Source organism: Opisthocomus hoazin, chromosome 19 (genome assembly GCF_030867145.1).
Source record: "Opisthocomus hoazin isolate bOpiHoa1 chromosome 19, bOpiHoa1.hap1, whole genome shotgun sequence".
In the NCBI taxonomy this organism is placed as follows: Eukaryota; Metazoa; Chordata; class Aves; order Opisthocomiformes; family Opisthocomidae; genus Opisthocomus; species Opisthocomus hoazin.
In genome coordinates this window covers 1,169,767-1,240,761 of record NC_134432.1, presented here as the reverse complement: position 1 = coordinate 1,240,761, position 70,995 = coordinate 1,169,767, and the positions used below count along the sequence as shown (strand labels likewise).

Below are 70,995 nucleotides of genomic sequence, written 5' to 3'. Positions count from 1 at the left end.
AGAGGAGGTCAAAAAAAATGATCAGGAAGACAGAAGCAAAACTGAATGTACCTGGAAGCATTGATTGGCCCCACTGAGGGACATTACTGACAAAGCCTCCCCAGGGACTCCTTAGAGCAGAGAATTGGAGGCCATGATTGCAGGTAGGCAAAGGCACTGTGCAGGTGGCTGCAATGCTGAGAAAAAACTTGGTCTGCTTTATGAAGCAGAAAGGCCAAGGCCTGAGCCCCAGGCCCTGGGAAGGCAGATGCTGTCCCTCACCTGTGGCTCAGGGCTCTTCTTGGGGACAGCTGAATGTGTGGGTGAGCAATGACAATTGCAGGAAAATTCTGCGACACTTCTTAGCCTCCCTAAGAAGAGGCGATGATGGAACACAGTCCAGAGCCTTTAAAGAAAATTTCTTCTGGTAGTGATCAGTGTTAGAGGCAACTGCCATATCGTAGTCAAGGGGACAAAGCCCTTGGTCCTGTTGAAACTGTTAGCCCTGCCAGAGTCCTTAGCCATCTTTTCTGCAGGCTGTCCTACACTGTCCCATGCCCGCACTTCTTTCCATTCAGCCTGTAGTCACACATCTTTACTTCCTACACAGCACTCACACCAGCATTTCCACGCCTTCACTGATATCTCTCTACACTCACTGGCTTTTCTCTGAATTTCGAATACATGGTCTGATTCAGTCTCTCTCCACAACAAGGATACCCTTAGAGGGAGACTTTGTAGTCTTCACCTCTAGTCTGAACCTTCCAAGCAGCATTTGGTGAAGGTTTCCTTGCCTTCTCACTACCAGGAAAAGATCCATTATCTCTGAAACAACCCTTCAGGCAAATGCAGGCTACTACTTTAGTGCCCTCAGCCTCCACAAGACTAAAGAAGCCCAGGTCTCTCAGCCTCTCCACAGAGGCTGTAAAACTCATATGGCATCCCTTGGAATGCCCAGGCCCTTCTCCTCAGGGTCACTCCTGAGCTGTTCAGGTCCCCACCTGCCCACAGTATTTTGAGTTATTCTCCCCTTTCAAATGATTTGCACGTTCTTGTACAACTTCATCAGGCTTCTACTGCCAAATCTAAAAGATTCTCAAAATCGCCCTCGGAGTGAAACTCTAATTTAAAAACTTTTAATGTGTGTGTACCAGATTTGTGGTGCCTCTGAGAAGACAGCAGAATGAGGAATTGCGGGACACTACTGATAAAAGAAGGAGATAGCTCTTCAATGGAATTGTTGACCAAGGGAGGAATTGCCATGTTGACAAGATTGGAAATACCAAATGAAGGTGCAAAGGAAGCCAAACTAAGGCCAGGGAGGAAGGGGTAAATAGAGATGAGCTGTTTGCATGGGAGCGTACTAGGATGGTCAAGGAGAAGAAGGTGTGAGTGAGACACAGCTGAAGCCAGGACAGTATCCACCCCTTTTTGTATAAAATACAAATAGTATAAAATCTACATCACGCTCAGATCCCACACTTTCCAATTAATTACCACCACTTTTCCTGTCTTCTGATTTACACACAGAGATAGCATTCCTTACCAGATGGGGCATGCCTCTAAAGTGGTAGTTGAGTTCACTTAGCCCAGGACTTTGGTCTCCATCTGTCAATAACAATCTTTCAGGGCAGGAGAGATGGTGTGTGCTGTTGGATGGTCACATGCTGCATGTGGGATGATAATAGAAGAATGGCAAGGAAGATTGTAAACACACTCAAATGACTTGCATCTGGAGTGTGAAAAAGACATATAGCATACTAATCATTGTTTAGTCTTGTGTGCTCAGCAAGTAGAAGGTCTGTGTTTGGATAACATAGGCCTGTGATAGACTCCAAGGCAATCTGTCGAACACAGCTGAGATTCCTGCCCTGATGCGGGAAGGATCAAAGCACAGTGGAAAGTTATGTCTGGATGAATCCCTGAAATATTAGGGCAAAAGCAGCAGGTTCAGTAGCTCCCACTTTTTCTCTAGCAAGGACTGATCTCTACATATGGTTCCACAGACCCACTGAGCAGGCACCGCACAGGACAGTGTGCATCCAGAGTGGGGAACAAGTCCCCTGAAACGAAGCCCACAGCAGTCCTCGGTGTGTGTTGTCCCATGGCCTTGCTGTTAGGCAGCTGCTCCAAGCTCCTGGAGAGGCTGTGTTCTATGTAGAGCTTCACAGCCTTGCTCCAGGGTCTGCCAGGATGTATGCCAAAAGAGAGGCCCAGCAGGAGGGTGGAGACATCTCTACAGCAAAACTTACCTAGAAACCTGTGCTGAGCGGCCAGTGATTGAAATGGCCAGTGAGAAATGGCCAGTGGCTGAGTGGTGACAAAGGCCCCTGGGCCACCTTCCTAGTCTGTCTGTGCCACCAGGGGCACAGACCAGTCTCCTCTCTCCTGTACCTGCATGGCTTTGAGCCCTGCCATAAGCCCTGCCTCTGCACCTCAACCCCCCTGGTGTCAGTCTTCCCCCTGCATGGTCACGCAGCACGAGTTATGCACTGATGGTGCATAACTCGTGACTCTGCTAAGCAGCACGCTAGCTTTGTGGAATTATCACCTAGCACCCACATCTGCGCAAATCTGCAAGAAAGACAACAGCTCTGCTCTGTGTGTATATTGGCGTACTGTGCACTGGGTAAATGACCACACTTTTGGGAGAACAATCTGAGGTCTAACATTTACACTCTTTTATTGTTGATCCCCTTGGGAGGTCAGACCCCACTATTTCATGGTCACGACAGTCAAGACTGACACTGGTTTTAACATCCATGATTAGCTCTCCCTTCTTTGTGTGCAGCAGATGCATGTCAACAGCACCATTGTTGAGCAATCTGTAAGTTGACCTGTAAAGACCTGTGTCCCAAGCTGGGTCTTGAGCAAGAGCCTCCAGAAACCTCCTGGACTGATTGCACGCTGTTGTGGTCCCCTTCCAGGGAATGCCAAGGTGATTAAAGTCAGCAAAGGGACAATAATTCATTCTCTATCTCCCACCACATGTCACCCTTACCAGTCTCTTCTCTGACCCGGACCCGTAAGGGCTCACACAGCTTGTTCATGCCATAGAGGAGCTCCACACATCTGAGCAGCTCCTTCACACTCAAGACAGCTCCCTCCTGATCATTCTGGCCTGTCTCCTCATTCTGTACCCACCCATCACAGCACCCCAATCATGTCAGCTGTCCCTACATGCCTCAGCTGTTCTTCCCTCCAAGTGGCATGAAGTGATGCCCTGGGGGACTCCAGCTCCTCCTCTCTGTGCCCCAGGCTGAGGCCATTGGTGCATGGCTGGGCTGCAGCACCTCAGCTGTGGCCCATCTGGGCTGAGAGCAGTCTGGCAAAAAGAACCCTGCTACCAAGTGCCCAAGGCCTTGTGTGTGCAAAGGCTTTGCTTCAGAGCAGAGACATGCTGGAGAGGGTGGCAGGTGGCAATGTAAAGGAGAAATGAGGTGCCCACCAAGACAGCAAGACAACTTTCGTCAAGGCCAGGAGAGGGTTTTGCTGTCTGCTCTGTCTCTGCAGCCCTGAAGGCCTGAGGTGGAGTGGAAGCTGATCTGAGGAAGGAAGAGGTGATGTTGAAAATGTCCTTGGGTGTGGACATCTTGTGATCCAGGCACACTGAGAAAATCATTGACCTGATCCATGACTGTATGATCAAGCAAATAGTTAAATAATGGGGGGGAGAAGAACCAGCACAGTTTAAGAGGGAATGCCCTCAAGAGGAGACCCTGCTGTGATATGTTTGGTATTCACGCTCTGCCCTGTGTCCACTGGGTAGAGAAGGGACAGCTTGGCGTCCCTGCAGTGATGGGATTTCGTCACTGCCCAAAGGCATCGAAGCTGTGTGAGATGCCCTGGGTGGTGCCTGTCACACAACGAGTCTGAGTGGGGATGGGGTTCCTGTACAGGACCTGTGCTGTCCATGCCAGGTGCACGCAGTTGTCCTGGAGGTCCCTGGCACCTTCCTATAGTCATAGATGTCTGTAAATGTAAAACAAATGAAGATTCAGCTGCCCTGAATGAGGTTAGGCAATGAAGGGATGCGCAGGAGACAAATGCTGTCATAGTGTTAAGGCCATGTGGACAATACAGCTGATGGAGAACAGAAAGCGAGAGACATAGCTCTTCCTGTGCCACAGGACTCAATTTGGTCAGGATGATTACATCCACCAGCAGCCCTGAACATAAGGAATAGTTACAGGATCAGTTGTCTTAAATGTGGGCATTTTCTGTCATTTCAGTCTGTCAAAAGCATTTCCCACCAGCCTGCAGGAAGGTGCCCTCAGACACTGCCCTGTCTCTATGAACTGCTCCGTTAGAGCTTGCAGTGACCAGCAAGCATCTTGGCCACCTCTGGAACCAAACCTGTCACCAGGTGTCTGTGTCTGAACATCTTCCTGCCCTCCACCTCGTATAATTAGCAAGGGAGCTGAGACAAGCAGCTTCCATGCAGGAGAATTCTTTGGTGCCCATCTGAACTGAGGCAAGAGGAATCCCACCTCCAGTGTGTTTTATGGTGTGCATGAGAGAGGCCTGAGTCCTCAGGACTTCAAACTCAGGATGAGATGCTTCGAATGACTAGGTTGAATACCTTCCCTCAGCAGGGGCAAAGGAGATACCTTCCTGTCACTTTCTGGTTGTCCTGTCTTGTGATGGGGCAAGGAAAGGTGATTTTTGTTTCTAACTCTTTCTCTGAGAGGAGAATTGACGCTGTTGAAACTGAGTGTCTCTCCCTAGCTGAGGGAGGCAACAGGAGTGATTGCTTCAGCCTGTTTCACAGCAAGTTGTCCTGGAGAGCAAAAGACACCTCAAGAGAGCCCAGAGGCGACTGACAAAGAGCTGCCTTGTGCTGGTCCTCTGCTGCTGAGCTGGGCTGGGCTGGGCTCCTCAGAGGGAGAGAGCTGAGAGCAACCAGGCAGCGCTGCAGAGACAGCAGTGCCCAGGAGCAGCTCCTCTGCAAAGCCCAGCAGGGCTGAGGGCACTGCCTGCAGGCAGCGAGGGGAGAGGAGCAAGGCAGAGAGAGGTTAAAGGCAGCATGGGGTGGGAGGATGCTGAGAGCTTACTACAGGAGAAATGCTCACAACCCATGAAATGGTCAGTCCCTGTAGGCAGGGCAGTAAATCGGCAGCTGCTGGAGGGATCTCCAAAAGAGGATTGTCACAGCTTCTCAAGCCTAGAGGAGGAAGTCTGGTTCCAGAGAAGTTTTTTCCCTGTCGTACCATCAGAGGAGAAGGGCATGCTGACTGCTTTCTCTGGGAATTACTGGTAGAACTTTAAGCCAGGTGTGCAGTCAGTGGTGCCCAGAGATATCCTTCAGAGCAGGTCCCTTTACCGCAGGAGTCTGTGTGCCGGGGTCAGTGCTCAGCCTGCCCGGGGAGCTCCTGATGGTGCTGTGGGGAGAATCTGTGGGTGGAAGAAGCCATATGCCTCACCAGTGTCCCTCTCTTCTCCCTGAGTGCAGCAGAAATGCTGAAGGTGTCTGAACTCCAAGAAAACTCCCCAGGTAAGCTGGGGGAGCTTTATTAACCCTAAACCTCTCCAACTTTTCTCTGTTATTGCCGTTCCTTAGCACTGAGAGTGCAGAGGCTGGCAAGGTGATTTTCTGTGAGGAACGGTTTCATCTGACCAAGTCGGACACCATGACCGACCCCGGACACCACTGCTCCCATGAGCTCCTTGCTGCATAGCAGGGCAGACTCCTCGAGAGGCAGAGGACAAAGGTTCCGCTCCTTACAGTACCTTCAGCCAGCACCAACCAGACCTTGAACAAGGAAGCTGAAGAATGTTCTCATTGACAATGAATGGAAAATGCTCTGAAGTTTAGCAGGGTTAAAGTTCTAGGAGTATGGCTTTGCATTTCCAATGAGAATTCCCCCCTAACACTTTATTGATTCTTCCTCTAAGGACAGGATCCCATGCCCACAGGAAACATCTGTCCAAAGGCAGATCCATCATCTGCTTCCTCCTCCTGGCATTCGCAGACACGTCGGAGATGCAGTTCTTGCACTTCTGGCTCTTCCTGGCCATCTACCTGGCTGCCCTCCTCAGCAATGGCCTCATCATCACTGTCATAGCCTGCGACCAACACCTCCACACCCCCATGTACTACTTCCTCCTCAACCTCTCTGTTCTTGACCTGGCCTCCATCTCTATCACTGTGCCCAAATCCATGGCCAATTCCATCTGGGACAACAGGGCCATTTCCTACTTGGGATGTGCTGCCCAGCTTTTTCTGTTTTCCTTCTTGCTCACAGCAGAGTGTTGTCTTCTGACTGTCATGGCCTATGACCGCTGCGTTGCCATCTGCTGCCCTTGCACTACGGGACCCTCCTGGGCAGCAGAGCTTGTGTCCACATGGCAGCAGCTACCTGGGGCAGTGCTTTGCTCAATTCTCTCCTGCACACTGTCAATACATTTTCCATACCGCTCTGCAAGGGCAATGTTGTGGACCAGTTCTTCTGTGAAATCCCACAGATCCTCAAGCTCTCCTGCTCACACTCCTACCTCAGGGAAGTTGGGCTTCTTGGGGTTAGTGTTTCTTTAGCTTTTGGGTGTTTTGTTTTCATTGTGCTGTCCTATGTGCAGGGCCGTGCTGAGGATCCCCTCTGAGCAGGGACAGCACAAAGCCTTTTCCACATGCCTCCCTCACCTGGCCGTGGTCTCCCTGTTTCTCAACACTGTCATGATTTGCTATCTGAAGCCCTTCATCCTTCTCTTCCCCATCCTTGGAGATGTTGTTGGCTGTTCTGTACTCGGAGGTTCCATCAATATTGAACCCTCTCATCTATAGCATGAGGAATCAAGAGCTCAAAGATGCACTGAAGAAACTTATTCAGTCAGTAGTCTTTCAGCAACAATAAGCTGCCCATGTCTATTTATAACTGGTTTTCTTTGTATCTGGGAGTCTCTGTGGTCCTGCCACCACCCAGATCACTAGGACATGGGAGATTAAGATCCATTGTGTAGTTATATTGCATACAAGTGCTGTGATGAGAGTATCAGGCACTCTTTGGTCGCACCTAGATCATCTGCTGTTTGAATGACACACCAGGAGAAGTTCTGAGTGCTCTGGGAACAACTGCCACTGTATTGTTATCTTGGTCACTAGAGCAGTAGCCTGGAGATGAGGTGGCCAGACACTCCCTGGTCACACTTTGGCCATCCGCTGCCTCATCTCTCTGCCAGAATGACTCAGCACGAATTCTGACCAGAATGGCGAGTATTGACCGAAGAAAATCATCTCAAGATCCCATAAACCAATATCCAAAGGTGAGACCCTTTGAGCTCTTTGTGTCCACAGCAGGCTGTGTGACCCAGTATCTCCCCATGAGCTGGGACATCTCTCAGGGTAGATTTAACAAGGATTGAATGATTGTCCGTCAATGATTTCACAAGGATTCAAAGGCCTGATTTGGCACACTTCACTGACTGTCCTGTGATGAATGCCAGCACATAAGTTGGAGTATATCCATGAAAGTCACAAGAAGGGCAGTTTTAACCACAGGTTAACCTCTCGCTCTGCGTGTGGGACTGTGTACGTGATTTGGTTCAGAACCATTTCCCTGTCTGTGTGCAATATCGTTCAGAATTATTTGTCTGCTCATAAGCGTGATTTAACTTTCATCAGTGTGTACAACCCTAAATCACTATTACAGCTGTGCTTTCATTGAATCACTCTGTTAATTTGGCTGATGATTAAGTGTTGTTAATAATTCTACAATGTAATCTTGTGATCTACCTCAAAAATATGAATAAATCCTAAATTGCTGCTAAATCAAAGCGGTGTAACAAATTCCTATTCATAACAAACACCTGTGGATTGGTATTCAATCTTTGGTAATTCTGTTTATTTCAGGAATGTCAGCATGCACTCAGCTTTTCCAGAGGCATGAACACCGTCTGTTTGACTCAAAGGTCTTTGCCCATGTGTCTGGCACCACGGTACAGCTGGCCTTCCGTGTCACATCTCTTTGATAAAAGGGCACATCCTCATTGCTGATATCCAGAAGCTGGGCTATTCTGAAGCTGAGGTCAGGAACAGGCTGAAGAAATTGACCCCATGAAGCCTTACTTGGGTTCTCCATGGGATGAGGAGGGCATGGGACAATATGGTAAAGAATGGGACCGGAGTGAGCTTTCACTGGTGGCCTCCCTATTCGGCCAATTCCAGCACTGGCCACTCACCACCACAGGTTTTTGGGTGAGTTTTGCTGCGTGGCCATTTCCCTCCTCCTGCTACTGTGCTTCATGCCTGCAGGAAGGGAATGGCCATCCATGCTCAACCTCTCTCTTTGTCCAGTCGCTGGTAGACCCCAAACAGGGATGTGTTAGAAACACCACATGGGATGCCGATAGAACTGGGTAGGTTGCAGGACTAAGTGGAGGCTGTCTCCTGTAGGAGGAACAGCAAGGGCACAAAGCACAGAGGGTTGTCTTGGGGATCATGCAAGAGAAACTGTTCCACTTACTGAATGCACATTTTCCCATACTGTGCCTGAACAGCGGGACTGGGGAACTGTGTGTTGTACAGAGGGCCGGGCTCGAACAGGCCAGGGCAGTGACAGGGATCACAAAGAAGCTCCCATGGAGTGGTCACCTGGAGTTATTGGCTGCAAGACAGGTAAAGAGCAAACAGAAGAGCTTAAATTGCCGTGTTAGAAACCAAGGTTGAATAAGGGAAATGCAGGGCTCCTGCTGGATGGGGACGGGTAGTTAGTAACAGAAGACAACAATGGGGCTGATGGACTCAATGCCTTCTTTGCCTGAGTCTTTCCTGAAAAGGTCTCCCAGGCCTCTATGCTCACGGAAGGAGCTGAAGGACGAGAGAACCTATTGGCATGAAGCTCAGGAAATGCCAGCAGCATAAATGCCAGTTTCTACCCCTGCAGGGGATTCACCTCAGCAATGCAATAGGCTGGGGGTTGCGTGGCTGGGAGCAGCCCTATGGGAAATTTTGTGGTGGTCAGGGAGCTGGACAGGAGGCAGCCATGTGGCCTGGCAGCAAGGGAGGCCACCCAGATCCTGGGTTGCACAACCAGGAGCGTGGCCAGGAGATCCAGGGAAGGGATACTCTGCAATGCTCCATCCAAATTTCAGATCTCCAATTCAGGAGCAATTTTTGCAAGGTGGAGGGCCCTTAGGAGAGCTAGGGACTGGAGAACTTTGCCTTTAAGGAGGGTAGGCTGAGGGAACTGGGCTTGTCCAAAAGACATTGGGTGGAAGGTGAAAGAGGAGAGGTACAGCCAGGACAGAAGGAGAACTTTTTTCCCCACGATCTCAGCCCAGTGCTGGAACAGGTCACCCAGAGAGGTCGGGCAGTCACCCTCCTTGGCGCTTTTCAAACCCAGGCTGAATCAAGCCTTGAATAAGTTGGTCTGACTGTGTTTCTGACAGGTTGCACTGCAGACTTCCTGAGGGCCCTTCAACCTCGGTTCCCTTGTGATCCTATGATGCTGAGCCCTGGGCATAGAGGATATTTGTGGGGCATGAATCCTCCTGTGCTGTAAGTGACCATCTAAACCAATATCTAATCGAGTGAAGTGGCAAGAAAGGAAAAGTAGTGCCTTGGGGTCTATGTGGACAACCTTACTCCTCACCTCCCCAAGCCCACCAGTTCCCTCATAAGTCTCCTGGGACTTGCATCACTTCTCCTCACATCAGACTTCTCCACTGAGCTCTGCAGCTGCATGGTACAGCTCCTTTGCACCAGCTGCCACCCGCTTTCCTTCAAGAACTGGGCTGCACACAGGCACAGAAAGGTTTCTCTTCCTTTCCAACAAACAAAAGTGAAACAGGATACAATTTAATCAACTTTAAAACTCTCTCCTCAGCTCTATGCTAAGTCCAAGCAGCATCTAATGTGGTCCATGTTTCACAAGGGATTTCCATGAAAGAACAGTTTTAGACAGAGACATAAGAAAGGAGAGATACAAAGGCAATGAAGGTCTTGACTGTTCATTAGCCTTAAGAAAGATGAGGCAACTGTCTCTCTGCCTGAACCTTGAAGCAGAAACCAGATAGTGGAGAGGCATCTGAGTGACCAAAGAACAAGCACAGGAGGAAACCTGAGTGTAATGGGTAGGGATATATCCATTGGAGAGTGCTGGTACCCTTTCTCAATAGACTGAAAAAACAGCAAAAATACCCTTAAGAAGCAAACCTAGTTTTTTATTAAGTACTCATAGTACTCTTTTTCTTTACCTACCTCAAAGGCAGCTCCAATTAGCTGTACAAGGTGTGAAGTCTTGAAAATAGTGTAGGAAGAGAAAGGCACATGAGGGTTTTCTGCATTGTAAGGTCTCCCAAGGTGCATTCTGTGCTGAGTCCATGAATCTGAAATTCGAAGAGGATTTTTGCACAAACTTTTCCAGAAGTCAAAATGAGAAGAAAAACCCAAGGTATCTTGAAGCCTCAGTGTGTTCCACTGAGGGCCATTACTGACACAGGCTCTTCTTGGACATGTTAGAGCAGATAATTGGAGGCCATGATTCCACAGAGTGAAAGGCAAATTTCAGGCAGCCCTTACACTGAGATAACACTTTGGCTTTTCAATGAAGGAAGATGGCCAAGCCCTGACACCGAGCTCAAAGGAAGGGAGATCCTGTCCCTCACTCGTGGCTCCAGGCTTTTCTTGGAGTTGTGGGGAGTGTGATGACAAGTGAAGGACAATGCTATGACACCTCCTGCTGTCCCCAGGGTGGATGCAAGGAGGCAACGAGGTCCCATTGCCATGAGGACCATTTTTCTCCTTCTAGGCCTCGGCTGCAGAGAAACCTGCCAGAGTCAAGGAGACAAAGACCCCGGCTCTCTCATGGCCTTTCAGCCCTGCCAGTGCCGTTGGCCATCTCCACTACAGGCTGTTCTACACTGTCCCATTCCTGTACCTGTTTCCCTGAAGGCTGCAGACATACAATGCGCTTCCCCAGCTTGTTCTCACCTCACTGTGTCCCTACCTGTACTGGTGTCTCTCCATCCTTGCCAGAAGGTCCTTGAAACTTGAAAATCATGGGCTGATCCAAACTGCCTCTAAGTGACCTTTTGCACCACAGCACTGCCCTCAGAATGACATCTCTTTATCCTCAGGTCCTCTCGGGACCTCCAAAGCTGCACTTTCTAATGGCTGTCCATTCTCACACCGTTTCCCACTACCCATCAAAAAGTGCCATCATCTTGGGCAGAAATTTTCAATCTCTCTCGAACTCCTAGTATTTTTCCCTCAGCCTCCACTTTACCACAATAGAAAGCCCAGTTCTGTCAGCCTCTACACACAAGCCCTAACCCTGTCTTGGCAGACTTTCTCTGGCCATGTGACATGCTTCCTCCATGCTCAGGATCGGTGCATCCCTTCGAGAAAGAGTTCTAGCAAAGGAGGCAGGAGACCCACATGGATGAGCAAGGAGCTTCTAGCAGAGCTCAGGTGCGAGAGAAAGGTTTATGGAATGTGGAAAGAGAGACAGGCCACTTGGGAGGAGTACAGGAATGTTGTCAGAGTATGCAGGGATGCAATGAGGAAGGCTAAGGTTCGTCTGGAATTGAATCTGACAAGGGATGTCAAAGACAATAAGAGGGGCTTCTTGAAGTACGTCAGCAGCAAACGGAAGACTAGGGGCAATGTGGGGCCGCTGCTGAAAGAGGTGGGTGCCCTGGTGACGAATGATGCGGAGAAGGCAGGGTGACTGAATGCCTTCTTTGCTTCAGTCTTCAGTGCCAAGGCAGGCCCTCAAGAATCCCAGGCCCTGGAGGTAAGAGAAGAAGCCTATAGAGAGGATGACTTTCCCTTGGTCAAGGAGGACTGCGTGAGGAATTGCTTAAGTGATCTGGACACTCAAAAATCCATGGGCCCCAATGGAATGCACCCACAAGTGCTGAGGGAGCTGGCGGATGTCATTGCTGAGTCACTCCCCACCATCTTTGAGAGGTGCTGGAGGAGAGGAGAGATGCCCAAGGACTAGAGAAAGGCCAATGTCACTCCAATCTTCCAAAAGGCAAGAAGGAGGACCCAGGGAACTACAGGCTGGTCAGCCTCACCTCCATCCTGGAAAGATGATGGAGCAGCTCATTCTAGAGGTCATCTTCAAGCAAGTGGAGGAAAAGAAGGTTATCAGGAGTAGTCAGCATGGATTCACCAAGGGGAAATCATGCCTGACCAATCTGATAGCTTTCTACGCTGGCATGACTGGCTGGGTAGATGAGGGGGGGAGCCGTGGATGTTGCCTACCTCGACTTCAGCAAGGTTTTCGACACCGTCTCCCATAACACCCTCCTAGGGAAGCTCAGGAATTGTGGGCTGGATGAGTGGTTGGTGAGGTGGATTGAGAACTGGTTGAATGGCAGAACTCAGAGGGTTGTCGTCAGCGGCACTGAGTCTTGTTGGAGGCTGGCAACTAGTGGTGGTTCCCAGGGGTCAGTACTCAGGGCAGGTTTGTTCAGCTTATTCATCAATGACCTCTATGAATGAACAAAGCGTACCCTCAGCAAGTTTGCTGATGACATAAAACTTGGAGGAGCGGTGGGTACACCAGCAGGCTGTGCTGCCATTCAGCGAGACCTGGACAGGCTGGAGAGTTGGGCATAGAGAAACCTGATGAACTTCAACAAGGGCAAGTGCAGGGTCCTGCACCTGGGCCGGAACAACCCAATACACCAGTACAGGCTCAGGGCTGACCTGCTGGAGAGCAGCTCTGTGGAGACGGACCTGGATGTCCTGGTGGATGACAAGTTGACCATGAGCCAGCAGTGTGCCCGGGTTGCCAAGAAGGCTGATGGTGTCCTTGGGTGCCTTAAGAAGAGTTGTGGCCAGCAGGTCAAGGGAGGTTCTCCTCCCCCTCTACTCTGCCCAAGTGATGTCCCATTTGCAGTACTATGTCAAGTTCTAGGTTCCCCAGTTCAAGAAAGATGAGGAGCTACTGGAGAGAGTCCAGCACAGGACTACGATGATGACGAGGGGACCAGAGTACCTGTCCTATGAGGAGAGGCTGAAGGAGCTGGGCTTGTTCAGCCTGGAGAAGGCTGCGAGGGGACATTATAAATATCTTAAGGGTGTGTGTCAGCAGGGTGGAGCCAAACTCTTTTCAGTGGTGCCCAGCAACAGGACAAGGGGCAACGGGAACAAATTGAAGCACAGGAAGTTCCGTCTGAACATGAGGAAGAACTTCTTCCCTCTGAGGGTGACGGAGCCCTGGAACAGTTTGCCAGAGGGGTTGTGAATTCTCCTTGTCTGGAGATATTCAAGACCCGCCTAGACGAGGTCCTGTGCAGCCTGCTGTAGGTGACCCTGCTTCGGCAGGGGGGGTTGGACTAGATGATCCCCAGAGGTCCCTTCCAGGCTTTACTGTTCTGTGATTATGATTCTGGGTGTGGATCCAAATTGAGAATAAATGCAAGTTTGGGACTGGGACCTCTTAGGTGATTGAGGACCATTAGCAAAGCTATGAAAGAAGCTGGATGGGTTGTGGGGAACTCACAGGCAATGCCAAATCCTCAGAAGACCATAGCCTTGTGGTTACAGCAACACCACTTCGTACCAAATCCCCACCCTGAAACACAAACATACTCACACACACCATAGCCAGAACCCTGAGATACATTTGAGAGAAAGGTTCTCCTTTACCAGGCTCTGGTACAGGAGTGGAGGGTCAGGGCTTGGCCGTTCTGGTGATAAACAAACACCAAGGGCTTCCATGGCATCAGAGTCACCTCCACGTTGCCTTTGCCACCTGCAGCCAGTGTCTCCAAGTTTTTGCTTCAGCAGCCTCCAGGGACAGGCACCTCGACGGGTTGTTTGCTTCACAGCTTTGTGAGTGATGGCCCTTCGTGGAGTCTCAAACATCCTCAGAAACTTGGGGTTTGCTTCTGCTTTTCACTTCATTGGAGGTTTGTTTCATCTTTCAGTGTCTGCAGTTCAGGAACTCTGTCGCGGAAGATGAACCGGATGCGACACGAAGATCAATATGATCAGGTACAAGCCGTTTATTAGTCCCAGATAGCTCACATTTATATTCCCCATTACATATGCGGCGATCTCCCATTGGCAATAATCAAATTAAGTCACATAGCAACCTGATTATGATTGGTGTACGTTACTTGTTCATGCGCTATGCTCGTGGCCTTCTTGCAGGTGGCAGGTTCCTGTTCAGAATCCGGGAGTTGTTTTTCTCTGCATTTTATTTCCTTGTTTATACTACCGTTTGTCCTCTAGATGCCCTTGAGGCCTTATGCTAAGGCTTCATGGCCTTATAGAGAAATGCTGGATTGCTCGCATGTCCCCAGTTCTTTAATGCTTCATCCTCCACGAATCCCCCTTCTTTGTTTTGAGCAATCCAGGCCTGGTTGAAGACCTTAAGCATCAATTTCTTTATGCAGTTTAAAGCACAACCTACAATTCCTAAACACACAATAATTGTTACCAAAATAACAATACCTTGTTTAACTAATTCCTTTATCCACCCTGACAGACCCCAAGAAGACAGCCAACTGTCAAACGGTGATGTATTGTACGTAATATGCTCTGTTCTTTCCGGCAAGACAGCTAGCTGTTGGTGAATACTTTGAGAATGATCAGACAGATTCATGCAACACATCCCCTCAAACTCTTGGCACTCATGACCTTGCGCAAGAAATAAGAAATCAATAGCCGCTCAATTTTGTAAGACTGCATGGCGAACGCTATCTACATCCATTAATAACTGCGTTAATATCTCTGAAGTGGTATTAGACTGCTTCAAGCTCCAACAAGCTAATTTTTTAAGAATATTCCAATTCCTGGCGGCAGCGCCTCCAGGGAGGAAAAAGGATGACGCTACTGTTCCAGCTACAGATCCTAGCTGTACATTATTATCACACCCTGGATTAAAATGTCTAAGACTTCGCTTACTACGAGTTTTATTGAGACTCAAGAAATCTCTGATACGTGGGGTGAACAATGTTAGCTTTCCTATGTAGCACGGACCTCCTACTGGGTGAACAGGAATCCCTCCCCATGCGCGATCTCCGCAGATGAGGAAATATCCTGATGGCAACAGGAATCCCCCTGAGGTGTTAACCGAAAACCTTCCCATGTTGTTTAGTGAAAAATTCCAATGCCTTGAATTCCTACTTACATTTTGATAACCTGTAGTATACTGCCTTTCACCTTGGCTATGCAACCAAAGACGCCACGGATTTCCAGACTCAATCACTCCTGTGCCATTCCACGGCAACCACTGCGACTGCTGATGCAAATCGCTGCAATTTGGCTGGTTAGACACATTTGCCCATTGAGCGGGTGCCATGGAACCTAGCAGCTCTAGCTCTTGCAGAGGAAGTGAACTAGAGTGATTTAAATGTGTCACAATCCACTGCTGTAAAAAGGCACTCTGCATCACTGGCACATCACTACTTCACGCACACTCACCTTTCTCTGACCCACTTTGCCTGGATTTGTTATACAACTCGTTCAAATCATTTATACTCTCATTCACAAAGTCCCCATTCATGATAGGATAGCAAATCAGGCATGTGCGAAAAGGATCTCCTGGAGTAGCTAAAGAAAGACAAAAATCCATCTGACCTGTTTGATTGGCCCAGGTTACCCACATATTCTGTCTCACATCAATGCGATGAATGGCTCCTGCATTCTCAACAAATAGGCAAAGGCATATCGTTATCCCTAGCGCCATGGCTGCTGGCATCCTCGTCTCTTTCACTGATCACACCAGCGTTGTACACGTGCTACTCTACCCCACCACTGTTTCCCACAGACATAACAATTACATAAAATCCATGCATTACACGCCTCGCAATAGTTACACTTAATTGTTCCAGTATGTGCTTCCACACCAGCGTCCATTAATCTTCCTTTTCTGAATCCTAGACATCTGCGCCGCTGTTATCTCTATCGGGACCTTTCCATGGACGGACCCACCGAGCAGGAACCCACCTTACTCCGTTTTCTGTAAGCAAGCACATACAACCTCTACCAGTTAATTTCACTTCGGCTGGTCCTTCCCATTGTCCTGTTTGCAAATTCTTGAACGGGACCAACACCTTTTCCTGCTTATGTTCCCCTTCCATCAACGCTCTGTGATGTATTAATGCTGGAGGTTCCTTTCTGTCCCCTGTCAAACGTAAAAAATTCAAGACGTACAATACTTTGTTCAGTCGTTCCTGTGGCATACTCCCAGTTTCCCCCCTTTTTTGTTTATGCAATAATTGTTTCAATGTGTGGTGTGCTCTTTCTATCATGGCTTGTCCTGTGGGACATATGTGGGATACCTGTGGTATGGTGGATGCCCCAGAGTACACAAAACTGAGCAAATTTTGTTGAGGTGTATGCTGGACCATTGTCTGCTTTTATCTCTGTGGGAATCCCTAGCACCGCAAAACTAGCATACAGATGCTTTGTTACATGCCGTGTGGTCTCTCCTGACTGCGCAGTTGCCCAAATGGCAATGGAAAATGTGTCAATCACTACAAGTACGTACTTTTGACGCCCAAACTCTGGTACATGCGTGACATCCATTTGCCATAGCTGTAAGGATCGTAGTCCTTTGGGGTTGACACCCACTCCGAGACCTGGACTTATATTTTGGCAGTCTGGACAAGACTTCACAATTCCTTGAGCATCATGCAAGGGAAAGTGAAACTGTCCCATTAATACCTTCGCGGACTGATGGAAAAATTCATGGGTGTTGCGCACCTGAGCAAAGCTATCCATGGGTGGACCCGTCCACGTCGGCATAACAAGCTGATCTGCACAGCGGTTTCCTTCTTCAAGGCCCCCTGTCATCAAATGGCTACGAATATGGGTTATAAAATACGGCACTGTTCTATTATTTAGCATAAATAACAACTGCTGTAACATTCTATACAAATGTCTATTGGATACTTCTTTGAGCATAGCACGCTCTAAACGCGTCCCTACTCCTACTACATACAAAGAATCAGAAACAATGTTGACTGGCTGCATATTCCACTGTGCAAGAGCCCAAACAACCGCTTTGAGCTCTAACGTTTGTAACGAATCCTGCAAGTCTCCTTCGATTACCTGATGGTGCCGTATACCTGGAGGTCTCTCCCAGGTACACGCCGCCTTCTTGGAGCTTTTCCCTGCATCAGTAAATACTGTTATCCCTTCCAATGGTATATTGGACTGTATTGGCCATTCCTCGAAAATCATCCCTGACAACAATGGCATTAATTTGTGAGAAGGGTAATTATTGTCAACTGTCCCTGGGAAATTACTAATAACAATCTGAAATTCTATAGACGTCCTTATCAGCCACTCCATATATTCCTGCATCAGAGGTACCAGGATGGTTTGTGGTTCACATCCTGCAATTTCTACACATCGGTTTCTCCCTCGGATTATCAACTGACTGAGCAGTTCCATCCGTGTGGTCACCATCTTTTTTGGCCGGATAGAAAGAAAAATCCATTCAAGAATCCTTAACGGATTTTCTCCAGGCACCCACTGCATTAATATAGCAAACGGATGTTGATGCGTATGAGCAGAGTTGATTAACATCAACGTTAAAGGGTGTTCTGACCTTATTCTGGATGCATGAGAACTAATGATTTTGTTCTGAATAACCTCTAAGGCTTGCTTTTGTCGGGGTCCCATGGTTCTTCTATCGTCGGCTCTCAATGTAGTGCCGAGAAGCTCAACCAAGGGTGCTAAATCATCGCTGGTTATGCCACATAATGCTCTGACCCATTGAATGTCACCCACCAATTTCTGCACATCATTCAGTGTCTTAATTTCGGGATTTAACTGTATTTTTGGGGCTTTAATTGTACCTTGTAAAATTTTCCACCCCAGATAATTCCAGGGCTCCTGTTTCTGTGTTTTTTCTGGAGCTATTTTTAATCCTCTGTACTCTACCTCTCTAACAATTTCTTGAAGCACGAATTCCCTGTTCATATCTTTTCCTGCAATTAAGATGTCATCCATATAATGATATATTAACAACTGCGGCATCTTTTTACGAATTGGTTGCAAAGCCCATGCTACAAAAATTTGGCACGTGGTTGGTGAATTTTTCATACCCTGAGGTAGGACTATGCAATGAAATCTACAGGCAGGTTCTGCCTTGTTTATTGATGGTACAGAAAAAGCAAACCTTTCAGCATCTTCGGGATGCAAAGGAATAGTAAAAAAACAATCCTTCAAATCTATAACTAGGACTGTCCATTTCTCTGGGATCAAGACCAGTGATGGCAGACCTGGCTGTAGCGCCCCCATGTCTTCCATGACATTGTTAACTGCTCTCGAATCATGTAGTAGATGCCATTCCCCTCTCTTTTTCGAAATAGTAAATATTAGTGTGTTCCAAGGGCTAGTAGATGGCTGAATATGTCCAGCTTGTAACTGTTCTTCTACCAGCTCATTGACTTTTTGCAGCCGTTCGGCAGTAAGTGGCCATTGATCAACCCAAACTGGGTTATTCGTTTTCCATTTTATCTTCAAAACCGGCTGCTGTTCAATGGCCGCCCCGAAAAGGCTGGGTAACGATAGTAGTATGCAATTGACCGAGTACATCTCTTCCTATTAACATGATTGGAATTTGCATAATATAAGGTCGTGTTGACACTACCACACCGTCTGAAAAATGAAAAGCCACGAGATCCCGACTAATGCGTGTGGATTGTGCCCCTCCGACACCGTACACTCCCGTGAATGATTCAACCGTTGGCCAATGTGAAGGCCAATGCCGAGCAGATATGATAGTTACATCTGCTCCAGTATCAATCATCATTTTTAATTTTATCATCTCCTGGTCTTTTGATTTCACCATAACTTCAATTTCTGGCTTGTTTTTCATGATGTCTAATGCAAGGTATACATACGGTTGTCCTGAGGACCCAAAGCCCTCATCTCCACGGTGGTGTGGTGTGGCATGTGGTACACAAGCTCGAAACGGTACCAGCTGGGCAATCCTGCTGCCGGCGGGAATGGACAACGGAGGAGCCAAGGTATACACCATTACCTTTACCACTCCAGTAAAATCAGCGTCGATGACCCCTGGTAAAACAAAAATGCCTTGTTTAGATGTTGACAATCGTCCTAATAATAGGGCACTCAGCCCGTGGCCTAAAGGCCCTTTTACACTGGTGTCAATACACACCACTTCCGTTGTTACCAGGGTTTTATGTACTGCTGTTTCCACGTCCACTCTGGCACTCCCACAAGTGGCGGCCCAGAGGAAGTCGAGGGCTCCGGTGCCACTGTCCATGCCCCCTGCACTTGTGTCGTAGCGCGCGGGACCCTCGCGCTCCCCCCCAACGACATTCGGAGGTGTTACGATTATCTCTACAACAAGTGACACACCACTTGTTTGGGGGGCGCGATCCTGAGTCCCCCAACCCTCGGAATGATCTTGTCTGCATCTTACATTGCGCCTTAGAATGCCCTATTTTCCCGCATTTAAAATACCGCTTTTCCGAATTTCTCTTTTCCCGATTTTCGTGTAGCAATGGTGCGATAGCCCCTTGTACCGCTGCAGCAACACACGCAGCGTACTTGGTCTGTTGGGTTCATTCCATCAACTCAACCATGTCCGCTACTTGCGCAGATTGCGGCAACGAGCCTAGTATTTGTTTACTCCTTTCATTGGCATTGTCAAAAGCTAGTAACTGAAACATTTCGGTCTTCATATCCCCTGTTAGGTCCGGGTGCGTCTCGATAGCTTTGTAAAGTCGGTCAACAAACTGCTTAAACTGCTCATTTTGTCCCTGCTTAATATGTGCAAAAGCATGAGGTTGACCCGGCTCCTGCACGGAAAAAATTGCTTGCAATGCAAGATGCTGCGACAACTGTATCACCTGCGGTATAAAACCTAATTGCATATCTCCATCCGCAAAAGGACCCTGTCCAGTAAGCGTTTGTGATTGGATGCCATACAAAGGATCATTTTGATCCCGAGGCTGTGCAGCCTCTTGATCACACAGTCACGACCACGCCCTGTGGAATAAAAGTTGTTGTGAGGGAGTTAGCACAATCTCAGCAATTTGTAAAATATCCATAGGAAGTAACCGATCAGCAGTAAAAATATACTTTAGCATTTGTTGGGTTACCGGTGATCTTAACCCATTCTGCATTACGGAAGTCTTAACTTTCTCCAATAACTTCCAATCAAATGCCTCCCATTTCGACCCCCCGCCCACTTGTGTCACCACCGGGTACGCTGCAACAAACGTGATGATTTGTCCCTCCACCAGCGCATCTCGAAAGACTCCATCGCTCTCCAGGATGGGTCTCTCCAGCAGGTGGCAGCACAGGATTAAGTAAGTGGCTGGGTAAGGGTGCAGCAGGCAGCAACTGTAAGGGTGGTGCTGGCGGTAACAATGGAACCGGGGGGGGTGGCAGCTCAGGATTCCAGTCCGACCGGAATGGATTCCCCTTCGTCGGCTCTGCCTGCACCGATGGTCCAAGCGCTTCACCAGTCCCCGGCGAAGGTGACCGCAACGACAAATCTTTTAACTGCTGGCTGATCTCCTTCAATACCTGTTTAAGCAAACCGTCCTCCCCCGCCCCCGACTCCTATTCCCCATCTGGGGACGCTGGTCGGGTCGGCGATAGTTGTGGGTATATTTTTTCAGGCGGAATTTCCTTCCTAGCCCTTTCAGCTAAGTCCCCATCACGTGTCTCTGCCACCGTTGTTTCTTTGACCGCCCATAGAGGTGGCATCCGTATGCTATTCTCAAACAAATTCCGCGCTTTGTTGGAAAGCATCATAGCATTTCCCGACGCTGGCAGCGTTGCAGGGGTCAGGGCAACAAAAGCAGACGTGGCGGCTGCTTTTTCGCTTTTCATCTCTCTCAAAGTCTCTTTTACTAACCGCCACAGCGCAGAATAACAGCCTGCAGTCTTATCCCCACTACTGAACTCGTCCCATAGGCTTTGTCCTATGGCTTCCCAGGTGGGTAACTCAAACGTGGCTCCAACCCCGGAGATTAAGTTACGCTCTCGTGCCCACATCAGTAGCTCTTTCAGTACTTTTGCATCGTAAGAGACCGCTCTCTTAGAGAGCGTATGATGGAGGAGCTTCACCACTGCACTTTCTTCCTTTGTCAGCGTGGACCCCATCTCCTCCCCAGCCGCTCACCTGTTCCTGGTGAGATCCCCACGGGGATAACCGTCCCACCTCAATCAGCACGCGTGTCTTCTTCCCAGTCCGATGGGCACTTCGAACCGAAGCCGCCGGGGCAGCAGCTGCTTTCGGCTGGCTTCTCCAACTTTGGTCGCCTCCTTCTACCTCCAGACGGATTCCATCATCTGAAGTCTTCGGAGCACACAAGGGTCCCTGTTCGGGCGCCAGATGTCGCGGAGGATGAACCAGACTCGACACGAAGATCAATGTGATCAGGTACAAGCCGTTTATTAGCCCCAGATAGCTCGCATTTATATTCCCCATTACATACGCGGCGATCTCCCATTGGCAATAATCAAATTAAATCACATAGTAACACGACTATGATTGGTGTGCATTACTTGTTCACGCGCTGTGCTCGTGGCCTTCTTGCAGGCGGCAAGATCCTGTTCAGCATCTGGGAGTTGTTTTTCTCTGCGTTTTACTTCCTTGTTTTCAACTGCAGTTTGTCCTCTAGATGCCCTTGCGGCCTTACGCTAAGGCTCTGCGGCCTTATGCTAACGCTTCATGGCCTTATAGAGAAATGCTGGATTGCTCACATGTCCCCAGTCCTTTCAAGCTTCATCCTCCACAGTCCTATCCTTAGAGGAAGAAGCAATGAAGAATTAGGGGAGACATCTCAAAGCAAAAGCAAAGCATTTCTCCTAGACCTAAACCCTCATATACTCCTCCCTCATCCTTTCCTTTGCCAGGAGATCTTCCTTCAGCTCTGTTGCTGCAGCTCTGGCCTTTGCTGGCCGAGCTTGAGGTGATCAGCAGAGCCTCTACCCACTGGCTGCTGAAGAGTCAACCCTGCTCTGCAGCAGTGGGTTCATGGGAAAAATGAGGGTACTGGTCAGTCTTGGTGTTCGACTTGGTCAGAGGAAACTGCTCCTAACTCAGCAGGGCTTGTCAGCACCTTCACTCCCAGCACTAAACAATGGGGAAAGCAGAAGGCTGTTGGAAAGGTTTGGGGTTTTTAAATCTCCATCCATCTTACTTGAAGATTTTCCTGGGACTTCAGAATCCCTCAGCATTTTTGCTGCACTCTGAGAGAAGAGAGAGAGTCTTGCAAGGTGTAAGAATTTCTTGTGGCCTAGTGCAGCAAGAGGGCAGCTGGTCTGTCCCTCTGTCTTGTTCTTAGCTGCCCTCGTCTAGTTCTGCATGAGATGGAGGGTGATCACACTTACCCTGAAAAACATCCAAATGCTACTGAGTACAGAGGGATCCAGTGCAGACAGCTAAATGTCTCGCCCTGTCTCAAGGTCCTCAGCACCTCACTTCTAGCCAAGGACACGCTCAACCTATTTCTCTTCAGCATGAGACTCCCTCCCTCTATGCTATTTTGGGTCTTCTTCCTGCCTTTAACCCACAGATGGCTACGCACCCCCCACTCTCTCCCTGCGCTCTCATGTGTCTCACAAACCCTTCCCTCTTCCCCTGCGGTGATGGGACATCACCCGCTTTGTTTCAAGTCGCTGCATCCACTTCCTCTGTGCATCCCCATGAGTTTTCTGTTTCCCCAAGCTGCTCTCCAGACTGCTCTCTTTACCTGACTGTTGGTATGGACATTCTTGTACATGAAAGACTCCGTCCTTGAAGACCAGATTTATGGAGATCTGCTGCCCCCCTGTGCTGCTCACACATCACCCCCTATTTAAAGTCAACAAAACAGGACCCAAAGTCTGCTTCTTTGAGGTCTGGGTTTGGCAGTCTTCTATTCCTCGTTCTTACTCCCGTTGGGAGGTAAGACCCCACTATTGGCTGTTTTGTGGTCACAACAGCCAAGGCTGAGTCTGGTTTTCACATACCTGATCAGCACTTCCTTCTTTGTGAGGAACAGATTCAGAGGAGCATCACCACTGTTGACCAATCTGGAAGCTGTGCAATAAAGACCTATGTCCCAAGCTGTGGCCAAAAGCCTGCCAGATACCTCCAGGAGTAATTGCATGCTGCTGTGGTCCCATTCCAGTGAATACTAAGGTAATGAAAGTCAGCAAAGGGAGTTTAACTATTCTTACCTCAAAGTGGAATGAAGAGATGTCCTGCAGGCCTTCAGCTCCTCCTCTCTGTGCCCCAGGCTGAGGCCATTGGTGCATATCTTGTTGCAGCACCTCAACTGTGGCTCATCTGGGCAGAGAGGATACTTGCAAAAAGAAGCCTTCTACCAAATGCCCAAGACCTTGTGTGTGCAAAGGCTTTGCTTCAGAGGAGAGACCTGCTGGAGGGAGTGGCACATGGCAACATAAAGAAGAAATGAGGTGCCCACAAACAGAGCAAAACCTACTTTGTTCAAGACCAGGAGAGTGGTATTTTGTCTGCTGTGTCTCTGCAGCCCTGAGGACCTGTGGTGGAGGTTAAGCTGATCTCAGGAAGGAAGAGATGATGTTGAAAATGTCCTTGGGTGTGGACATCCTGTGATCCAAGTACACTGTGGGCCTGACCCGTGACTGTGAGATCAAGCAAATAGTTAAATCATGGGGGACAGAAGAACCAGCAGAGTTTGAGAGGGAATGCCCTCAAGAGGAGACCCTGCTGTGATGTGCTTGGTGTTCATGCACTGCCCTGTATCCAGTGGGTAGAGAAGGGAGAGATCTTGCGTCCCTGCAGTGGTGGGATTCAGTGACTGGCTGTAAGGCACCAAATCTGTGTGAGATGCCCTGGGTGGTGCCTGTCACACAACGAGTGTGAGTGGGGTTGCGGTTCCTCTACAGAACTTGTGATGTCCCTGTGAAGTGCATACTGTTATCCTGAGAGCTCTGGCATTTCACATAGCACTACAAGCCTCAATTTGTAAATTAAATGAAGATTCAGCTGCCCTGAATGAGTTTAGGCAATGAAGGGATGCACATGAGACCAATGCAAATCTTACTCTTAAGGCCATGTAGACAATACAGCTGATAGAGAACAGAAAGAGAGAGACTTAGCTCTCCCTGTGCCACAGGACTCCTTTTCATGAGCTGATTACATCTATGGGTAGTCCTGGACATAAGGAGAATTTACAGGTTAAGTTGTCTTAGAATGTGAGCACCTTCTGTCATTTAAGGTGGCCAAAGACATTTCCCACCAGCCTCCAGGAAGATGCCCTCAGACACTGTCCTGTCTCTATGAACTGCTCCAGTGGAGTGTTCAGTTACCAGCACACATCTTGGTCACCTCTGGAACCAAACCTGTCACCAGGTGTCTGTGTCTGCACATCTTCCTGCTGCCCTCCACCTCCAATAACTAGCAAGGGAGCTGAGACAAGGAGCTCCCATGCAAGAGCCTATTTAATGTCCATCTGAACTGAGGCAAGAGGAATCCCACCTCTTGTGGGTTTGTGTTGTACATGAGAGGGAGCTGAGTCCTCTTCTAGCCCCAGGACTTCAAACCCAGGATGAGATGTCTCGAATGACTAGGCTGAATCCCTTCCTTCATTAGGGATAAAGGAGATGCCTCCCTGCCACTTACTGGTTTTCCTGTCTAATGATGGGACAAGCAAAGTGGTTTTTTCTTTCTCACTCTTTGTCTGAGAAGAGAAATGACATTAAAGAAAAGAGGAGTTTCTCCCCAGCGGAGGAATCATCAGTGATGACTTCATCCTGTTTCACAGCCGGTTCCCCTGGAGACAAAAAGACACCTTAAGTGAGCCCAGAGGGAGAAGAATCAGAGACACATTGAGCTTGTCCTCTGCTGCTGAGCTGAGGCTGAGCTTCTGGGACAAATGGACGTCATGGCAAGTGGGCAGCACTGCAGAGAGGCAGCTGTGCCCAGGAGCAGCTCCTCTGCAAAGCACAGCAGGGCTGAGGGCACTGCCTGCAGGCAGCGAGGGGAGAGGAGAGAGGCAGAGAGAGGTTAACGGCAGTCTGGGGTTGGAGGATGCTGAGAGCTCACTGGGGGAGAAATATTTTCAGCCATTGACACGGTAAGTCTCTGCATGAAGGACAATGTCTTTGAATTTTGTGAAAAGATCTACTAAAGCTGGCACACCGCACAACCTAAAGGATGGACCATGAGCAGTATCACAGTTTCTCTTTTGTAGAAGGTGAGGACGTGCTGCAAAGCAGGGACTGCCTGCTGCACCCTCAGAGGGACAGGCCATGACAGCTGCCTTCTCCCAGGGATGGCTGAAGGGTTGGGAAGGTGGATGTGCAGCCCGGGCTGCCCCAAGCTGTCCTTCAGAGCAGGGTCTATGCACCCCAGGGGCTGTGTGCTGGGGCAGGGACTCTGCTGCCTGCCAGGGTCAGCACTCTGCCTGGCCAAGGAGCTCATCATGACGCTAGAGGGAGAAGCTGTAGGTGGAAGGAACCACCCTTGGCAGGACAGGGTGCTTCTGCTGCATGGGTCAGGGCTGCTCACAGCTCCCTATCACCCCCATGGCATTTCCAAGGGAATTATTCAAGATGGAGCTTTATGAAAGGGAAGCTGACTGTCTGCTGAGGTTTCTCCTCTTTGTGTGCTGCATGGGCAGTGGGAGATTTCCAAAGGAACTTTTCATTTGGAAAGTTGATGACTGTAGAGAGGAGAAGCTTTCCTGAGTCTGCATTTTCCCTTTCCAGCTCTGGGGACTACAGACAGCACCAGCATCCCCTGGCCAGTTTCATCAGGGTTTGTGTGAGCTGCCCTTTAGTCCCTGCACTCACGGAGAGGCTGCAGGGCAGAGCTGGGCACACAGGGGCTGGGCTGGGGTCTGTGAGCACTGGCAGGGAGGAGATGTGGGTCCAGAGCAAGAGCTCCTGGCAGGGACAGCTCCAGGCAGTCGAGATGGGCAGGAAGGGAGGGAAGTGCTCATGGAAACCCTGTTGCAGGGGAGATATGGGCACCTCCTGGCCATGCCCTGCAGTGCAGATGCCTTCCCTGAGCAGCCCCCTTCCTCTCTTCTCTGCCTCTCCCCTTTCCCCTCTCAGCCAAATCCTCACTATATTCTTCCTTGTTTCTCCTCTTTTCTCCTTTGAATTTATCTTTTGGTTGCTGTCACTCTCTGGGGATTGGAGTCTGAGCTGCAGACTCAAACTGTGATCTTGTTTGTCCGTTCATGCAGATGTGACCACGGCAACAAGTGTCCCACCTTCCCTCTAACCTTTGGGGCTGTGGGCAATGCAGCCTGTGGGGCTGGAGACTGAGTCAATTTTCACTCAATGAGATGACATCATTAAGACAATTGGTTAGCTCCTTGGGGTGTCCTTCTAAGCTGTCAGCTGCCCTCCAGGAAGCAAACGTGACCCATAGCACCTCTGTTTTATCTTAGAGCTGCATGGAGAAGTGCAGAGAAACTACAACCGAGGACATGCTCTTGGGTGGTGAAATAAGCCATGTGTATTCTTGGCTAGAAGTGGCGTGCTGACACCCACAGAATGTGTGAGACCTTTAGTGGTCTCTGTTGTCAGTAGTATCTCCATCTCTTCATCAGTCCATCAGTCCATCAGGGTGTAAGCCCAGGGCATTTCAGAAATAGAAGGATGGACAGGCCAGCTGACATATCTCTGCATTAAACCACAGTCATTCCTCTTGCCTCACAGGACTTGGCCTGTTCACCCTGCAGTCAACAGAAACATGGAGAGTTTCCATCATCTAATGACAACAACCACAAGGGGAAATCAGGGAAGCTGTGAAAACCCAAAATTTCTGAGTCTGACCTCTGCGATTTTGATGCTGAAAATTCCTACTGTGACAGGAGGAGGTTCATCTGACAAAGTTGTACAACGGGTCTGGACCTTGCCCCACCATGCCCATGCACCCACTGTCCGCAGAGCAGAGCTGGCTTTTTAGCAGCCGGAAGGAAGAGGTCCTGCTGCTCCCGGTACACTCAGGAACAACCAACCAGAGCTGCAGCCACAGAGCTGAAGGAAGGGCTCCTGGAAAACGAATGATGAATGTGTGTAACAGGGTGAGGGTCTTGGAGAAAGGCTTTGATTTTGCTCTGTCTGCCCTAAATCTTCATTGGTTCTTCCTCTAAGAACAGAATCCCATGCCCAGATGAAGCAAATGACCAACAGCAGCTCCATCACCCAGTTCCTTCTCCTTGCATTTGCAGACACAAGGGAGATGCAGCTCTTGCACTTCTGCCTCTTCCTGGCCATCTACCTGGCTGCCCTCCTGGGCAACGGCCTCATAATCACTGCCATAGCCTGTGACCACAGCCTCCACACCCCCATGTACTTTTTCCTCCTCAACCTCTCTTTTCTTGAGCTGGGCTCCGTCTCCACCACTCTCCCCAAAGCCATGGCCAATTCCCTCTGGAATACTAGGGCCATCTCCTATGCAGGGTGTGCTGTCCAGCTCTTTTTCTTTCTCTTCTTGATTGTGGGGGAGTATTGTCTCCTCACTGTCATGGCCTATGACCGTTACACGGCCATCTGCAAACCTCTGCACTATGAACTGATGATGGGCAGCAGAGGTCGTGTCCACATGGCAGCAGCTGCTTGGGGCAGTGCTTTGCTCTATGCTCACTTGCACACTGTCAATACATTTTCAATTCCTCTCTGCCAAGGCAGTGCCCTGGACCACTTCTTCTGTGAAATACCCCAGATCCTCAAGCTCTCCTGCTCACAGTCCTACCTCAGGGAAGTTGGGCTTCTTGGGTTTAGTGTTTCTTTGGCTTTTGGGTGTTTTGGTTTCATTGTCGTGTCCTATGTGCAGATCTTCAGGGCTGTGCTGAGCATCCCCTCTGAGCAGGGACAGCACAAAGCCTTTTCCACATGCCTCCCTCATCTGATTGTTTTGTCTGTTTTTATCAGCACTGGCATGATTTCTTATATGAAGCCCCTCTCCATCTCCTCCCCATACCTGGATCTGGTTTTGTCATTTCTCTACTCGGTGGTTCCTCCAGCAGTGAACCCCCTCATTTACAGCATGAGGAACCAGGAGCTCAAAGATGCGTTGAAGAAGCTCATTCTGTTATTAGTCTTTCAGCAGCTATAATGTGCCCATTTCTTTTCACAAGTGATTTCTACTGCTTATGGGGAACCTCCTGTGCTCTGGTCATTTTATCTGTGATAATTCTGTTTCTCCAGGAATGTCTGCATGAACTCCACTTCTCCAGAGTCATAAATTGAGCCTGTCTAACCCTGAGGTCTTTACACATGTGTCTGTCACAAGGTTACAGCTGGCCTCCACTGTAAAATCTCTCTAATAAAAGTGGATTTCCTCAGTGGCATTGGCTAGAGGTTGGGCTTTCCTTGCATGGCTGAGGTCAGCAGCAGGCTGAAGAAATTGACCCTGTGAGTACAGTTTGCTGTGCTGGGGTTCTCCATGGAATGGGGGGAGGAAGACATGGGGTGATGTATTAGGGAATGGGACTCCAGTGAACTTTCACTGGTGGCCTCGCTTTTTGGCCTCTTCCAGCACTGACCTCTCACCACAGGTTTATGTGTGAGATTTGTTGCATGGCCACTTCCCTCTTCCTGCTGGGCTCAGTGACTGCACAGGTGGAAAGGCAAGCCCTGCTCCACTTCTCTCCTTGTCCAAACCCTGGCAAAACCCAGAGCGAGGACATCTGCGAAACCCCACATGGGGTGTGGATAAGACTGCGTAGTTATCAGGACTCATGGGAGGCTGTCTCAGGTACGAGAAACTGAAGGGGGACAGGGCACAAAGGAATGTCTTGGGGATCACCTATGAGAAACTGTTCCTCACACCACATACACCCTTTCCAGTGCTGAGCCGGAACAGTGGGTCCATGGGATGATCTGTGGGACAGTGTGGCTGGGCTGGGCACAGGCCAGGGCACTGGCAGCAGTCACAAAGGAACTGCCATGGGGTGACCACCTGGATTTGGTGGCTGCAAGAAAAGTTAAGAGTAAAGAGAAGGGATCCAAAATTCAGATGCCCAATTTAGGAATGATATTGGCAAGCTGTCGTGGGTTTAGCAAAGGGCCGCAGGACAGCAAGGGACTGGAGCACTTGGCCTGTGAGGAGAGGCTGAGGGAGCTGGGCTTGTTCAGTCTGGAGAAGGGAAGGCTGAGAGGGGACCTAATAAATGCCTATAATTTCTACAGGGTGGGTGTCAGGAGGATGGGGCCAAGCTCTTTTCAGTAGTGCCCAGCACTACTTCCTATATTTTAGAAAAATCTACAAGCACATTAACATCAGCTGAATCGCTGGAGTCCTTTCTTAGAAATGGAAATGTCCCTTTGGTCATCTGCACTCAGCTGTCCAAGATTTGTTCCCGCCTAACTTCTGGGGCACCCCCCAGCCTACTTGCTCATAGGGCAGCATTAGGAGCCAAAAAGTCCTTGATGCTGCACAAACACTGCTCAGCTGTAACTAAAATATAGATGTGTTCCCAGGTGTCTCTTGAGTCCCTGGAGCCATTGCAGTGACAAGGGGAGAGCCCTACCTGACTTAGGGCTGGGGCTGGTATGGGGTAATGGGGTCTGGGATGATGTTTCTGGGGCAGTTTCTTCTGTCTGTTTGTCACTGCTTAGAGCAGGGCAGCAATAAATGAGTGGCAGATGCGTGATATTAGCACACCCCTCCCCACCCCCTACTAGGGGAAGGGAAAAAGGAGGAAAAGGGAGAGGGACTTACAAACTGGAAATTAAAATAACTTTACTAATAACACCAAAAATAGAGCAATAACGCAAAATACATAAATTCTATTGAGTTTCCCAGAGTTGTGGGGGCTGATGTTGTTCCAGTGGCTGCTGGGCAGACACTAGGAAGTCCTGTCACACCCAGCCACATCCTGGGAAGCAAGGATTCAGGACATGTAGTGGTTCCTCAGGAAGACAAATGTCTGACTAAGGAATATCATCTCTTTACATCCCTCCTTTACCTCAGTATCAATGCTGAGCATGATGTCATAACGTACGGAATATCCCATTGTTCAATTCAGGTAAGCTGTCACATCTATGTCACCTCCCAACCACTGGACCACCCAGAGCCAGCCAGCTTTGGGGGGGTTGGAGAGACAGCCTTCATGTGGTCTGAGCACTGCTCAGTAATAGCCAAAACACTGGTGCGTGATCAACACCGTTCCAGCCATGAGTCCGAAGCACAGCAGCATGTGGGCTGCTCTGGCAAAAGTGACCCAGTACCAGCCAGACCCAGTACCGTGGTGCTCAGGGGTCTTTTCCAGCCTGTGTTATTCTGTGATTCAATGAATATTTTCCTTGGAGAGCTCTTGGAAGACAGAATCAGAGAATCACAGAATCACAGAATGCTTGGGGTTGGAAGGGACCTCTGTGGGTCACCCAGTCCAACCCTCCTGCCGAAGCAGGGTCACCTACAGCAAGCTGCACAGGACCTTGTCCAGGCGGGTCTTGAATATCTCCAGAGAAGGAGACTCCACAACCTCCCTGGGCAGCCTGTTCCAGGGCTCCGTCACCCTCAGAGGGAAGAAGTTCTTCCTCACGTTCAGACGGAACTTCCTGTGCTTCAGTTTGTACCCATTGCCCCTTGTGCCCATTGCTGGGCACTACCGAAAAGAGCTTGGCCCCATCCTCCTGACACCCACCCTGCAGAAATTATAGGCATTTCTAAGGTCCCCTCTCAGGCTTCTCTTCTTCAGGCTGAACAAGCCCAGCTCCCTCAGCCTCTCCTCATAGGACAGATGCTCCAGTCCCCTCACCATCCTCGTAGCCCTCCGCTGGACTCTCTCCAGTAGCTCCTCATCTTTCTTGAAGTGGGGAGCCCAGAACTGCACACAGTACTCCAGATGAGGCCTCACCAGGGCAGTGTAGAGGGGAAGGAGAACCTCCCTCATCCTGCTGGCCACCCTCCTCCTAATGCGCCCCAGAATGCCATTGGCCTTCTTGGCAGCCAGGGCACACTGCTGGCTCATGGGTCCACCAGGACACCCAGGTCCCTCTCTGCAGAGCTGCTCTCCAGCAGGTCTGCCCCAAGCCTGTACTGATGCATGGGGTTGTTCCTCCCCAGGTGCAGGACGCTGCATTTGCCCTTGTTGAACCTCATCGGGTTCCTCTCTGCCCAACTTTCCAGCCAATCCAGGTCATGCTGAATGGCAGCACAGCCTTCTGGTGTATCTACCACTCCTCCCAGAACAGAAAGAGAAACAAGAAAAAGCACAAAGGAAACAGTAGAGACATAAAATTCACAAGTGCAAATACAGCAGTTCCTCCAAGGAACATTCCTCCACTCAAACCATTAGCAAGGAATCTATTAGATAAATTTAATGAAACAGGCTTAATTTTATCTGCTCAGGTGCTGGGCCCCAAAGAGGGTAATTGTTGGTTATGGTACCATGTGCTCAGTTGCATGTCGGCAACTTACAATCCTGTACAAAGTCAGAGGCTGTGAAGGGGGCTGTGAGATCACTTCTGGCTCTGGAGGTCATTCGTCAACTGCAGTTACGCACCTGAGAAAGGGACCATAAAGTCACTTTTCTCTGAAGCCGCTGACAGGGCAGCCTTTGACTCATAGTGGGGATATGTGCTTTTCAGCTCCCCTTTGCCAGTGTCTGTGACAGGCCAGCAGCAGCCACCTGACTGGCACAGTGACTGGGAGATCCCCTCTGCCGAAGGACCCAGGCTCACTGCAGGAAGGGGGCTGGTATTTTGGGTGCCGTGTCTCTTGCGCCCGAGCACATGATGGGACAGCAGTGACCGAGAGGCTTTGTGTAAATGTGGGGTATCTTATTGTATCTATGTGAAATCAATGAAACTGGAGAAATATTTGTGTCTGAGATGCACCCTCAGAGTATAAGCAATGAATGGGAAACGAAACACCTTGCTGGCTGCCCCAGCTCTTGGAAGGCTGGTCTGTGCCTGGAGCAGTCAGAGCTCTTGAGAACCAGAATAGCCAGGGCTTTTGTGCTGGTCTGGGGAGACAGGATGGCATGGATGGGCTGCAAAGCTCTCAGGATCTCCAGGGGAGGAGAGCAGGAGACACAGGGTGCCTCCTTTGCTTTCTGCCATGCATGATCCCTCATCTCTGGGCCTGACTCCTCTCTGTCCCCCAGCAGCTGCTGTGCCCTTGAGAGGGGCTGAGGCTGTGGAGCGACTGCCCAGAGCACCCTGTGGTGGGCACAGCTGTTAGGCCAACCCAGACTGGGCTGTGCTGGGGAGAGGGCATTGTCAGTGGAAAGAGGGCAGGGGAGGTGGGAGAGCTTGGAGGGGAGATGGACTGGACTGGGAGATACCTGGGAGAGAAAAACATCAGTGTATAACTCATGAAGGGTGAAGGGTGAAGACTCACACCAGGCGGTGTGTTGTGCAGAGCCATGGCTGACAGAAGGGCTTGATGACATGTAGGTATAGGAGAAGGAGGCTGGTCTGTGCCCTTGGTGGCATGGATAGACCAGGAAGCTGGCCCAGGGCCTTTGTTACCACTCCGCCGTTGGCCATTTCTCATCGGCCTTTTCCAGACCCTGGTCTTTTGGCCCAGACCCTGGCAGACCCTGGAGCAGGGCTGTCTGTGAAGCCCCATATGTGACATGGCCTCTCCAGGACCTTGGAGCAGCTGCCTGACAGGAGGCCATGAGATCACAAAGCACTAAGAAATGCTGTGGGCACCATGTCAGAGTAACCATTCCCCATTCTGAACACACCCTGTCCTGTGCTGTGCCCTCACAGCAGGGCCATGGGAACATACTTGAGGCAGTGGGGCTGTGACAATGCAGGAGAGGGCACAGATATGAAGCAGCTGCCAGGGGGTGACAGCAAGGACAGGCACAGACAAGGAATTTATGTACATTGCCTCTGCTGAGCAAGGAAGAAGGAAGGATTCTGTGAAATACTCTGTGATTCAAGAAAAAGGATTCTGTGAAACATTCTGTCCAGATTTCAGATACTCACGTTAAAGATATAGGCAAGCTGGTGTGGTCTTAGCAAAGGGCCCTCAGGACAGCCAGGCACTGGACCACTTTTCCTGTGAGGAGAGGCTGAGGGAGCTGGGCTTGTCCAGACTCGAGAGGGGAAGGCTGAAGGGGACCTCATCCGAGCCTGCCAGTACCAATGAAGACGTCATGGAGAATGCAGTCAGTCTCTTCATCCCGATGCATGGCAGGAGGACAAAAGACAATGGGAGAAAGGTGAAATGGAAGAGGTTCAACCAAAAAATAAAGACAACTTTTTCCCTGAGGAGCTCAGCCAAGTGCTGGAACAGCTCACACAGAGAGGTTGGGCAGTCTCTGTCCTTGGGGCTGTGTAAGGCAAAACAGGCAGGATGCAGAAACAACAACAAAACCACACATGAAATGTAAAGAGTAGATTTATTTTCATTATCTCACAAAGCAGGGGATCTCTGATACAGCACCTGGGCAGAGGCACCGAAGCCAAGCAGGAGTGCAGACACCACAGAGCTCAGTCCCTGCTAGACAAAGACTGAGAGCTACTGAACTTGTTTCTTTCACATTGATATATCAGGGATTCACTCAGACAGAACTTTCCACTGTGCCTGGATCCTTCCCGCAGCAGGGCAGGAATCTCAAGCATGTTCGACAGATTGCCTTGGAGTAAATCACAGGCCTATGTTATCTAAACACAGATGTCGTACTTCTTCAGCACACAAGACTAATCATTGTTTAGTATGCTACATGTGTTTTCCGACACCCCAGCTGCAAGTCACTTGAGTGTGTTGACAATCCTCCTTGCCAATCTTCCATTGTCATCCCACATGCCGCAGACGACAATCCAAGAGCACACACCGTCTCTCCTGCCTGAAAGATTGTTATGGACGGATGGAGAACAAAGTCATGGGCTAAGTGAACTCAATGCACATTTTAGAGGGATGGCCCATATGGTAAGGAAGACAGGAAAAGAAGAGGTAATTTATGGGGAAGAGTGGGATCTGAGTGTGATGTAGATGGTATAAAATAAGGGGTGGGCACTGTCCTGGTTTCAGCTGTGTCTCACTCACGATATCTTCCCCTTGACCATCCTTGTACCCTCCCATGCAAACAGCCCATCTCTCTTTACCTTTCCTCCCTGTTCCTAGTTTGGCTTCCTTTGCACCTTCATTCGGCATTTCCAAGCTTGTCACCATGGCAGTTCCTCCCTTGGTCAGCAATTCCATTGAACAGGTACCTCCTTCTTCTACCATTAGTGTCCCGCAATTCCTCATGCTGCTGCCTTGTCAGAGACACCACAGATCTCGTATGCACACATCAAAAGCTGTCAAAACAGAGCTTCACTCCAGGGGGAACTCTGAGAATCTTTTAGATTTGGCAGTGGAAGCCTGATGAAGCTTGACAAGAAGTTACAAGTCATTCAGTAGGGGAGAATAACTCAAAATACTGTGGGCAGGCTGGGACCTGAACAGCTCAGGAGTGACCCTGAGGAGAAGAGCCTGGGCGTTCCAAAGGATGCCATATAATAAGGCCAACAGCATACAGGTCTGCATTAGGAGGAGTATGGCCAGCCAGACCAGAGAGTTATCACCCCTTTGATTCAGCAGTGGTGTAGCCGCATCTGGACCAGTGTGTCTGTGAGGCTCCCCAGTCTGGAAGAATGAGGAGGAACCAGAAAGGTTCTAGAGGAGATCTGCCAGGATGGGTTATACGGCGTGTGTGGAGAGGCTGAGGGACCGGGGCTTCTTTAATCGTGTGGAGGCTGAGGGCACTGAAGTAGTAGCCTGCATCTGCCTGAAGGGTTGTTTCAGAGATGACGGAGCTTTTCTTGGTAGTGAGAAGGCAAGGAAACCTTCACAAAGTGCTGCTTGGAAGGTGCAGACTAGAGGTGAAGAAAAAGAGGTCTCACTCAAAGCGTATCCTTGTTGTGTAAGAGGTCACCCAGAGGGACTCTGGATCAGCCCATAGATTTGAATGTCAAGGAAAAGTCAGTGAGGGTGGAGAGACATCAATTAATGTACGGAAATGCTGGGGTGAGCACTGGGTAGGAAGTAAAGATGTGTGACTACAGGCTGAAGGGAAAGAAGCGTAGGCATGGGAATGTGTAGGACAGCCTGGAGTACAAATTGCAAAGGACTCTGGCAGAGTTGACAGATTCAACAGGACTGAGGGCTTTGTCCACTTGGCTATGGCAGCTGCCTCTAACACCAACTCCTACCAGGAGAAACTTATTTTGGGGCTCTGGACTTTGTTTCATACTCGCATCTTCTTTGGGAGGCTGGGAGGTATCACAGAATTTACACTTGTCGTTGCTCACCCCCACATCCAGCTGTCCCCAAGAAGAGACCTGAGCCACGTGTGAGGGACAGCATCTGCCTTCCCAGGGCCTGGGGCTCAGATCTTGGCCTTTCTTCTTCATAAAGCAGACCAAGGGTTTTCTCAGCGTTGCAGCCACCTGCACAGTGCTCTGCCTACCTGCAATCACAGCCTCCAATTCTCTGCTCTAAGGAGTCCTTGGGGAGGCTTTGTCAGTAATGGCCCTCAGTGGGGCCAATCAATGCTTCCAGGTACTTTGAATTTTCCTTCTGCCTTCTTGAGCAGTTTTTTCTATCTCCTCTCAGTATCTGAGGTTCATGGACTCAGCACCAAATACCCCATGGGGCTCATTAAAATGCAGCAAGTGCTAAGCTAACAAGCTCCTGTAAATTTCTTCAATTCTTCAAGACTTGTAAAGCTAATTGGAGAATTTTCATAGTGTAGACAAGGAGTAAGATATTATACTGTGCCTAATAAAAATATTTTTTTTATTTTTAGGAATATTTTAAATTGCTTTTCAGCTTACAGCAGAAGCGGTAGAATCATTCTTCAAGTGATCCAGATCCAGGGTGTCTCCTCAGGAGGGCTGGACAGGTAGGAAAAGCAGTCCCTCTTGGTCTGACACTCTATGGATATCTTTGCTCCTCACCTCCCCAACCTCAACATTTCTCTCATCGGCCACCTGGGACTTGTGTCACTGTTCCTTGCATCAGACTTCTCCACTGATCTCTGCAGCTGGATGTTACAGCTCCATTGCACCGTCTCCCACCTCCTCTCCACAGAGAGCTGCCTGCACACAGGCACAGAAGGAGTTTTCCTATTTGTAAGAAAGGAGTAATTAAAGCACAAACAAGTTCCATAAATAAAACACACTGTGCAAACATACAGTAATTAGAATCTACCTCTAATGAGGCTGCCTTCTTTTAAGGCATAAATTATGAGAAATATTGTAGCTAGGTAGAGGAAAATAAATAGTTACAAACATAGTTAAAGAGTTGGCTAAGGAGACGATTAGACTACTGAAAGGGAAGCAAACCTTTAACTCCCTGATGTCAAAAGAGCAGTTCGATAGGTGACAGGAATCTGAATGAACAAAGAGTAAAGGGAGGAGAAAACTGGACAATGACGCAAAGGGCCTTTGTCTAGGCAGCCTGCGTCTTTAAAAAATTACTTTGGAAATAGTCAAGACAGGTGAAAATATATGAAAAATTAGAGATATTCAATATACTGTTTAACAGGCAGGATAGCACTGGAACAAGCTGCCCAGGGAGGCTGTGGAGTCTCCTTCTCCGGAGATATTCAAGACCCCCCTGGACAAGGTCCTGTGCAGCCTGCTCTGGGTGACCCTGCTTCGGCAGGGAGGTTGGACTGGGTGACCCACAGAGGTGCCTTGCAAACCCAACCATTCTGTGGTTCAGTTTTGAAGTTATAGGGAGAGATCCATATTTCTTTGGAATATCCCTTTCAAAATTTCATGGCATTGGTCGAGGGCTCTTGTGAGTGAGGACAAGGCAAGGTTGCGCCTGTTGTTGAAAAAGGTCAGAAAGACAACCCAGGGAACCCCAGGCTGTACAAGGTCACTTTGGCATTTCTGTGCACCTACGTAAGAAGAACATGTCTGATAGCAGTCAGCATGGATTGATGATGGGTCATTCATGCCTCTCAAACCTGATTGCTGCCACGATGAAGTATCAGCATTTGTGGATGAGTAAAGAACAGTGGATGCCATTTTTGACCCTTCTGACATGGTCTCCCTCAATGTCCTTTTTCCCAGGTTAGGCCATTACAGTCTGGATGAGCTGACAAAGAAATGGATAAAAAAACAGTTGGACCATCAGGCTGAGAGAGCAGTGGTGAAGGAGTCATGCCCTACCTGGAGGTCACTGGGACATACTGGGGCATTGTGGGGCAGTAGAAGAATAGAAAATTCAAAAAGTAGAAAATTCAATGCTTGGAACACACCAGTGTCTTGGCTATTGTTTATCCATGTTTGCCCGCTGTCAAGGTCTGCTCTGTTTCTCATTCTGCTCCTGCCCAGTGAGTAAGTGGGTGGTGGGAAAGAAGCCAAGAGGGGACAACGCCAGGACATCTGATCCAAACTCCCCAGAGGGATATTCCATACCAAAGGACCTCATGCTCAGGAATAAAAGCATGTGACAGAGGAAGAAGGATGTGGACATATTTATTGTCCAATTTATCTGCTGCTTGGAAAGTGACTGGGCATCAGACTGCTTGTGGGAGGTGGTGAGGGATGGTCTTTGTTTCACTCGGTGAGACCTTATTAGTCTCTTTTCTTCACCTATTAATCTGTTATTATCTTGAGCTGAAACTTTTCACACTTTATTTCTCCCTGTGTTCTGCCCTGTCCCACTGGGGAAGGGGAGGAATGAGTGCCTGGCTGCTGGACTAGTGGCCAGATTTAACCCAACACAGCAGGGAAGTTCTTGATAACTGGGAGTGAGTTCAGTGCAGGGCTGCCAAGATGCTCAGGGGCTGAAGCACTTGCCTGGCAGTTGAAACTGAGGGCAAGGGTCTTGTTTAGCCTGGAGAGTGGAAGATCTCAAGAACCTCATAGCAGCCTGTCTGTCCCTATGGGGAATTTTTCATGAAGATGGAGCCAGTCTTGTCACCGTGGTGCCTGGGAGGAGGGTAATAAACAGTAGCAAGATGTGGAAATAAGAATGATTCAGAACAGAGAGAAGGAAAATCTTTCCCTCCATGAGGGCATCCAAGCATTGCAGCAGGTCTTCCAGAGAAGTTGTGCCATCTCTGTCCCTGGAAGCTTTCCAGCCACCACTAGAGCAAGACTTGAGCAACGTGGTCAGGCTGTACAGATATTCCTGATGTGAATGTGAGGCCAGAGCAGAGACCTCCTCAAGTCCAATTAAAGATACAGGAAACTCAAGTGTTGCTGGGGTTTCTTCCCCTCTTGGTCTTCCCTTGAGCACAGCAGGAAAAATTCTCAGGTTCCCGTGACTAAGTCAGATGGAACTAAGTCAGATGTTAGGGTAGTCAGACCAGCTGCAGATTTCCTGTCCTGCTCCAGGCAGCGTTACTTAGATGGCAGGCTGCTTGACAAGCATCCCCAAACAGTCCCCATCATTTTCTTTGCATCCCCTTTCATTCCCTTTTCACTCTTCCCTCCTCTCCAGTCCTACGCTTTAACAATCCTTGTGACCTCCTATGCTAAAAAAAAGCCAAATCTTCTTCACCATTTCCCCACTGGGCCTGCGTTTGCTCTCTTTGTACCCTTCTTTCTTAGACGATTGCCACGGTGCTTTCTACCTTGATTGGAAACTCCATGAACATGAGTAATCTTTTCTTATCTTAATTGATGGTTGTATTAGAAGCACCATGGCACAGGATGACCATGAGCACACGTACTTTAAAAGCTGGACACTTGGAGGTTTTGTTCATGGGGACCTTGAGATACGTGTGGATTTCACCAGCAGAAACCTGAAGATATAAAAGGAAAAGTTGCAGAACAACTCCATGCAGCAGCATGGGAAGGGATCTGACCAGTGAAGAGGTGCCCTGAGGAGATGGGCCTGGGCATCATAATGGCAGATGCCATAGGAGCCAGTGGGCCTCCCATTTCAAAAGGAAAGTGAAGAAAGTGGAGAGGGTCCAGAGGAGGTCTGCCAAGAGTCTGCAGCAATGTGGAAGTCTTGCGGAAGGGAGCTGGAGGCGCCTGAGGTATCAGGTGCCAACAAGAAAATACCCATGAAACGCCTCAAGGGAAAAAAGGGGTGCTCTGCTATGAAGGTAACAAGGCCGACAGCTCAGATGAAATGCCTCTGTACAAACGCACGCAGCATGGGAAACAAACAGGAGGAGCTGGAAGCAATCGTGCTGCTGGAAAGCTACGACCTGATTGCCATCACGGAAACTTGATGGGATGAATCCCACGACTGGAATGTATCTTTTGATGGCTACAGGCTGTTCAGAAGGGACAGGCGAGGAAGGAGGGCCGGGGGCGTTGCCCTTTACATCAAGAAAACACTACAGAGTGAAGAGCTGTCCCTTAAGAATAACCACAAGCAGGTCGAAAGCTTATGGGTAAGAATCAGAGAGAGAGGCAACAAAGGGAACCTAGTGGTTGGTGTCTACTACAGGCCGCCAGATCAAGAGAAGCTGATAGACAAAGTGTTCTTCCTCCAACTCCAGGAGGCTTCGCGCTCGCAGGCTCTCATCCTACTCGGGGACTTCAACTACCCCGACATCTGCTGGAAAAGCAACATGGCAAGCTGTAGGCAATCCAGCAGGTTCCTAGAATGCTTTGAGGACAACTTCTTAAGCCAGGTAATAAGCACCCCTACCCGAGGGGATGCGATACTAGACCTGGTGGTCACCAATGCGAGTGAGCTCGTTGGGGATGTCAAGATCGGAGGTAGCCTGGGCTGCAGTGACCACGCGCTGGTGGAACTAACGCTACTGAGGGAAATGGGAATAATGAAGAGCATAGTCAGGACCCTAAATTTTAGGAGGGCAAATTTCCAGCTCTTCAAGGAGATAGTCAGAAGGACTCCCTGGGAAACGGTCCTCAGCGACAGGGGAACAGAACAGCGCTGGCAGGTCTTTAAGGATGTATTCCAGAGAGCGCAAGAGCTCTCGATCCCCAAGTGTAAGAAGTCGGGCAGAGAAGGGAAGAGACCGGCATGGCTGAGGCAAGAGATGCTGGTCAAACTAAGGAACAAGAGGGAACTGCACAGGCAGTGGAAGCAGGGACTGGCTTCCTGGGAAGAGTATAGGGAAGCTGCCCGGTTGTGTAGGGATGGGGTCAGGAAGGCCAAGGCACAACTGGAGCTGAACTTGGCAAGGGATGCAAAAAATAACAAGAAGGGCTTCTACAGCTATGTCAGCCGGAAAAAGATGGTCAAAGAAAGCGTACCCCCGCTCATGAGCGAGACCGGCGAACTGGCAACAGCAGATGAGGAGAAAGCTGAGGTACTCAACAACTTTTTTGCCTCAGTCTTCACTGGCAACCTCTCTCCTCACCCCTCCTGAGTCGATGAATGGCATGAAGGAGACCAGGAGGGTAAAATCCTTGCAGCTGTAAGTGAAGACCAGGTTCGGGACCTCCTGAAGAACCTAAACGTACAGAAGTCCATGGGACCTGATGAGATGCATCCCACAGTCCTGAGGGAACTGGCTGATGTAGTTGCCAAGCCACTCTCCATGATATTTGAAAAGTCATGGCAGTCAGGGGAAGTCCCCAGTGACTGGAAAAAGGGAAACATTGTGTCCCTTTTCAGAAAGGGTAGAAAGGAAGACCCTGGGAACTACTGACCTCTCAGCCTCACCTCTGTGCCTGGGAAGATCATGGGACAGATCCTCCTAGAAGATATGCTAAGGCACATGGAGGCCAGGAAGGTGATTCAAGACAGCCAGCATGGCTTCACCAAGGTCAAATCCTGCCTCACCAACCTAGTGGCTTTCTATGATGGTGTAACAAGGGTGGACAAGGGAAAACCAATGGATGTCATCCATCTGGATTTTTGTAAAGCCTTTGACATGGTCCCCCACAACATCCTTCTCTCTAAATTGGAGAGCCATGGATTTGATGGGTGGACCGTTTGGTGGATAAGGAATTGGTTGGATGGTTGCAGCCAAAGGGTAGTGGTCACCGACTCAATGTCCAGATGGAGACCAGTGGCGAGTGGAGTCCCTCAGGGGTCTGTACTGGGACCGCTGTTGTTCAATATATTTATCAATGACATGGGCAGCGACGTTGAGTGTACCCTCAGCAAGTTTGCAGATGACAGCAAACTGAGTGGTACGGTCGAGACACCAGAAGGACGGGATGCCATCCAGAGGGACCTGGACAAGCTGGAGAGGTGGGCCTGTGTGAACCTCATGAGGTTCAACAAGGCCAAGTGCAAGGTCCTACACCTGGGTCGGGGTAATCCCCACTATCAATACAGGCTGGGGGATGAAAGGATCGAGAGTATCTCTGCTGAGAGGGACTTGGAGGTACTGATAGACCAAAGGCTGGACATGAGCCAGCAATGTGCACTGACAGCCCAGAGGGCCAACCGTGTCCTGGGCTGCATCAAGAGAAGCGTGGCCAGCAGGTTGAGAGAGGTGATTCTGCCCCTCTCCTCTGCTCTGGTGAGACCTCACCTGGAATACTGCATTCAGCTCTAGTGCCCTCAGCACAAGAAGGACATGGAACTGTTGGAGCGGGTCCAAAGGAGGGCTACAAAAATGATCCGAGGGCTGGAGCACCTCTCCTATGAGGACAGGCTGAGAGAGTTGGGCTTATTCAGCCTGGAGAAGAGAAGGCTGTGGGGAGACCTGATTGCAGCCTTTCAGTACTTCACGGGAGCCTATAGGAAAGATGGGGACAATCTTTTTAGTAGAGACAGCAGTGACAGGACGAGGGGTAATGGTTTTAAACTAAAACAGGGTAGGTGTAGGGTAGATATAAGGAAGAAATTCTTTACAGTGAGTGTGGTGAAACACTGGAACGGGTTGCCCAGAGAGGTAGTGGAGGCCCCGTCCCTGGAAACATTCAAGACCAGGTTGGACAGGGCTCTGAGCAACCTGATCTAGTTAGTGGTGTCCCTGCTTGCTGCAGGGGGGTTGGACTAGATGACATCTAGGGGTCCCTTCCAACCCAAAACTTTCTATGATTCTAAGATGGAGTGAGGGGGCCTAAAGTGTGAACTGTGAGGAGAGTGTGAGGGAACTGGGCCTTCCTGGCCTGCTGAAGGGAATGTGCGGATAGGGTCGTGTCCCTTCTGTCTGAGTACATGTTGGGACAGCAGCAGGCACACAGCTTGGGCATGTCTATCCAAGAAGCTGAAAGGCTAGCAGACTTGCGAGATGATGGGGAGGCTGCTTCTCAGTGGTCTGGTGAAAGGCTTCAAGAAGGCTGGTGGGTGGGAGATTTCCCTGGAGACAGGAAACAGCAGGATATAGCAACACCGCCACGGAGAACAGCTTGGCAGGCGGAGAACGAACTTGAGGCCGAAGAAATGTCATGCAAAGGGCAGTGCTGTGGTGCAAGAAGTCATCCAGAAGGAGGATGAGACCAGCCCATCTCTTTGTGTTTCAATGAACAGAAGTTTGAGTGGAGATATGTTCTTTGGAGGAACTCTGTATTTATGCTTCCGCATTTTATATCTCTAATTTTGCCTTTTTTTTTCAATTCCTTTTTCTGTGCAGTGTCAGGACCCGGAGAGCATCCATAGGCCTTCATGGCCCTGACCAGCCATGCCTGGGGCCTCCACCCACACCTCTATTCCTTGGGCCCAGGAGACCCTTTTAGCCCAGGCCTGAGCTGCAGCCCCAGCTTCATCTTTGCTGTACACGTACTGGTCTCCAAACACAGCTGTAGACACAGCTTTGCCTGTTCATGGACTTTGATGACTTGGGCATTCAGACTCACTTCCCATCTTCATCTTTGTCAGATATACAAGGAAATGACTCTGTGGACCTCCAAGTGCCAGACTCCAGCTGACTCACAGAGGCCACAGGCCTTTCTGCTTCCTTTCTTTCCACCACTTGTTGAGGTTTTGGGAGGAGAGGAACAGGTGACGTTTGTGGGGGCCAAGGATTGGATGTCAGGAGCAGAGCCGTCACATGTGGAGTGATCTGAAGGCTGTCCTAGTTCCAAACTGTTATCTTAGGCTCCTTCCTCAAAGGCCTGAAATCTCCTACAAGAGCCCCTTCCACCTTGGTCTCATTTAGCAATTAATTTGAGAGTACCCAAGTCAGAGCCTTGCTTTCAGTTCTGTTTACAGCCTAAAGCCCCCCATGGTGGGAAGACATCCCAGGAAGCTTGTAGAAGGTGAATGTTCCCAGGAATCTCAGGAGGCCTGGCATACCAATAGCTGTCGTCAGGCAGCTGGCCAAATGCACTGTCTCCATTTGTGTAATCGGGGCTTAGATGCCTGGTTTATGTGTAAACTCTCTCTGTGGATGCTGACATTTGCTGCACAACCAGGTTTGACCTCAGGGCTGGCCTTGCTTTGAGCTGGGCATTGGACTTGAGACTTTCTGAGCTCCGTTCCACTCTGAGTTGTTCTATGATGTAGAGGACCTCACCTCCAGCTTAATCTCTTCTTGTAGAACACGTAGGGAAGCACAGGCTCATAGAAGTGTTGGTGGGGAAGAGACTGTTGGGGGTGTCTCGTCCAGACTCCAGAATGGCTGTGATGTTTTGGAGCTGAAAAGTGAAGAGCTCCAGAGGTAGCTATGACAGCAGTCACCTCCTAGTCCATTTTATTTTCCATAAGGCTCAGCTGCAAGCTCCTAAGAGGCACTTTGTGGCTGTTACCTCTATCATATCACTAGCCACTGCAGACGAGAGCTTGGCTCTGTCATATCTCCAGGTAGCAGTAGGCTTTTACTAGGGCAATCCATGCCTCTCCTTCAGGAGGCCAGATAGACCCAGTTTCCTCGGAATCTCCTCACATTTCATGCTTTAGGCCGCTCCCTCTATTTTGGAAGACCTCCTCTGGACACTGTCACTTTCCGATTGAAATATGAGGCCCACTGGCTCCTATGGCATCTGCCGTCATGATGCCCTGGTCCTTCTTATCAAGGCACTCCTTTGCTAGTCAGATCCCTTCCCATGCTGCTGTTTGGACTTATTCTGCAGCTTTTCCTTCTCAACATTCAGGTTCCTGTTGGCCAAATCCCCAGGTGTCTCAAGGTCCCCATGGTCAGAACCTCCAACCATCCAGCTTGGAAAGTATGTGTACTTATTGTCATCCTGTGCCATGGTGCTAATATGACCATGAATTAGGTAGTTACAGATAAGCAAAGAGTACCAGTATTCATCAAGTTGCTAAGCGAGGTAGTAAGCACCGTGGCAATCATCTAAGAAATGTGGGTACAAAGTGAGTAAACGCAGGTCCAGTAGGGAAATGGAAAAGAAGACTTGGCTTTTTTTTTTTTTTTTTGCATAGCAGTGGATAAGGACTGTTAAAGAACAGGACTGGAGAGGTGGGAAGAGTGAAAACACAAATAGAAGGGGAAGCAAAGGAAATGTTTGAGATGAGTGTTTTGAGGATACCTGTCAAGCAGCCTGGCATCTGAGCAATGCTGCCTGGAGCAGGACAAGAAAGCTGCAGCTGGTCTGACTATACTAACATCTGACTTAGTTCCATGCTTGTGGGGAACCTGAGAAGTTTCCCGACTGTCCTCAAGGGAAGACCAAGAGGGGAAAGGAACCCCAGAATCATTTAAGTTTCCCATCTCCTTAATGGCACTTGAGGAGGTCTCTGCTCTTACCTCGTGCTCATGTTAGGACCAGCTTTGGAGCCAGACCACATTGCTCAAGGTGTAATCCAGTGGTGGCTGGAGAGCTGCCAAGAACAGAGATGGCACAACATCTCTAGAAGACCTGCTGCAATGCTTGAATGTCCTCATGGAGAAAAATGTTTTTTTCCTTATCTCTGTCCTGATCCTTCCTTATTTCAACATCTCACTATTGTCTATTGTCCTCCTGCCAGGCACCACGCTGACAAGACTGGCTCCATCTTCATGAAAACTTCTCCGTAGGGAATGACAGGTTGCTACAAGGTTCTTGAGACCTTCCACTCTCCTGGCTAAACGAGGCCCTTGCCCTCAGTTTCTCCTGCCACAAAAGTGCTTCAGCCTCTGAGCAGGCGGGCCTGCACTGAACTCACTCCCAGTTATCAAGAGCTTCCTTGCTGTTGTGTGTTGACTCTGGCCAGTAGCCCACCTGCTACTCACTCTTTCCTCCCCTTCCCCAGTGGGACAGGGAAGAGAACAAGAAGAAATGAAGTGTGAAAAGTTTCTGCTCTAGATAATAATAAGAGTTTAATAGATGAAGAAAAGAGATTAAAAAAAGACCTCACCAAGTGAAACAAAGACCATACTTCACCACCTCCCACAAGCAGACTGATGCTCTGCCACTCTCCAGCCTTCAAATTCCTTAAATGATAAAAACCTCCACATCCTTTTCCTCTGTCCCAAGCTTTTATTTCTTAGCATGAGTTCATATGGTACGGAATATTCCTGTGGTCAGTTTGGATCAGCTGTCTTGGCTGTGTCCTCTCACAACTTCTTTCCCACTGCCCACTTACTCACTGGAAGGGAGTAAGTGGAAACAGAGCAGGCCTTGACGCTGGTCAGACATGGATGAGCAGTTACCAAGACACTGGTGTGTTACAAGCATTGAGTTTTCTTGACTCCCACAGGCACAGGAAACACCCACCCTGCAGGACGTCTGGTGGTCTAGTCCAGAAGAGAAGCCATGCTGGGCTGGCGTTTCTCCCTTAGGATAGTGAGACCCGCAGCCCATGGAAGACCATTGTGGAGCAGGCTCCTGGAAGGAACTGCTGCCCATGGAGAGAACCGACACAGGAGCAGGTTTTCTGGCAGGACCTGTGGCCTGTGGGGGTGGACCCATGCTGGAGCAGTCCACTCCTGAAGGAATATACCCCAATTGGTTGCTACTAATACATGTGAGAGTTGCTTCCTCTGTACAAAGGATACAGGTCTTACATTGCTTTGGGCCCAGGAGAGTTCCCAGTACTGCCCCACAATGCCCCAGTATGTCCCAGTCACCTCCAGGTAGGGTATGACCCCTTCACCACTGTCCTCTCAGCCTCATCTTCCGACTCGTGTTTTGCCCGTCTGTCTCCCCATCCAGACTGTAATGGCCTATCCTGGGTACAAGGATATGGAGGGAGACCACTTCGAATATCTCGCTGAAGCAGAGAGAAACAACAGACACTGCTCTCCCCTCATTCACAAATGCTGTTATTCCATCATGAAGGCAATCAGGTCAGTGAGGCATGATTGACCCTTGGTAAGTACATGCTGATGATTCTTGGACACAGTCTTCTATTTCAGCTGCCCAGAAATGTCACCCCAGAGGACCCTACTTGAGGGCTCGCACCTCACCAATGCGACCTTGTACAGCCTGGGGTTCCCTGGGTTGCCGTTTCAACCTCTTTCAACGATAGGCACAACATTGGTCTGTCCTCACTCACAAGAGCCCTCTGCAATCCCATGACCTTTGAAAAGGGATATTCCAAAGAAACTTCGATCTTCCCATATGAGTACCACTATTCTGCCTCTTCTGCAGTGTATTTAGTTTCTCTACTCTTTCATATATTCTCATTTGTCCTGAAACAATGACCTTTTCTAATGTCGTCTTGTCAAACACAGACTGCCTAGACAAAGGCCATTTCCATTGCTCTCCAATTTCATCTTCCTACTTCTTTTTTGTTCAGATACCTCTCACTTATACCGCTGTTTTGAGCTTCAGGTAGTTGAAAGCTCATCTATATTTCAGTAGTCTAATTGTCTCTTTTGCCACCTCTTTAATTATGTTCACTTCTATCTTCTTTTATCTATTATCTCCTACATTTCTGAGAATTTTATCCCTTACAGAGAAGCAACCTCACTAGAGGCAGCTTCTAGTTAGCATATGGTTACAGAGTGTATTTTGTTCCTTATGAAAATTGGTCATGCTTTAATTTTCCTTCCTTACAAATAGGAAAACTCATTTTGTGTCTGTGAGCAGGCAGTTCTCTAAGGACAGTAGATGGGAGATGGTGCAATGGAGCTGTAACATCCAGCTGCAGAGATCACTGGAGAAGTCTGATGCAAGGAACAGTGACACAAGCCCCAGGTGGCCGATGAGAGAAACATTGGGGTTGGGAAGGTGAGGAGCAAAGTTGTCGGACCTGAAGGGACTGTTTTTCCTATCTGTCCAGACATCGTGAGGAGACACACTGGACTACTAGCACTTGGAGAATGCTTCTACCACTTCTTCTGTAAGCTGAAAAGCAATTAAAAATATCCCTTAAAATGAAAAAAAAAAAAATTTATTAGGTGCAGTAGGACATCTTCCTCCTTAACTACACTATGAAAAAACTCCAATTAGCTGCATAAGTTGCAGACTCAAAGAAAATTACACATTAGCTTGTTAGCGCTTCCTGTATTTTAGTGAGCCCCATGGGGTATTTGGTGTTGAGTCCCTGAAGCTCAGATACTGAGAGGGGATAGAAAAAACTGTTCAAGAAGTCAGCAGGAAAACTGAAAGTACCTGGAAGCATTGATTGGCCCCACTGAGGGCCATTACTGACAAAGCCTCCCCAGGGACTCATTAGAGCAGAGAATTGGAGGCCACGATTGCAGGTAGGCAGAGGCACTGTGCAGGTGGCTGCAATGCTGAGAAAACCCTTGGTCTGCTTTATGTAGCAGCAAGGCCAAGGGCTGAGCCCCAGGCCCTGGGAAGCTAGACCCTGTCCCTCACGTGTGGCTCAGGGCTCTTCTTGCGAGTAGTGGGGTGTTAGGGTGCTCTGTCCCACTCAGTGGGTTAAGGACAGGGTTTTTTTTATTTCTCTTTGCGATACCCAGAAGTCACAACAACGATCAAGAGGCTTGACTAAAACCGATGCTTTACTTGAAATTCAGTAAGATTACAAAGTATGATTACTTAGTAACTTCATAACATTCATTTGAGCACTGTGGGATTAGAACAGATATTGACTTGGCAAGGCTTACCACAACACTATGTCTGATTTTATGAAACCACAGAACATAGCAGACTGGCAAACCTACAACAACACTACCTTTATGTGCCTAGAATGTCAGAGGTAGAGAAAGAGGGGAAAACAAAAGGAAGAAATAAATGAAAAGGTCTCTTCACCATTGGATCCAGTGGCAGTCTCTACTGGTGGTCAGTGTCCTCCGGTAGTGGGTGTGTGTCGCAAGGACCTGGCCTCCTCTGCTTTTATAGCCTTCATTGACCTGTTTCACAGCTTCCTGAAAGTTCTCGAAAATAAATCTGTGTGCGTGGGGAGGGGTGCCTTGGCGTTTTCACAGCCCCTCCCCACAAGACTGGTTGTTGCCATGCACAAGTGCTTAACACTTTGCCTACCTGACGTCTCAGAGGGAGATGGGTTTCACAAGCCACCTGTGGTGAATGACTTCATGGACCCCAATCTTGTGCTCAATCAGAGTCATTTTATTGCTCAAGTGAATACCATATATACTAATACAATAGTTACTAGAGCCAATCATCTTTGGATTTGTGGCTTTGCGAAGTTCACGGTTGCTATTTTCCAGGATCTTTTGCAGCTGGATGTGTGAAAACAGCTGATCTCCTGAGAACAGCAAAGGGAGGCACAGGATGCGCTGCTCCTTCAGGGTCATGAGACAGTGCTGTTCTGTCTCAAGTTGTACGGTTTCCCACAGCCAGCACCCTGCCTCCACAGGGTTTCCCTTGTATTCCACACTCACTTATCAAGCTGACGAAGTTCCCAAAGCACAAAGCCTGATTTAGGAGTTTGCTTAATTTGTGCATCTTGGTGTTGGTGTCTCATGATGGATGTTTGTGAGAATAGCTAACTTTGGCCTGGGGCTGTACAGAGGGTGAGCAATGCCCAGTGTAGGAAAATTCCACGAAACCTCCCAGCCTCCAAAAGAAGGGATGAGAATGAAACACAGTCCAGAGCCTCAAATAATGTTTCTTCTGGTAGGCCTTGATGGCAGAGGCAACTGCCATAGCCAAGGCGACAAAGCCCTCGGTCCTGTTGAGCCTTTCTGCCCTGTCGCAGTACTTAGCCATCTCCACTGCAGGCTGTCCTACACCATCCCATACCTGCATCTCTTTACCTTCAGCCTGTAGACACCCATCTTTATTTCCTACCTAACTCTCACCCTGGCATTTCTATGCCTTCCATTGACGTCTCTGTACACTCACTGGCTGTTCCTTGAAACACAAAGCCATGGGTTGATCCAGGTTCCCTCTGAGTGACCTCTTGTACCACAATGCTACCCTTTCAGTGACATCTCTTTTTCCGCACATGCCATTGGAACCTTCCAAACAGCATTTTATTGAGCTTTCCTTCTCTTCTGACTACCAAGAAATGCTTCATCATCAGTTAAACTACCCTTCAAGCAGGGGCATGCTACTACTATAGTTGCCTGAGCTTCCACTTCATCAGGCTAAAGCAGCCCAGGTCCCCCAGCCTCTCCACAGAGACCCCAAACCTCACCCTGGCAGATTTCCTCTGCACCCTCTCCAGTTCTTCCCGCTCCTGCAGACCACAAAGCCCCACACTCGGACACAGTTGTCCAGATGCAGCCACACCAGTGCTGAGTCAAGGGGGATGGTAACCCCCTTGTTTGGGTGGCTACGCTCATCCTACTGCAGCCCTGTACGTAGCTGGCGTCTTCACTCTTGGTTGGTAGTGTTTCCTCTGTCATATGGCCTTTGAAATGATACTTCACAGAGTCTATGCACCTTTCTTTATGGGCACATAACAATCCAGAACCTCTAGGTACAAAACTACAACCCAGTAATGTGCCTGCTGCTGGCTGTCAGGTTCTCAGGCAGAAGTGATGTCATAGTCACCACCCCAGCCATGTGTCTGCTGGTGGCCAGTCACCTAAGAAGATTGGAGACTGAAGTGACCTCTCACTCACCTTCATGATCATGTGTTTCCTACTCATCTATGAGCTTCTCAGACACAGTTGATGTCATAATAATATTGCAACCCATCAGCCTTCTTGCGGCCTATAAACTGACCAGAGGAAAGCAAACACCATAATCTTCCAAGCCAGCTTCTCAGGCAGACACAACCAAGGCATGGGCCTGCTGCTGTCCCATGAGGTACCCAGGTGGAAGGGCTGTGACAACCCATATCCAAGCCTTCTTCCTGGATGGCCCTACCAGGTACCCAAGGAAAGGGATTCACACAATTCCCTTGCCAACCCCAGGCCTTCTGCTGGCCTGTTTGGGGTGCTGGCAGATGTGAGCTGAAAAGCTCATAACCCAGCCATGAGTCAAGGGCTGACCGACCAGCTACTGCAGAGAGAGGTGACCTCACCAGCCCTTTCCCAGCCATGCTCCTGCTGCTGCCTTTTCAACTCTCAAGATAGAAGTGACCTCACAGCCACCTTCACAGCCATGTGCCTCCTGCTGGCCTGTGAGACCCTGAGACACAGCTGACCTCACCATAACATTCCTATCCATCTCCTCTTGTGACCTCTGAGCTGATCAGACACAGGTCACCTCACAGTCCTCTTCCAACGCCATGTGACTCTTCTGGGGCCTCATGATCCCTGCCCTAGCCCAAGAGGCCAAAGAGCATAAGTTAGGATTAAGAAGGCGTCTGACACCATATATTAAGACAGTGGCCTCAAAGCTTTGTTGCAAAGCTTGCTGCAGGACCTCCTGGCAGGCCAGTAAATCTTGTTTGCAGCCCAGCTGAACCTCCTGGTGGGCCAGCCAAATAGAAATCAGCCACCCGAAACCAGCTTTGGAGGGATCTGGAAGACAGGTACCTCGTTGTGGAAAATGTGTCTAGGCACCGACCCCCTCCTCGACATGCTGGAGCCAGGACTGAGAAAAAAGCACATGCACGGGACTGGGGGAAGGTAGGGTATGCGCCATCGCCTAGAGAACAATTTCCCCAAACACATTGGAAAAGGTCGTGTGACCAAACAACAGGGGGACCCTCTCCACTGATGCAAAATGAAATTATGGACCAACGGGACGCCACTGGATCCATGGTGGTGACTGTCTCTTGCAATTCTGTCATCCCGACCGCTTGCTAGGTTTCTTTCTTTCTTGTCTTTTCCTCTCTTTCCTGTCACTGGTTCCTCGTGCCCTTACTTTAATAGTTGATCAATAAACCTCTTTAACTGGTGGCATTTGACCTCGTTTGTGTCTTAATCTCACTCTGGGAATAACAACGAAACTTTATGTCTCGGGTCTTCCCGGACCGTAACAGAAGGGTTGAAGGGGAGGGAGTTAGAGCTGAGGAATGAGGGCTTTGGAGGGTTGGGTGTTCAGCTGAGGTCTCAGGGATCAGAGCTCACCTTTCAGCGTTGGGGGTTAGGCAAAGGCATCAGGGGAGGGTTTGGTGTTCTTCTGAGGGTGCCTGCTTAGTGTTAAGGCTGTGGGCTATCTTGGTGGTTTAGGGTTTGGTTTAGAGCTGGGGTGAGGGCAACGATTAATGCTCGCAATTAAAGCTAAGGATAAAGGCTAGGGGCTAGGGTCAGTAATAAGGTAAGAGTAAGGGTAAGGAGTTGAGGGTTTGGGATATGTCTTTGATGTAAGGTCTGAGGTCAGTGATAGGCTAAGCTCAGCTAGGTTAGTAACTGTGGATTACTGCCAGGATGAGGAGTAGCATTTAGGGTAGGGTTAAGGCTTGAGGTTACTGGTTACTGATAGCATAAGGGCTAAACATGAATGTTTTCACTGTCTGGGTTTTCACAGCAACATCACCATAACACCTTTCACATTTTCTTTAGTGTTTGTTGGCCAAACCTCCCTTCCTTCCCACAGATCTAGTGACAGGACAAGAGGCAATGGCCTCAAGTTGTGTCAGGGGAGATTCAGATTGGATATTAGGAAAAATTTCTTTACTGAAAGATTGGTCAGGCATTGGAACAGGCTGCCCGGTGCAGTGGTGGAGTCATCATCCCTGGAGGTGTTCAAAAAACCTGTAGATGTGGCACTTCGGGATATGGTTCAGTAGGCCTGGTGGCTTTGAGTTGACAGTTGGACAATGATCTTAGAGGTCTTTTCCAACCTGAATGGCTCTATGATTGAGGCCATTTCCTCTTGTCCTATCGCTAGTTGCTTGGGAGAAGAGACCAACACCTGCCTCACTACAACCTCCTTTCAGGTAGTTGCGATAAGGTCTCCCCTCAGCCTCCTCTTCTCCAGAGTAAACAACCCCAGTTCCCTCAGCAGAGGTGACCTCTGTGCGAACAATTGAATCAAGCCCAGAATCCAAATTTTAAAAAAATTTGAAACCTATGCAGAAAAAGAACTTTAGAGAGCAGCTGAAAAAAGTCTTAATTTCCAGCATTGCTAGGTTATTAATGTTTTTTAATGAAATTTTGCTGATCACTGAGGGGTGCTGAAAGTATCTGGTCCCTCAGAGAACTTTGTACCACAGATGGCATTTGTTCCTGATCACCCAGCCATCTTCCCACCCAAACGCATCATCCACTTTTTCAGCCCAGATATAAATAATTTGCTCTAAGGACACTGTATCCCAGAACTTGCAAAAGTCCAGGAACACAACACGCCCTTCTTTCCCCTCCCACATGGGTTCAGAAATCCCTTTCTTGTCCTCCAAGTGCCTGGGGATGCTTGAAAGAGCATTTGCCTCATCAGCTTCCCAGGGACTAAGGTGAAGCTGACCAGCCTCTAACTCTCCCAGTCCTCCTTCTTGCCCTTCTTGAAGCTGGATTTTCTATTTGCCTTTTCTGAGGACCTTGGAACTTCCCTGATCTCTCTGGATTCTCCAAGGTGTTGAAGAGAGGTCTCACAATGACACCAGCTAACTCCGACATCACCTCTCTGCCCCTTCCCACACCAAAAGCCTTCTCCATACTACACACTTCCAGGGGAGTGCCTGGGACACAGCAAACACCTCTTCAAGTCCTCAAGGCCTTTTCAGAAGAACAACAGAAGTAATTTCTTCCATCAGGGCCAAGACTCCGGTGGGATCTCTGTGCAGCTCACAGCTTTCCTGGGCATTTTTTCAGCATCTGCCTCTCTGCAACCTTTCTGGTTCTTGGGTTGTGGATGAGGGGATGGTGTAGGAGAGTGAGGATGGAGTAGAAAAAGAGTTTTGTCATACTATTTCAGGAAGGTTGTTCTAGGCATCACACAGACAGGAAAGAGGGTGTCATAGAAAGCAGTGCCACCAGTGAGGTGAGAAGAGGAGCTGGAGAAGGCCTTCTCCCTGCCCACACAGATATGATGCCCACAGAATATAACCACACAAACAGGAAAAAGAGGATGGGTTCTAAAATGCAAGTTAGGAAAGGAAAGATTATGAGTGTCATGGTGTCATGGCACGAGAGCTCCAGCAATGAGGTGAAATCATAGAAGAAGCGGTCCTCTCCACTGGGGCCATGGCACTGTATCTGAGTCACCACCAAAATCATTTCTGTAGATGACAGAAATCCCCCTAGATAGAGTGCAGCTGCCCTCTGGAGACAGATGCCCCAGTTCATGAGTCTCGCAGATGGCAGGGTGTGGCACACAGCGTGCTACTGGTCACCAGTAATGAATGCTCTGTACAAGCAATAGGTGCAGGAAACAGTGGTAACACCATGATGAGCAGAGATGGTGCTGTTCCCTACCACAAAGCTGGCCATAGACTGGGTCAGGGTGATGGGTATGCAGGTCTCCAGGGAGAATAAATGTCCTAAAAGAAGCCCGTGGGGATGTGCAAATGCTGGTTTGCCACCACCTGCACAAAGATGAGGATTTTCCCAAGCGCAAACACCATTCAGGTCATGAGAGAGAGGAGGGAGAGATTTGTCTAACATTCTGAGTCCCTAGTAGGGGGAACTTCATGACCACACCATTGCCTTTTCTCCATGGAAGGCTCTACGGTCTGCTTTTCTCCTCTAACATGGCAGGGAACTTACGAGTAAGAACACTGGTTCATTTTTAGTTGCGTGGGGGTCAGACAGTCAAATCACTGCAAGCACATTTATTTCCTTTAAAGATGGTATATAGCTCCTTGTTCACACAGTCAGTTGTGAGGTCACACTACTGAGGCAGAAAATAAAATAGAACTGAGGTGTCCACATTTCTTTGTGGCAATGATATTACAAGAAGAAAAAGAAAAAAAAAGAAAAATCCCAGACAACAGCAAGGACAACAAAAACAGCCAAATAAAGACAGACTGGGCCTGTAACGAGTTACATTATGAGTCATACGTTGAAGATGATAGGCACTCTATACCTTTTGGAAAGCATTCAGTCACCAGTTTCCACACCGCATTCCTGAGCTCCTGGTTCCTCACGCTGTAAATGAGGGGGTTCACTGCTGGAGGCAACACCGAGTACAGCCCAGCCACCACTAGATTCAGGGATGGCAAGGAGATGGAGGGAGGCTTCAGGCAAGCAAATATGGCGGTGATCAAAAACAGAGAGACCACTGCCAGGTGAGGAAGGCACGTGGAAAAGGCTTTGTGCCGTCCCTGCTGAGAGGGGCTCTGCAGTACGGCCCTGAAGATCTGCACATAGGACAGCACAATGAAAACAAAACACCCCAAAAAGACAAATGTACTAATCAGAAGCAACCGAAATTCCCTGAGGTAGGCATCTGAGCAGGAGAGTCTGAGAATCTGGGGAAGTTCACAGAAGAACTGGTCGACACCATTGCCTTGACAGAGCGGTAGTGAAAATGTATTGGCAGTGTGCAGCACAGCGTAGAGGAAACCACTGCCCCAGGCAGCTGCTGCCAGGTGGATACCAGCTCTGCTGCCCAGGAGGGTCCCATAGTGAAGGGGTTTGCAGATGGCAACATAGCGGTCATAGGCCATCACGATGAGTAGAAAATATTCTGCTGAAATGAGAAATACAAACAGAAAGACCTGGGCAGCACATCCTGCATAAGAGATAGTCCAGGTGTCCCATAGGAAGTTGGCCATGGCTTTGGGCAGAGCGGTGGAGATGGAGCCCACGTCAATGAGGGAGAGGTTGAGGAGGAAGAAGTACATGGGGGTGTGGAGGTGGTGGTCGCAGGCTGTGGCTGTGATGATGAGGCCGTTGCTGAGGAGGGCAGCCAGGTAGATGGCCAGGAAGAGGCAGAAGTGCAAGAGCTGCATCTCCCGGGTGTCTGCGAATGCCAGGAGGAGGAACTGTGTGATGGAGCTGCTGTTGGACATCTGCTGCCTCTGGGCATGGAGCATTGTCCAAAGAGGAAACAGCAGTGTCAAGTAAGGGGAGAAGTTTCTGGGAACAGTCAAAGCCACTCCCAATACCCCCTCCCTGAGACACACAGTTTTTCTAGGATACCTTCATTTATCTCTGTGGCTGGACTCCCTGTTGGTGCTGGCTGAACATGCTGTGAGGAGCAGGACCTCTGCCCACTGGCTGCTGAGGAGTTTACAGGTTAACAGGCAAGGTGTGGGCAGAGGTCAGTCCTGGTGTTCGACTTTGTCAGCTGAAACTGCTCTTTACTGAAAAGAACTCGGCAGCATCTGCACTCCCAGCGCTAAGGAACCGGGAGAGCAGCAGACAGTTTTAAAGGTCTTGTTTTTTTTGAGCTCTCCTCCTCTCACCTGGGGAGTGTTCTGGGATGTCAGAAACCCTCAGCATTTCTGCTGTGCTCAGGGAGAACAGAGCTACCCAGCTGCCCTGGGCTTGCACCATTCTGAGATGGAGATTGGTCGCACTCCCATGTTATCCTGAAAAGCCGTCAGACACTGCTGAGAGGAGAGGGATCCACAGGAGTCCACTAAACATCCCACCCTTTGCCGAGGCCTCAGCATCCCACTTCTAGTCAAGGACACATGTGGTTCATTTCACTAACCCAAGAGCATTTCCTCACTCGGGCACAGCATCTCTGCACTTCTCCTTTGAGGCATGCAGATTACATAATTCTGTTATGCGAAAGGTTTGCATTGTTGAGGGCATCTCACAGCTTGGAAGGACACCTCATAAAGATAGCCAAGTGTCCTAATGATGGCATCTGATTAAGGGAAAACCACCTTGTTCTCTGGGCTCACAGTCTTCACTGCCCACAGCCCTACAGCTTAGACAAAACTGGAACACCTCATTCCCATGGACACACTGCATGGGAGGACCCACAAGATCAGTGTCTGACTCTGCAGCTGAAACTTCTCTCCCCAGAAAGCCTGACTGAGAGAACATGGGTACTACTTCAGTAACACAGACGAGTGGAGCAATAAGGAGAAACACAGTGAGGTTCTAAGTGAAAGAGGGAGAGTCAGCCAGGCACTCAGGACACTGCTACACTTCTCCAGCTGCACACATCCCAGACTCCAGCATTGCCAGGCAGTTGCTCTCTGCCCCTGTCCTTCTCAAATGCAAATGGGCATGTGGCTGGAGAGCTTGATAGTCATCCCTTCTTTGACCTTCCCCTTCACATACTCCCTTAGGAGAATATCCTGAGGTGATGTGAATCTGTGAGCAGCCCTGAACCGTTCAGTTCTTTCTCAACAGCAGAAGGATCCTGCCCTGTCCTGCTGGGGGTCACTACTTCCACCCACAGCTTCTCCTCGCAATGCCGTGCGCTCCCCAGGCAGGCTTAGTGCTGACCCTGGCAGGCAGCAGAGTCCCTGCCCCAGAACACAGCCTGTGGGGTGTACAGACCCTGCTCTGAAGGACAGCTTGAGGAAGCCCAGGCTGCACATCCACCTTCACAACGCTGCAGCCGTCCTTGGGAGAAGGCAGCTGTCATGGCCTGTCCCTCTGAGGGTGCAGCAGGCAATCACTCCTTTGCAGCACATCCTCATCTTCAATAAGACACAAACTGTGATATTCCTCATGGTACATCATGCCGTACGCTTTGGGGTGTTCCAGCCTGAGGAGATCTTTCCACAAAGTGTAGACACATTGTCCTGCATGCAGAGACTTACTGTGTGAAAGGCTGAAAAGATTCCTGCCTGCAGTGAGCTCTCAGCGTCCTTCCACTTCACAGTGCTTTTAACCTCTCTCTGCCTCGCTCCTCTCCCCTTGCTGCCTGCAGGCAGTGCCCTCAGCCCTGCTGTGCTTTGCAGAGGAGCTGCTCCTGGGCAAGAGCTCACTGTCTGCAGTGCTCCTCACCTGCTGTGATCACCCTCCATCCCAGGAGCCCAGCCCAGCTCAGCAGCACAGGACCAGCCCAAGGCACCACTTCTCCCTACTCTGGGCTCCCTTGAGATGTCTTTTGGTCTCCAGGACAACTTGCTTTGAAACAAGTCAAAGCAATTACTGATGTTTCCTCCCTCAACTAGGGAGAGAGAGGAAATTCTTTATTTTCCAAAGTGGCGTTTCTCCTGTCACCAAAAGAGCTAGCTCCAAGGATCATTTTTTCTTGTCCCATCTTTAGGCAGGACAGCCAGTGCAGGACAGGCAGGGATGTCCTTCACCCCTGCTGAGGGAAGGGAATCAGATGAGTCAAATGAGACATCTCATCCTGGGTCTGTAGCCCTGGGACTCAAAGGGGATTCAGCTCCCCCAGTGCCTGCCACAACCCCACAGGAGGTGGGATTCCTCTTGCTTCTCTTCCGGTGGGCATTAAATGCACAACTCCCATGCGAATTAATGGAGATGGAGGCCAGGACGGAGGGGTTCAGGTGCAAATGTCTGGTGGCATGTGAGATACCAGAGGTGGTCTAAGATATGTGCAGGTACAAATGGAGCAGTTTGTCGAGACAGGGCAACATCTGGGGACATCCTCTTAGAGGCTGCTGGCAATTTCCTTTGGCCAACAGAAATGACAGCTGATGCCCAAAATAAGGGCAACCGAACCTGTCCCTACTCATTCTGTTCAGGGTGACCGACACAGGCATTCACCTGAATGATTCAGGTCTTGGGCCATAGGAAGAGCTCAGTCTCTCTCTTCATCTTTGTCTCTATTTACTAGGTCTCCATTGACTACATTGGCAGTTTCATGTTCTTCCCCCGGTTGCTTTAGAGAATTCAGGGCAGCTCCTCAATTTCATGTTCAAATCCAGGCCCACAGAGCTACCTGAGATGCCAGGGCTTGCAGGGACAGCAGAGGACCTGCTGAAAAGCAATTCTCATATTGGGCGGGGTATGTGTGAAAGGTCACCCCAGATGCCATCGCAATGAGTGTGATTTGGTGCCTCAGTGACATTGACTGATGCCTTCAGTCAGAGGCATCGGTCATCAGATGTCATCAGAGAGGCAAGGTCTGTCCCTCCCCTATCCAGTAGCTGCAGGCATTGCGCACAGCCATGATGGCACAGTCAAGGAACAGAACAATCCTTTTCACAGTGTGCCTGGATACAGCTTGTCCTCAAGGACTGCCTCCTCCAGGCCCAGCTAAAATCCTTATTATTTAAGCATTAATCCTTAACTGAATTGAAACTGAAAAGGTAATGCAATGGGCACCAAAATGAGCTGTGCTGCATTAGGAACAGTTAAAGAAGAAAGAGAGAGAGAGGGTGGGACCACTGCTGAATTTAATAAGAGGAGGTCTAGATAGATCTCACATAGTCTATGACCTCTTTGCCTCAGTTACTGCCAGCAAGGTCTCCCAGGACTTTAAGCTTTGAGGCAGGAGTCTGGAGAACAGACAGCGGTGGATGGGGATCAGGCCAGTGGTTACTTTTGCAGACCACAGCCTTACCAGTCCGTGGGAGCAGAGGAACTGCATCTATGTATGCCTCGAGAGTTTTTTACCGGGAGGTGCTTGTCAGTTAGGATGCCAATTAAGAAAGGTACTCTGATTCTGTGAGGTAATATGCTGTTAGGATGAAGATTGTAAGGAGAGAATAGTATAGGCAGTCTTTCTTCCTTTTAGGTGGTGGGATGCCTGGGTGGTGTAGCATCAAATGGTAATCCTATCCACATGCAGAATGCCTTGCAGACCCTCTCCACAGAAAAAAAGTGTCTTATTTCAGTCATTCAACCTCTTCTTGTATTTCCCTGCAAGGTAACAACTCTGTTCATCATCTCTAAATCAAACAGAAAGGATGTTCTCATGAGAACTTCATGCTACATGGCTAGATGGAGACAAGGCCACGCAGGTGGTGGAATGGTCAGTACCGGGTGGGAGCTGCCTGCAGGCTCCCCTGTGACAATGAGCTGCTGAGGTTGTCCTGCTGCTGAGCGATCTATGCAGCACAGCACGAACTGCTCAATCTACAGTGGTCTTCTGGTCAGGAGCAGAGCTCAGCTTTCCCTGTGAGCAGCCTGCGCTCTACCTTGGTGCGACAGCTGAGATGTTGCAACCCGAATGTGCATGGCCAGGAGGAGCTGGAGCACGGGCAGGAGGAGCTGAAGCCCAATGACTTGTCACAGCACTACCAAGTTTTTGGATTACTTGAGATGTGGTGGGACAATTATCTGAGCTCGGGTGATGCAACAGAAAGATACAGGCTCAGCCGCAGGAAGTAACAGAGAGGATGACTACCAGGGGGAGGCTCTGTGTGTGAGGGATCAGCTCGGATATGTGGAGCTCCTCTAGAAACTGAGTAACATGTTTGGTTAGCTTTTGTGTGTGAGGTTGAGAGGAGAAGTCAGCAAGAGTGACATTGTGTTGGAAGTTACAAACTACTTGATCAGGGTGAGGAAGCAGAAGAAGTCTTCTGTGTGCAACCCGAGGAAGTCTCAGGTCAATGAGCAGGTTCCCATGGGGGACAGTAACTGCCCTGGCATTCCTCAGCCAGGCAAGGAAACAGGGTGCCAGCAGTCGGGAGGATCTTGGGACAACTTGTTAACACAGCTGCCAAGTGGGCTGAGAAGGGCGATGCTCACCAGGACCTGGCCCCGGCCAACAAGGAAGAGCTGACTGGGGATGTCATGATCAGCGTGTGCCTTGGCTGTAGTGACCAGAGAATGGTGGGGTCCCAGGTGCCAGGAGTGAGGAAGGAGTACAGTGGAGTACAGATGGGTGAAGTTCAGAGAAGAAGACTTTGACATACCTGGGAGACTGATACCGGTGGTGTCGTGGGAAGCAGCTCTGCAGGGGGAAGGAGCTCAGGAAATCTGATAAGGCTTACAGCCTCCTCGGAGGACAAGAATGCTCTATCTGAACACCCATGAAGAGAAGCATTCTTCTCAGGAGGCTGAGGACGTGAGCTGTTTGAGTTCCAGGGCAGAAAGGCAGAACACAGGAGCTGGAAACAGGGGAAGATGCAAAGGAGGAATTTAGAAACCTCGTCCGTGGATGTGAGAATGATGACAAAGCCAAAGCTCTCGTAGTCTTGATACTTGCCGAGGATGGTAAGGGCTGCAAGATGAGCTGATACTGCTTCATTAAAAGAATTTAGAGACATAATGTGAGCCTGCTGCTAAGCTTCATTAGAGTAGGAGCAGGTAGGGCTGAGGTACTCAATGGCTTCTTTGACTCTGTGTTCTCCCAGGCCTTTGTGGCTGGAGGCAGGACCCTGGAGGAGAAAAACCTGCAGTGGATGGTTAGACTTCATGCCACTGATTGCCACTCTCTAGGCCTGCAAATTTTCAGTCCACCTCTCTTTCTTCTCATCCAGTCCAGATTTTAACAGCTTCTATATGACGATATCATAGGGGGACAGTGCTGAAAGACTTTCTGAAATACAGGCAAATCACCACTCCTCTCTCTTCATCTACCAAGCCAGTCATGTCATTGGAGAAGGTTATAAGGTCAGCTAAAAAGGACTTCCCCTTCGTGAAGCCAGGCTGACTGCTCCTGATGACTCTCTTGTCCTTCCTGTACCTGGAAATGGTTGACAGGATTAGCTGCTCCTTCACCTCAGTGGAGGCTGAGGTGAGGCTGACCAACCTGTTGTTCCCTGAGTCCTCCTTTAATTCCTTCTTGAAAATAGGAGTCATTTTGTTTTACTTGGGTGTGACTTGGGCCTCTTGACACCCCTGTGCTCCGGGTCTCACTTGGGGTCTGGCACTTGGAGGCCCATAGTGATATGCCATTATGCACCTGACGTCTTCATTTGGGGGTTGATTCAGTTGCCCACACAGAGGTGGGCACTGCCTCCAGGACACCCTGAGGTAGCTGAAGACCCCACGTGGGACTGGGAAATGTGACCCAGGTCCTATAGGAGCATACGTGGAGGAGGAGCTGGTGGCCAGGCAGGGAAGCCCAAGGCATCTCCGTTAAGAGAGCTGATTTTTTTCTCTTGACTAGAAAGGGAAGCCTGGGCAATTGAGGGCAAGGTGTCCAACACCAGATGAGATAACTCTGTTCTCTGCCTTCCCCTACTTTGAAGACACATGTAGTTTACCCTGCAGAAAATAAAGAAATGAGTGGTGGTAGATGCTGCAGGGTACACTTGGTAAAGTCCCTGTAACCTCAAAATATTGGGAGTAGTGCAGATTTGGCTGTGCAAAAGAGAGCACTTCTCCTTTCTTCGCCCTATGAATCGAGGGAGCTTGTGACTTTAGTGGGCAGGTTGTTGTGTGCAAATAAGAAATATCGACAGAGTCTGGGACAGGGGACAGTGTTCGGGGGGATCTTGGGGTCTGTGCTTGACACAGAAGGTGTTTTCTGTTGGTCTAAGGTTATCTGTTGTGGAAAGTGCACTTCAGTAGGGGTAAAGCGGATTTAATATAAAGCAGAGGAATGATTTTTTTTTTCTTTAAATCATGCCTTTTTCTTTTTATTTGTTGACCATTAAGAAAAAGCCTTCTGTGTCTACATGCAGCTCGTTCTCCAAGTAAAACAGGTGGGAGTTTGTGCCAACAGGCTGAGACCTGTATCTACAGCCTTAAGGGGAGGAAGCTGAGATTGGAACAAGGCTTCTTGAAGTCCCAGGTGTTTGATGAGGGAAATGGTGGGGTTGGGGGAAGGGACAAAGACTACTTGATTGTCGTAAACAAAGGGCCTTTATTTTCATATATATTCAGACTGCTTTGGGAGAAGCTCAGGATTATTATGAGGTGGAGATTGCTGACACCAAGTAACGTGTAAAGAATCCAAAAAAAGGGGGAAAAATCTTTTCTTATTGTTGTTTTTTCACTTTGACTTTCGCTCCTGAAAGCTCTTTAGTTAACCACAGAAAAATTGAGAACTTCAAGCGAAGTTCTTCCCAGAGAACAAGTCTCTAGAGAAGTAAAATTCATCAGCGGACGTTCAAGTTTCTAAGGATGTCGGCATGCCCCACTGAGGACCATCATTGCAAAGGGATCGTGGAGGGAATTACAAGAAGAGGTGACCATCCCTGATGCATCCCCCAGGGTGAAGCAAGAAGTCAGAGGCACTGGTTACAGGTGGAAAATCAGATGTGGAGTGTGGCTGTGGAAGGCCTTGACGTCTTTTGCAAAGCAGGACAGCCAAGCTCTGATCCCCATCCCCTGGGCATGGGGGTCTGTTGCCTCACAGCCTGTTCGTGGCTTTTCTTTGGAGCAGTGTGATGTGGGGTGTGGAATGTTCAGTGCAAGAGAGCAATGGGAAACCTCCCAGGCTCTGTAGGGGTGAGTGAGGAGCCAACAATGCCCTGGGGTTATAAGGCACTGGTCTCTTCTCATGGGCCTCAGTGGAAGGGAGAGTAGCCATAGCCAAACTGAAGAAGACCTCATTTGTGTTGTCAGGGGGTGGTCCCAGCCACACCAAGGCCCTTGGTCATCCCCACCACAGGCTGTGTTACACTGTCCTATGCCTGTGCTTGTTTCCTTGCAGACTTTAGCTACTGCCCCATTTCCCCACCTCACTCCAACCCTCGGATCTCCCAAGCTTTCCTGATGTCCCTCTGTCCTCATTCACTGTTGCTTCAAACAAAAAGCTGTGTTTACCTGGGGGTATGCCAATGCCTCTCGGTTTCCCAGCAACTGCTTTTTTCCAACACCCTGTTAATGCTTCTCTAGCACGCAAGATGTCACAGCCACAAACTTGCTTGGATCTGCTATTGCTCTCCACATCCCGTCACTGGAATGCACGTCCTCCTTCTCCTGCCTCGAATTCGAAACTCAACCTATTCCACAATAATTCAGGTCTTCTTCCTGCCTTTAGCACAATCACAGAATAGTAGGGGTTGGAAGAGACCTCTGTGGGACATCTAGTCCAACCCCCCTGCCCAAGCAAGGACACCCAGAGATGGCTGCACAGGAACACGTCCAGGAGGGTCTTGAATATCTCCAGAGAAGGAGACTCCACAACCTCCCTGGGCAGCCTGGGCCAGGGCTCCGTCACCCTCAGAGGGAAGAAGTTCTTCCTCAAGTTCAGCTGCAACTTCCTGTGCTTCAGTTTGTGCCCGTTGCCCCTTGTCCTGTCACTGGGCACCACTGAAAAGAGTCTGGCCCCATCCTCCTGACACCCACCCTGCAGATATTTAGTGGCATTTCTAAGGTCCCCTCTCAGCCTTCTCTTCTTCAGGCTGAACAAGCCCAGCTCCCTCAGCCTCTTCTCGTAAGAGAGATGTTCTGGTCCCCTCACCATCCTCTTAGCCCTCCACTGGACTCTGTCCAGTAGCTCTTCATCTTTCTTGAATTGGGGAGCCCAGAACTGAACAGAGTACTCCAGATGGGGCCTCACCAGGGCAGAGGAGCAGGGGAGGAGAACGTCCCTTGACCTGCTGGTCACACTCTTCTTAATGCACCCCAGGATCCCATTGGCCTTCTTGGCAGCCAGGGCACACTGCTGGCTCATGGTCAACTTGTTGTCCATCAAGACACCCATGTCCCTCTCCACAGAGCTGCCTTGCAGCAGGTCAGCTCCTACTCTGTACTGATGTAAGTCTGCTGAGAAGATACGCTTAGACGTGGCCATTGGATCTGGAGTGGTAGCAACTCCTGAATGATGAGGGAGATGAAATAAGAGACACAGTATTGGTAATAGAAGTAAGTCACAAAATACACCTAAAGACTGAAAAAAAGCTGAGAAGTGTTGACATATTTCTTGCTTTAGATCTTTGTTTTCAGTTAATCTTGCAGAAATTTTCATTGTCATTAAATGACATCTGAAAAACCTAAAGGTATTAAAAATAGATCATTTGGTGTCTTGCAAAGAGCCCTGTGTGTCCCAAAACTTCTTTGCCTGGCACTTCTGAGTCTTTGCCCAGAGCAAGTCACACTGAGGTGTCAGCCTCTCTACCCCTGTTTAGATGTTGGTGTAAATGGTCCCTTACAGCACAGAAGGACTCAAGCCCCACAGACCTCTGCTCTGCTCCTGTTAGAAACAGGGCCCATAGTCGCAGGAATTGAAGACAACTGCAGCTGGATGGGACATAAGGAAATCTTCAATGCAACCTGTCTGAAAATTGGTCAGACCAAGTAGTTCAATGCTTGCTTCAGTCCAAGTTTGAAACTCCTAGGGACAGAGACTGCCCAGCTTCTCTGGGTGACCTGTTCCTGCACTTGGATGAGCTCCTGGGGAAAAATCTTGTCCTTCTGTCCTGGTTGAACCTCTCCTCTTTCACCTTCCTCCCACTGAATTTTGTCTTCTCACCATGAATCTTGTTGAAGAGATGGGTCTGTATTCTCCATGATCTCCTTGTAAGTACTGGCAGGCTGGGATGATGTCAGCCTCAGCCATCCCTTCTCTGGGCTTGACAAGCCCAGCTCCCTCAGCCTCTCCTAACAGGCAATGCTCTCCAGTCCATGGCTGTCCTGGGGAACCTTTGCTAAACCCACTCCAGCTCGTCAGTACTATTCCTGGAGATGTGAAATCTGAATCTCTTCCCTTTGCTCTTGACTCCTTGCAGCCACAAATTCCAGGTGGTCACCCCATGGCAGGTGGTGCTTAGTGGTCCCTGTCAGTTCCCTGGCCTGTCCCAGCCCAGCCCTGCTGTCCCACACATGGTCCAATGGCTGCAGTGTTCAGGTGCAGCATGGGGAAGGGTGTATTCGGTGTGAGGAGCAGCTTGCCTCTCATGATCTGCAGTACATCCCTTTGTACCCTGTTCTCCTTCTGTTCCTCCTACTTGAAACAGCCTCCCACAGCTTGTGGAACCTACCCAGCCCTATCCGCATCCCACGTGGGGTTTCACAGACATCCCTGCTCTGAGGTCTGCCAGGGTCTGTACAAGGAGAGAGGTCGAGAAGGGCTGGTTGTTCCCCCTGTGCAGGCACTGAACCCAGCGGGAGGAGCAAAGAGGCCGTGCAGAAAAGCTCACATATAAACATTTGGTGAGTGGCTGGTGCTGGATAGGGCTGAACAGGGAGGACACCAGTGAAAGCTCACTCTAGTCCTATTCCCTAACATATCACCCCATATACTCCTCCCCTCAGTGCATGGAGAACCCCAGCACAGCAGCACAGCCTCATGGGGAGAATATTTTCAGCTTTTTCATGACCTCAGTTTTGGGAAGAGAGCAAAGCCTGGAGACACTGGCATTTAGAAAATCCTGGTTTATTACAGAGACATGGCATGGGAGGGCACCTTTTCCACTGTGCCAGACACATATGCAAAGTAACTCTGTCAGACAAGCTGGGTTCATGGTTCTTGAGAAGCAGAATTGTCACAGGTAAAATGTCCAAAGCACAGGAGGTTCCCTAGATATGTTGGAAACCACTTGTGAAGAGATGTGGCACCTTATTGCTGTTGAAATACTACAGATTGAATTTGCTTCTTCAGGGCGTCTTTGAGCTCCTGGTTCCTCATGCTGTAAATGAAGGGGTTCATTGCTGGAGGAACCACTGAGTACAGCACTGTAATCACCAGATCAAGCAATGGGGAAGAGATAGAGGGAGGCTTCAGGTAGGCAAACACTGCAGTGCTGAAAAACAAGGAGACCACAGCCAGGTGAGGGAGGCACGTGGAAAAGGCTTTGTGCCGTCCCTGCTCAGACGGGATCCTCAGCACGGCCCTGAAGATCTGCACATAGGACAGCACAATGAAAACAAAACACCCAAAAGATAAAGAAACACTAAACCCAAGAAGCCCAACTTCTCTGAGGTAGGAGTGTGAGCAGGAGAGCTTGAGGATCTGGGGGATTTCACAGAAGAACTGATCCACAGCATTGCCGTGGCAGAGAGGAATTGAAAATGTATTGACGGTGTGCAGCAGAGAATTGAGAAAGCCACTGCTCCAGGCAGCTGCTACCATGTGGACACAAGCTCTGCTGCCCAGGAGGGTCCTGTAGTGCAGGGGTTTGCAGATGGCAATGTATCGGTCATAGGCCATGATGGTCAGAAGACAATGCTCTGCTACTACTAAGAAGGAAACCAAAAAGAGCTGGGCAGCACACCCTGCATAGGAGATGGTCCTGGTGTCCCAGAGCAAATTGGCCATGGCTTTGGGGACAGTCGTAGAGATGGATGCCAGGTCAAGGAGGGAGAGGTTGAGGAGGAAAAAGTACATGGGAGTTTGGAGGTGATTGTCACAGGCTACAGAGATGATGATGAGGGCGTTTCCAAGGAGGGCAGTCAGGTAGATGCCCAGGAGGAGCCAGAAGTGCAAGAGCTGCAGCTCCCGTGTGTCTGCGAATGCCAGGAGGAGGAACTGGGTGATGGAGCTGCTGTTGGACAGGTGTTTCCTTTGGGCATGGGATCCTGTCCTTAGAGGAAGAATCAATAAAATGTTAGGGGAGAATTGTCATTGGAAATGCAAAGCCATACTCCTAGAACTTTAACACTGCTGAACTTCTGAGCATTTTCCATTCATTTTCAATGAGAACTTTCTTCAGCTTCCCTGTTCGAGGTCTGGTTGGTGCTGGCTGAAGGTACTGTAAGGAGCAGGACCTCTGTCCTCTGCCTTTTGAGGAGTCTGCCCTGCTATGCAGCAAGGAGCTCATGGGAGTAGTGGTGTCAGGGGTCTATCCTGGTGTCTGACTTGGTCAGATGAAACCGCTCCTCACAGAAAATCACCTTTTCAGCCTCTGCACTCTCAGTGCTAAGGAACGGCAATAACAGAGAAAAGTTGGAGAAGTTTGGGGTTCATAAAGCTCCCCCAGCTTACCTGGTGAGTTTTCCTGGAGTTCAGACACCTTCAGCATTTCTGCTGCACTCAGGGAGAAGAGAGGGACACTGGTGAGGCATATGAAATTGCTTCTGGCTTAATGCAGAGTGAGGGCAGCTGGTCTGTCCCTCTGACTTCTTCTGACCTGCCCTGGGCTTGTTCTTTCTGAGATGGAAGGTGATCACACTGCTGCATTACCCTGAAAAATAACCAGATGCTACTGAAAACAGAGGGATTCAGTGCAGACTGCTGAATGTCTCACTCTTTCTAAAGGTCTCAGCACCTCACTTCTAGCCAAGGACACTCATGGCTCCTTTCACCAACCCAACAGCATTTCCTCCATTGTAGCATCTCTGTGGTTCTCTGTGGGGCTTTTAGATAATAAAAGATTGTGAGGAGAGAAGTTCACTTTGTAGAGGGCAGCTCAGAGCTTGGAAGTACACCTCAAGGAGACAGCCAAGTGTCCTAACAATAGCATCTGATGAAGGGAAAAGCAGCTGATCCTCCAGCCCCACAGACTTCACTGACCACAGCTCCACAGGGGAGATGAAAGTTGGAGCACTTGTTCCCACGGACACACCTGCAGGAAAGGACCCACAAGATCAGTCTGTGACTCTGCAGCTGAAACTCCAGCTCCCTAACGAAGCTGATGACAACAATGAAACAACAATAGGAATAACACAGACAAGAGGAGAAACAAGCAAATATCCAGCAATAGGGAGTCTGAGAGAAGCCAGGGCAGAGGCAGCTGGGCCCTCAGCACAGCGTTACCCATACCCAGCTGGGCACGTCGCCTCCCAGACACCAACACTGCCGGGCAGTTGAGCTCTGAGCCCCTGTCATCTGCAGCAGAGAAATGGAGATGTGGCTGGAGAGCTGCCCCCTGGCTCTGCTGGAGCTCTGCTGCAGAGGAGGTGGTTCATGGTTTGGAGACCTCAGCCCTGAGGGCAGAGGCTGTGCTGGGTGGGACAGAAGGCAAGGGGGCTTACTCAGAGGAAGGGCTCTGCACTGGAGGGGATGATGCAGAGTTTTATGATTTCTCCCTCCCATCACATCTGGTTTTCTGTTCTGCTCCTTCCCTGATGATATATCTGCTGCCTGGAAATTTTCCTTCTGAAAGAGGTTTCACTCTCCCATGTCTTTTCCATTATAGCACTCACAGACCCCATCCCAACCCCTGTGCACTCACCCTGGCCCTACAGAAACCTGCCTGTTTGCAGGCCACTGCCTGAGTGCATGTTCCTGTTTGCAGGTGGAAAATGAAAGGTCAGGCTAAGCCTGGTAGGTCCAGGAAAGGTGATGCTGGTGCTGTCCATAGGCAGAGGAATGGCTGAGGGTGCTTTAGGAGGCTCCTATCAGAGTTACTGATCACTGGCTCAGGAATCTCAGTGACTGCTTCAAGGCTGAAAGCTCCTGTTCCATTTATCCCTTTTACACCACCCTCCCTCTTCCAAAAGGGAAACTGATAACACAAATTCAGGAAGTTTTTGTTATCTTTACAGTAATCCTGCGCATGACCTTCTTCTTGAATCAGCCTTAGGTAATATTATGGGGGTGAACTGGAGCTGTGAGCAGCTGACCCCTGCAGAAGTCTCCTGGTAGGAGAAAAACACTGCCCTACTGGGGGTCCCTTCTTCCACCCACAGATTCTCCCCACAGCACGATCAGGAGCTCCCCGGGCAGGCTGATCACTGACCCCAGCATACAGACTCCTGAGGTAAAGGGACCTGCTCTGGAGGACCGTCCTGGGCACACTTGGCTACACACCTGGCTTAATATCCTACCAGTAATCTCTGGAGAAGGCAGTCAGCATGCCCTGCTCCTCTGATGGCAGGGCAGGGAAAAACTTCTCTGGAAGGTGCCTTCCTCCTCTAGGCTTGAGAAGCTGTGACAATCCTCCACAAAGATCCTGTAGGCTGTAGGGTGTGCCAGCTTTTGGAGATCCCTCCAGCAGCTGCAGATTCACTGCCCTGCTTCCAGGGACTTACCATTTCATGGGTTGTGAAAATTTCTCCCTCAGTGAGCTCTCAGCATCTTCCCACCCCACACTGCCTTTAACCTATGTCCACCTCGCACCTCTCCCCTCGCTGCCTGCAGGCGGTGCCCTCAGCCCTACTGTGCTTTGCAGAGGAGCTGCTCCTGGGCACAGTTGTTTCTCTGCAATTGCTGCCCACTTGCCAGGAGTTCCCTCCATCCCAGGAGCCCAGCCCAGATCAGCAGCAGAGGACCAGCACAAGGCAGCAATATCCTTACCCACTCTTGGCTCCCTCGAAGTGTCTTTTGGTCTCCAGGACAGCTTGCTGTGAAACAGGCTGAAGCAATCACTCCTGTTGCCTCCCTCAGCTGGGGAGAGACACTCAGTTTCAACAGCGTCATTTCTCCTCTCAGAGAAAGAGTTAGAAACAAAAATCACCTTTCCTTGCCCCATCACAAGACAGGACAACCAGAAAGTGACAGGAAGGAATCTCATTTGCCCCTGCTGAGGGAAGGGATTGAGCCTAGTCATTCGAGGCATCTCATCCTGAGTTTGAAGTCCTGAGGACTCAGGTCTCTCTCATGCTCACCACAAAACCCACAGGAGGTGGGACTCCTCTTGCCTCAATTGAGATTGGCACAAAACAGCCTCCTGCATGGCAGATCCTTTTCTCAGCTCCCTTGGTAATTAATGGAGGTGGAGAGCAGGAGGAAGATGTTCAGACGCAGACACTTGGTGACAGGTTTAGTTCCAGAGATGACCAAGATGCTTGCTGGTAACTACAAGCTCTGATGGAGCAGTTTAAAGAGACAGGGCAGCGTCTGAGGGCACCTTCCTGGAGGCTGGTGGGAAAAGCTTTTGGCCAACTTCAATGACAGAAAGTGCCCACCTTGAAGACAAATCAACCTTTAAATGTTCCTTATGTCCAGAGCTGCTGATAGATGTAATCATCCTGACCAAATGGAGTCCTGTGGCACAGGGAGAACAAAGTCTCTTCCTTTCTGTTCTCCATCAGCAGTTTTGTTCACGTGGCCTTAACAGTATGGTGGGGTTTGTCTCATATGCATCCCTTCATTGCCTAACCTCGTTCAGGGCAGCTGGATCTTCATTTATTTCACATTTACAGACACCTATGACTGTGGAATGTGCCAGGGCTCTCCAGGACAACTGCATGCACCTGACATGGACAGTACAAGTCCCATGCAGGAATCCCATCCTCTTTCAGAGTCATTGTGTGACAGGCACCACCCAGGGCATCTCACACAGATTTCGTGCCTTTGTGCAGTCACTGAGTCCCACCACTGCAGTGATGCAAGGTCTGTCCCTTCTCTACCCAGTGGATGCATGGCAGTGCATGAACACCAAGCACATCACAGCAGGGTCTCCACTTGAAGGCATTCCCTCTCAAACTCTGCTGGATCTTCTCTCACCCATCATTTAACCATCCCTTTGATGGTACAGTCATGGATCAGGCTGGTAGTGATGTCCTAGCTGACAGGGGAAGTCCCAGGGGACTGGAGGATCGCCATTGTAACACTCATCTACAAGAAGGGCTGGAAGGAAGGATCCTGGGAACTACAGGCTTGTCAGCCTGACCTCAGTGCTGGGCAAAATTATGGAGTGATTCATTGTGAGTGCGCTCACAGGACATGTGAGGGACAACCATGGGATCAGCCCCAGCCAGCATGGATACCTGAAAGGCAGGTTCTGCTTCACCAACTTGATCTCCTTCTGTGACCAGGTGACCCGCCTAGTGGACAAGGAAAAGGCTGTGGATATTATTTGCCTGGACTTTCGTAAGGTCTTTGACACTGTTCCCCACAGCATCCTCCTGGAGAAACTAGCTGCCCATGGTTTGGATGGGTGTACTGTCTGCTGGATAAAGAACTGGATGAATGGCTGAGTGCAGAGAGTGTTGGTGAATGGTGCCAAATCCAGGTGGTGGTCAGTCACAAGTGGTGTCCCCCAGGGCTCAGTTTTGGGTCCAGTCTTGTTTAACATCATTATCAATGATCTGGATGAGAAGACAGAGTTCTCCCTCAGTAAGATTGCAGATGACACCAAGCTGGGTGGGAGTGTCGATCTGCTCAAGGGTAGGATCCTAAGCTCTGCAGAGGGATGTGGACAGGCTGGATCATGGGTTGAGACCAACTGTATGAGGTTCAACAAGACCAAGTGCCGCTTCCTGCACTTGGGTCACAACAACCCCATGCAACGCTACAGGCTTGGGGAGGAGTGGCTGGAGAGCTGCCCAGTGGAAAAGGGGTGTTGGTCGGCAGTTGGCTGACCACGAGCCAGCAGTGTGCCCAGGTGGCCAAGAAGGCCAATGGCATCCTGGCTCATATCAGGAATAGTGTGGCCAGCAGGAGTAGGGAGGTGATCGTGGCCCTCTGCTCGGCACTGGTGAGGCTGCACCTCGAGTGCTGTGTTCAATTTTGGGCCCCTCACCACAAGAAGGACATTGAGGTGCTGGAGCGTGTCCAGAGAAGAGCAACAAGGCTGGTGAGGGGTCTAGAGAAGAAGTCTTACGAGGAGCGACTGAGGGAGCTGGGGCTGTTTAGTCTGGAGAAGAGGAGGCTGAGGGGAGACCTTCTTGCTCTCTACAACTACCTGAAAGGCG

General features: G+C 49.5%; 2 protein-coding genes across 2 annotated transcripts; one reads left to right on the top strand and one right to left on the bottom strand.

Moving 5' to 3' along the window:
• Nucleotides 1-27,041: 27,041 nt before the first annotated feature.
• LOC142363673 (olfactory receptor 14A16-like) lies at nt 27,042-63,302 on the top strand. Its single transcript, XM_075439822.1, has 3 exons — nt 27,042-27,453; nt 61,186-61,232; nt 63,240-63,302. Exons 1-3 carry the CDS (start codon nt 27,042-27,044, stop codon nt 63,300-63,302), a joined length of 522 nt encoding a protein of 173 aa, XP_075295937.1.
• Nucleotides 63,303-65,035: 1,733 nt separating this feature from the next.
• LOC142363672 (olfactory receptor 14J1-like) lies at nt 65,036-66,595 on the bottom strand. The gene is made up of 3 exons (XM_075439821.1): nt 66,546-66,595; nt 66,401-66,413; nt 65,036-66,025 (listed from the first exon to the last, which is right to left on the bottom strand). The coding sequence occupies exons 1-3, from the start codon at nt 66,593-66,595 to the stop codon at nt 65,036-65,038; spliced, it is 1,053 nt and encodes a 350-aa protein (XP_075295936.1).
• Between the last annotated feature and the right edge of the window lie 4,400 nt (nt 66,596-70,995).

Coding starts and splice junctions, on each gene's coding strand:
- LOC142363673 (XM_075439822.1), top strand. CDS start 27,042: ATGACCAACAGCAGCTCCATCACCCAGTTCCTTCTCCTTGCATTTGCA. Junction 27,454..61,185: donor ACTGATGATGGGCAGCAGAG/GTCGTGTCCACA, acceptor TTGACCATTAAG/AAAAAGCCTTCTGTGTCTAC. Junction 61,233..63,239: donor TCGTTCTCCAAGTAAAACAG/GTGGGAGTTTGT, acceptor TACTGATGTAAG/TCTGCTGAGAAGATACGCTT.
- LOC142363672 (XM_075439821.1), bottom strand. CDS start 66,595: ATGCAGCAGTGTGATCACCTTCCATCTCAGAAAGAACAAGCCCAGGGC.